Source organism: Capsicum annuum, chromosome 10, assembly GCF_002878395.1.
Source record: "Capsicum annuum cultivar UCD-10X-F1 chromosome 10, UCD10Xv1.1, whole genome shotgun sequence".
NCBI lineage: Eukaryota > Viridiplantae > Streptophyta > Magnoliopsida > Solanales > Solanaceae > Capsicum > Capsicum annuum.
In genome coordinates this window covers 44,360,782-44,432,870 of record NC_061120.1, presented here as the reverse complement: position 1 = coordinate 44,432,870, position 72,089 = coordinate 44,360,782, and positions in this window count along the sequence as shown.

The following is a 72,089-nucleotide window of genomic DNA, read 5'->3' as shown; positions in this document are numbered from 1 at the left end:
TATGAGGCCTAAGCGGTTAGTAATAAGAGGCCACAATACTAGGGCAATTTTAGTTAGTGTTATAGTGGCTCACGATTAAATAGAAGTGGTTCTCATGGTAGGTATCTTCCATGTTAGCAATATTAGAATTGAGGTCATTCTAGTAGACCTATTCATGTCATACTTCAGATCACCAACAGAGTCCAACTTAGTTACATTAATCATCCTAGCTAGAATAGTGGTCAGCCTCTGAGAGGTTTATTTTTTGAATATTCTAGTCATAGTGGTTATTTCAAGTTATCCAAATCATCTGTTTTAAGTATAAAATTAGGGGTGTGTTATGGCTGTGGGACCTTCAACTAGATTTTGAGAGAGTGCCCAGTGATGGAACGATGGTTCCTATAGCTCAAGGCGTTCCATCGATTAAGGAAGTACATCCCCTAGCAGGAAGAGGTATGCATGGTATTGGGGTAGTCCCTAGGGTGATCATGGATGACGTTAGGTAGGTAGAATACGAGATCGATCAAGAGACCAACCAAGTAGTGAGCATGGTTAGTTTTATGTTGTACCTTTTAGGCTTGAGGAAGATTCTACGAATATTGTTATTATAGGTATACTTTCAGTGTTCCATCAACCAACCTTTGCTTTATTTGATACAGGATCGATGTAGTCTTAGGTATCTACTTATTATTCCCTATAGTTAGGGTTATATTAGGATTCCTTTCTATGTTATTATGCAGATCAACTACTATAGGTGATTCTTCAGTAGTGGATCAGGTTTTAGATCGTGTGATGTGATTGAGACTTTGATACTTATGCTGATCTTATTGCGTTAGATATGGTGGATTTTGATGTGATTTTGAGCATGAACTGGTTATCCTCGTGTCATGCAGCCTTGGATTGTTTTTCAAAGATTGTTACCTTAGCCATTCTTGGCAGACCCCAAATTATATGGCAGGGATCGATTAACCATGAGATGACGAGGATTATTTCTTATGTTTGGCCTAGGAGACTTATTTTGAGTGATTACAAGTCTTACTTCACTTATATTTGTGATGATAGTATGGAGATTCCCTAGCTTGACTCTGTTACTATAGTCCATGAGCTTTTTTATTTTTTCCATATCGATCTACCCGGTCTTCCTCCTTAGTAAGGTATTAAGTTTATTATTGATCTTGACCCAGAAACCCGATCTATTTATATGTAATCATATCATATGGCTTTTATCGAGCCTAAGGATGAAAATTCTCAGCTTGAAGATCTTCTGGGTAAGGGTTTTGTTAGACTGAGTGTGTCTTCTTGCTGTGCTCCATCTTGTTTGTGGAGAAGAAGGATAGTTCTTTGCATATGTATATTGACTACAATCAGCTTAATAAGGTTATGGTTAAGAACTAGTATCCTATGCTTGGTATTGAGGATTTAGCCGTCTAGCTTCATAGAGAAATCATGTTCTCTAAGATTGAACTATAGTCTAATTACCATCAATTGAGTATTGGGGTAAAAGACATCCCAAAGATAGCCTTAAGGATTCATTATTGTCACTATGAGTCCTGGTGATGTCTTTTGGGTTGACCAACGCCCCAATACCATTTATGGATTTGATGAACTGTGTGTTCATCCCTTAATTAGATTCCTTCATGATTTTTTTCATCGATGACATCTTTTTGTATTTGATAAGTAGAGAGGAGCATATGTAAAATTCAACAATTGTTCTACAGGCTATAAGGAATCATAGGCTTTTTCCCAAATTCTCAAAGTGTGAGTTCTGGCTTTACTCATTGACATTCCTAGGACAGGTATTGTCTAAGAATGGTATTAGGGTTTACCCAATAAAGATTGAGACTATTCATTCCTAGTCTAGGACTACATCTCCATATGAGGTTTGTAGTTTCATTGGTTTGGTTAGTTACGATAGGAATTTCGTCGAGGGTTTTGCTACTATTATAGCTCAAAGGACCAAGTTGACCAGGACGGAGGTTTCTCCAGTGGTCTAAGGAGTGTTTGTCAAGCTTTTATAAGTTAAAATTATTTCTCACTTTATCTATTATATTGGATCTTTCTGTTTGCAATGAAGGATTCACCATATATTGTGATGATTTCGGTGTTGGCTTGGGTTGTGTATCGATGTAGCATGGTCGTCTTATTACTTATGCATCGAGGCAGCTGAAGTTTCACAAAAGCAATTTCCCCACTCATGATTTGGAGTTGGCGGCGCTATTTTTAAAATTTAGGATTTTGACACACTACCTTTATGGAATTCATTGTGCAATTTTCACTGATCATCATTTCCTTCAACATCTTATAGCCAGAGAGAGCTTAATTCTAGGTAGCATGGATGGATGGGGTTTATTAAGGATTATCATAACTCTATTCTATATCATTCGAGCAAGGAAAACATAGTAGCAAATGCTTTGAGTTGAAAGGTGGTGAGTATGGGTAGCATGGCTTTTATCTCATTATTTAGGGGTCGTTGGCATGGTACATCCAGTCGTTAGACAACTTGATGGTGTGACTTGATATTTTGACCCCAAGAGGATTCTTGCTAGTTTTGAGGAATGGTCTTCCTTATTCATAACCATGAGGCATATCACTTGTATAAGGTATGTCATATCGATGGGTCGTGTATCATACCTATGAGGAAATTCCATCTCTATATGTCAAATATCACATCTAAGAGAAATATCATCTCTACATGCCAAATATCTCATCTAAGTGGAATATCATCTCTTAAGGCCAAATATCCCATCTATGATGATTATCATCTCCACAGGACGAATATCAAGACTACGCCTATGCCTATTATCAAGTATGTCAATGGACAACACCATAAGTCAAGTCTGGAACATCATAGCTTATCTACAAGCCATTAAGTCATAATGTTGGAAAACATATAATAATTTACAAAGACCTGAAGTAAACTTATTCTAGAGGATCAATAGTCTCAACAATACCTAATATCCACAACTAAGTCCACAAGGGCTAACACAAGTTTTATCTTAATCTGGGCCGAAAGAGCCTACTTCTAATCCTTAAATTCCATATTTAAGAAATTTATACCCCAAACTAGGATTAGGTATGTAGTTTAACTCCTAGATGTCAAGTAAGTCATAACCAATCCTAAGATAGGAACTTTGTCTAGAAACATGGCATTTCAGCAAACTCCTCCTAAATTAAGGTGTTAAGAGCACTACAATAGCCCAAATAAGGTTAAATTTATTAACCATGCTTCCCACACTAAAACCACATCCCACAACTAGAATTATATCATATTTATTCTATTAATTAGTTTAATCTAGGAAAGAGGGAACAGAATTCTAAAAGGGATAACTGATTTCAACTTATGGGTCAAAACCCTCATCTAATCCTAAAATTCACTATTCAATACATAGTAGTTCTACCAATAATCAAACTTAACATTTACATTCGCATGCAATATATCACATGTATCATCTTACTGAGAAGAGTAGATAGAAGACTACCTTGAAGTTGAACTGCAAATCCTTAGATCATTCGCCAAACTTTCATCTTCATTTCAAAATCCCATAATACCATCATGCTATTAAAAGATTAATCTACTAATCAATATAATAATAACAATACCCATACTGAAACACTGTGCTTCGAGATTAAAAAAACTTAAAAACCTAAGTGGGTACGACTGACGAAAATCACATTTTTGCGGTCAACCCAACATTCATAAATGATCAAGGAATCATAACCCTTAAGAAATAGCTGAAAACCAAGATAATTTATGGGTAAAATCAATCCCTAAAGCTATTAGGGTTTTGGGTAAAAAACAAAGAATTTCACAAGGAAATAAATGAAAACTAACTTTAATGTGAAGATATTCATGATAATAGATGTTAATCAAGTTCCCACTTCACCCACAAGTCTTAATTTTGAGTTATCATACTAATTGGGACTTTTTATTTCAACAGGGAAGGTGAGAAATTTCCAAAATGCGGCCTGAGGGGCCTAGGTAATCAGAGTTGCAATCGCACTATCTAGTATCACAACTAGATGTTACAATAATAATATATCTTTGTGTAATAACAATACCGCCTCTGCAGACTAAGGTGTGATCGCATACCTATGCGATGCTATTGCCATGGCACCAGACCTCAGCTGATAGTTGAAATTTTAAATTTCCAAGTTTCCACTATGGCCTCTAGACTTAGTCAAAATTTGATATATCTAATGAACTATGTAACCATACTACATTTGATGTTCCATACAAAATGATGAAGTCGTATTTTTCATTCGAGGTTGTTTTGGGTAAATCTGGGTCCCATACCCAAATTTAAATATTTTAACTTTCTGAATCGGGTGATGCGGGACCCAAATGAAAGGTCTATCTATCCTAAAATTTATATTCTATATCTACTGGCATAGTCAAAATTTGCATTTGAGATCATGTTGCTAATGTTTTTTCCCAGTGGCCATTTGGAATCAAGGAAAACTTCTAAATAGGGAATTGGCTCTAGAAACCAAACGAACTACTCGATAACCAAATTGTCATTCCCAGCAAGTAATAAATGACTTAGGACTATTATGATAGAGCCTTAATACCAAAAATATGAAAAATAAACTGAAGGGTCATTACATGATCAGCTGGACAAATCAACATATTTTATTCCCATTCAGATCCCTTTCAGTGATGAGAAATTAGGTTGTATCTATGTTCATCATATAGAACATTTGCATGGAGTGACTACATCTATCATTCCAGACTGGGGTTCTTGTTTAGTTCTATCTTCTAAAGTGCTTTCAAAGAGGAGTTGTATACTGAACATCAAGGTCATTTTCTGAATTTGTGTGAATTTCCAGCAATTTGAGCCTTGCTACAACAACTACAAGTCATTTATGACATGCTAGAAATGTGGATTTGGTGATGGAATAGTTTGTTTAGATTTTATGCTCATTTCCTTATTTTGGAGATTTTGTTGTATGAGATTTGATTTCAGATCAAAACTCCTAATTGAAAACCTTGGATGGGAATTTTGACAGTGCCATCAACTCCTCAACATTGATTTTAAGCAAGGGGTCCCTTGGTTCAAGTCTCGAGGCTCCCGACTTATTTTGGGCTATTGGGCAAAATATGTGAAAAATAGAACTATAGGTATGGACCCCATGTTCATTCAAAATAACCTCGGATGAAATTTTGATAGTTCTATTGGGTTGAGAACATCGAATTTGTTTGGTAGAATGTATTATTTTCATACATGGTGTTTTATAAATCCCGAACACCCGATTGAAGTCCATTCTTAATATAGAAGAAAACTGGGTGCATCAGGTCTTGCATGACCATGATTGCAAAGAGTAAATCGGGATTGCCATATAAGATATATGTAGATCGCGATTGGAATGGGTAAAACACAATCGTCCAATGAGTTTTAGCCCTTTGCCAGATCGCGATCACGAAGGATAAATCATGATCATCAAATAAGTGATACCTTTTGCAGGAATCACAACCCGAATCAGGACTGACCATGATCGGTATCTCAATTCCACCAAGGACAGGAGACCCACCCCTTTTCCTAGTAAAATAGAACATAACACACGTAGCCGCGGATGAATTCGTAACATATAACAACATAGAATAATCAATACTAAAGATGTGCTAAGAATCCAAAATACCAAATCCCAATACACAGTAATCCACAAAGCCTCTAAACAGACTAAAACCAATCTATGTCGGGATATTTCCCCAATGATAGAAGAAAGAAACCATGACAAATAGTCTATGACATGAAATAAAATTCATGTAATGGCCTTCCCAAAGAAGGAGGCGCAAATTATCAAGATGACTCACGAATGGTCAAAGAATCATCTATCACTATGCAGAAAAATATAAGTGTCCCCATTCCCTGCATCGCATAGGGATACAACATCAGAGACAGTTAGCGCGGTGAACACTAGTAAGTTGCTTAGGGTTTAGGGGTAAAATAATGCCAATTCCAATCCAACTCAAAACCATTATACATTATAATATATATATATAAATGACATAGCTGAATATGGAACAAGATTTAGCATGATATTAAAACATTAGCCTAGACTATGTAGCTCAACCGTCTTAAATAGGCACCCACGGGACATATGGGTTCATTTCCCCAGTTATAATGGCCAAAGTGCATGTTAGCCGCATGAATCGGAGGTATCAAGAAAGACTAGGTAATACCCCAACCCTACATCAATCTAAGATATAAAATATATCATTTGTCTGAACCATGCACACGATCATCAAGACCAATCCTCACATTGGCAAATGTGAGTTTCCAATATCAGTCCTCCTAGACTCACACCTTCACGACTTAGATAAATAATCCCTATCAAGCCTAATTATAGCAAGTTTCACATAACCAACTCATTAAAAAAAAGGAATTATAGATCAGGCATACCACAGATATCGCCATTCCATTATGCTTGCACGCTTATCATTATGCCATTTAAATTCCATTACATGGAATAATGCCTCGACTAATTTTTTTCATTAAATCAAGTTTGGGAAATTCCTTGACCACTTTTAGTTTATCAAATAAAGTTTGGGGAATGGCTTAAGACCTTTTACTTTAGCTGATAATGTTTGGGGAATGCCTCGAACCCTTTTAGTATATCAAATTAATTCGGGGGAATGACTCGACCGCCTTTGTTCATTAAAATAGGTTTAAGATAAAAAAAACATGGCCAACAAGGACATTAAAACACTTTTCATAAGTTTAACCATTTATGCAACGCATTAGTATAGGTATATAAGTCAAATCATGTGACAAACCATCTTTAAAATGCCAATTACACATGTGGGCTGAGAATACAATTTACAAACCAATTTCCAATAAAGATACATCAAATGGAGGGAATACCTCGAACCTCTTTCCAATTCCTATACCCATGAACCCGATCAGTTCAAAACCATTTATAAAGAACAAGTAATGAAAAAAAAATCATGGGAGTTCAATTCAAGTAACATTCATAAAAAAACCCTCAAACCCATATTCATAAACAAAAATTAAATCACATAAATAAAAATTTAGATACATGTTTTCAATAAAATAAACTATTAAGAAGAGTAAATTGCTTGAGATATCAAGAACTACGAAGAGAAATCCATTGTTGAAAGCTCTAATTCGATTTGAGAGAGTTTGAGAGCATGTATTTGATTGTTCAAGTGATGGAAATAACCCTATTTATGTGTTTTATGGACATGGGTCCTTAATGGGGAAGAAGGGTAATGATAAGAATAACCTCACTTAAAAGTGAAGAAAAGCTCGCCCAGTCATCACAGGTCATCCTACGAATCGTGATGCTTGGCTATGAGTTCTCCATGACTCGTACTCTGAGAAGTAGCTCAAGGACCCCTCATTGTGGATCCTATTAGTCACATATATGACTTATGAGATGTTATTACGACACATAGGGTCCTAGTTTAGTCAAGTTAAAATCATCAAGCAGCATTACTGGTGTGGCTATGGGAAGCATTATACGACTTATTTAGAGTCTATACGACTTGTTGAGTCTAGTCTTACTCTGAATAGATACCTTGGGCAACTCACTAGTCACCTATGATTTAGGTTCCTAGACCCGTATGGTGACCTCACAACTCGTAAGGTAAGTCATAGGCTGAGAATGAGCTCAAAATTAAGGAATTTTCCAAGGACTGAACTTCAAGGTATTACATTCTCCCCCCCTCCCTTAGATCATTCAGCCCCTAATGATGAAGCAAGGCATCCATTAGCACAATATATCATAGAAGACAACGATAATTTCCATTAACAAAGATAGAAAATAAAGATATTAAGGAATACACATACCTTAAGAACGATTATCCAAAGTGGGAATCAAGAATGGATATTTGGACTTCATGTGCTCTTTAGCTTCCCCAAGTAGCTTATTCCACCTTATGATTCCTCAATAGAACCTTCACCAAAGACACGTCCTTAGTCCTCAAATGATGGATTAGCCTATCCAAAATCTCAATCCCATCTATCTCATATGACAAGGAATTCGAAACACCAACACTCTCCAAAGGAACAACCAAGGAAGGATCACCCACGCACTTCATCAATATTGAAACATGAAAGACCGGATGGATAGAACCCAATCTCGAAGGCAACTCAAACTCATAAGGCATATTTCCCACCATTCTCAAAATCATATACGGGCCAACATAATGGGGACTAAGGTTTGTCTTATTTCAAAACCTCATCACCCTTTTAAGGGGAGACACCTTCAACAACACCTAATCACCAGCATCAAAATCCAATTCCTTATGCCTCACATTAGTGTAGGACTTTTGGAGACTCTGAGTAGTCTTAAGTCTATCCCGAATTGCCTTCACCTTTTCCATGGATTGGTCAACAAAATCTGGGAAAAACAACCTAGTCTCTCAAACCTCAAACCATCCAATAAGAGATCCACACAACCTACCTTACTATGCTTCAAATAGATCCATCTGAATACTTGAGTGCTTTAATTATATGAAAACTCTATAAGAGGCAAATGATCAATCCAACTACCACCAATTTAATAACAGAGGCCCTTAGAATATCTTTAAAAGTGTTAATAGTCCTTTCCACTTATCCATATGTCTAATGATGGAAAATAGTGTTAAGGTTAACCTTAGTCCCCAAACCTCTCTAAAAAGAATACCAAAAGAGAGAAGAGAACTACGTACCTCAATCATATATAATGAAATAGGAATCCCATGCAACTTGACGATCTCCAGAATGAAAAGCTTAGCATAATACTCAATAGAATCATTATTTCTCACTGGCAAAAAGTGAGTCGACTTAGTCCTCCTATCCATAATTACCCAAATCGAGATAGACTGAATATGAGATAACGGTAGACCGGTAACAAAGTCCAAATTAATCACTTCTTATTCCCATATAGGTAACTAAATCTCTTGAGAAAAACCACCAGGCCCCAAATGCCCTACCTTCCCTTGCTGACAAACCATACACTTAGCAAAAAAATTTGCCATATCCCTTGCGTGTTATTCCACTAATAGATATCTGTCACATCATGACACATCATCATCAAACCAGGATGAACATTATACCTTGACCCGTGAGCCTTAGCCAAGATCCTTTATCGTATCCGATAAACATCAGGAACATATAATCTGCCTTGGCACCTCAAGAAACCATCACCACCATTTTCAAAAGCCAAGAATTTTTATTAACCCACATCATCCTTGATCTAAATCAAAATAGGATCCAAAATCTTGTTTTCCTTCACCCTAACTCTAAGAGATAACTTTATTACCTCTTGAACAATCATATCACCATCCTTAGAGACTAAGAGACGATGTCTAAGATTAGCTAAACGGTGAATATCCTTCACCAAACCTTGCTTCTTTTCTTCAACAAAAGACAAGCTTTCTATCGACAACCTTCTAAGATCATTAGCAACCACAGTAGCTTTACAAGGTTGATAATGGAGACTCATATCATAATACTTGAGCAACTTCAGCCATATCTTTTTCTTGAGATTTAACTCTTTCTAGGTGAACACGTACTATAAGCTTTTATTATCCGAGAAGATATCAATATGAACACCACATAAAAAGTGACACCAGATCTTCAACACAAGCACTATGGCTAAAAATTCTAAATACGAGTCAGATATTTGCTTTCATAGGCCTTTAGTGGCCTAGAAGCGTATGCCAATACCCTGTCATATTGTATCAACAAATAACCCAATCCCATATGGGATGCATCACAATACATAATGAAACCATCAACACCCTAACGCAGGGTCAAAATAGGAGTAAAAGTCAAGTTATCCTTCACATTATCAAGGATACTCTCACAAGCATCTGACCATAAAAACATCACCTTTTCGGAGTTAATTTAGTCAATAGAGAAACAATAGATGAGAAGCTCTCCACAAACCTCTTATAATAATCGGCTAACCCAAGAAGCTCTAAATATCGATTGGATTCATAGGTCTAGGCCACTTCTTAAGAACCTCAACCTTCTATCGATCTACTATGATCCCCTCACTAGAGACAACATGACAAAGAAAGGTCACAACCCTCAGTCTAATCTCACAGATAAAAAACATAGCATATAAATATTAATCCTTAAGATACTACAATATTATACAGAGGTGATTGTCATGATCCTTCTCGCTCATAGAATACATCAATATGCCTTCAATAAAAACAATGATGAATAAGTGTAGAAACGAATAGAATACCTAGTTTATAAGATCCTTAAATGCAACCAAGGAATTAGTCAATCCAAAATACATAACCAATAACTCATAATATCCATATCAGGTCATGAAAGCAGTCTTAAGGATATCCGTCTCCCTACTCTTTAACTGATTATAACCTAATAAGAAATCAATCTTAAAGAAGTATTTATCACCCTAAAGATGGTTAAAGAGGTCATAAATCCTAGGAAGAGGTTACCTATTCTATATGGTCACCTTACTCAACAGGAGGTAGTCTATACACATTCAGGGACTCATCCTTCTTACGCATGAATATTACAAGAGCACCTTATGGAGAAACACTAAGGGGAGTAAAACACTTATAAAATAGATCTTTCAACTCAGATGCAGCTATTTTATAAAGAGGGATATCTATAGGACTAGTATTTGGTAGTAGGTCAATCCCATGTCTATCTCCCTATCGCGAAGAATACCAAGAATATCATCGGGAAATAACTTGGGAAACTCATTGACAATAAGGATAGACTGAAAAGAAAGGCCCTAAGAATTTAAATACTTAACCCAAACTAGTTTATATAGACATCCCTTGCAAATTAATTTACGGGCTTTTTGATAGCAAATGAACCTTTCCTTAGGCACTACCCTTCCCACTCCTCACTAGTTCATTTAGGAATTAGAAATTGACCATTTTGGTCCTACAATCAAGAGATACATAGCACGAATATAGCCAATCCATCCCTAAAATAACATCAAAGTCTAACATATCCATCTCTATTAGATTCACCAATATCTTTCTACCATACATAGATAGCACACATCCCCTATAGACTTTTTTAGCCATAATAGACTTAGTCACCTCGTAGAAATAGAAATGGAACCAGGAATACACTCAAGTCTAAAGACAAAATGAATAGCCATATAAGGAATCATATAAAAAATAGTAGATCTAAGATCAAGTAAGAAATACATATCCTAAGAGAATTGTGTCAGCGTACCAGTGACAACATCATTAGAAGCCTTAGATTCCTGATGGGTGGTAAGAGAATGCAGAAGATTCACAACAGTGCTGGAGCCAAAAGTAGCACCAATTGGTGTTGGAGTTGAAGAAGTAAAAACAAGGACTTTGTTAGCCTAAGTATCAACATTACGTAACGGATAGTTCCTCTAAATATGGCTAGGATGGCCATATTTGAAATACTTATTTCTCTCCTCATCAAAAAATTCATGGTGCAACTATCCATAACAACTATAAGGAAGATATGATGGAGCTGGATGGCCCCCACAAGCCTGAGATTGGGCACTTTGTGCCTTGAAACCACTGTTGCTCTAAAAGAGATGGTCACTTGACAACTTAGGATATGGAGCACTCATTATAGAGTAAGGATAAAATGTTTCCCATTTCTTCTTAGATTACTGGCTGTCATCTGTACTATTATTCTACTTGTCTTCACCCTACTCAAAATACCTAGACCTCTTAATTTGTCTGTCCCCCACTTCTGTCAGCTTTTTTTTTTCCTTCTCATCCTATTTCATAAACACTACAAGTTTAGATATTTCTATGCCATTATTTAGCAAGGCAACCTTGCACTCCAATACCTAATCTTGAGATAATCCTGAAGTAAACTTTCTCATTTTAGCCATCATAGATGATACCAACTCTGCAACATAGTGGGACAGCTGATGAAACTTTAAGGCATAATTTTTCACAAATATCATACCCTATATAAGATTTATGAAATCCCTAGCTTTAGAGGAAAGAAATGATCCAGGAAGGCACTAGAAAACTCAATCCATAATGCCAACTCTACATCATCACCGCTTGATGATTCTGTTTCTCATATCACTGATATGCTACATCTGCCAGCCGTTATGCTGTAAATTCTATACCTTTAGAATCAATAGCATGCATCACTCTTAGTTCTCCATCTGATCAACAAAACCTTGAGGATCCTCCTCCATATTCGATCCTATAAAGGTCAGAGGATTCAAACTTATGAACTAGCCAACACTAGTGACCTTAGAAGATAGAGCAACAGAATTACAATGAGCAGGCTAATAAAATTGCTAAGTCACCAACAAAGTTAGCAAATGAATAAATTGATGAAACTAAGCATTAGAAATATCTCTTTAGAGTGGTAGGGGATAATCATCCTCAGCCTAGAAAGCTTGAGTAGGACTGGTCTGGACTAGTAAAACTCAATTATTGGTAGTAAAAGAAGGAGCAGGGCTACTAGGCCAGGTCTGTATCCCACAGGTAGAGCGAGTTCCATCCCCATTATCCTCAGACAAGATAAGAGAGCTTCCACGACCATCAAATCTTCGAGGGGCATGATCTAAAATACAAATAAATGGAATTTCTATTGCCCAAAAATAGCTCACAAGAAAGGGAAACATTCTTAAATTCCTCATTGTTTATTGCTTACAAGTGTTATGGGATACATACCCATAAAAAAAACTCTACTTGACATGGCTTTGTGGATACCCAATAGAATATGAACCTATGCTCTGATACCAACTTTGTCATCACCCAAACCGGGGACTAGCCATGATGGGTATCTAAAGGCCATCGAGGATTAGAGACCACTCCTTTTCCTAATCAAACAGAACACAACACACCTAGAAGAGGATGAATTTTGAATATATAACAAGATAGAATTATCAACAATAAGGATATGAATTTTGAATATATAACAAGATAGAATTATCAACAATAAGGATGTGCTAAGAACCCATAATACCAAATCACAATCCATAATAATCGATAAAGCCTCTAAATTGACTAAAACAAATAGAACTTCGGAAATGACCCCAATGATAGCCAAAAAACCCATGAGAAATAGTCTATGACATAAAATAAACCAAGAACTAATTGCCTTTCAAAACAAAAAGTCTTACCCCTTCAAGTTAACTCATAAATTGTCAAAGAATTACCAATAACTACATAAAAAACATAAAAGTGTCTTTGTTCTCTAAATAGCATGGGGATACAACATTCGAAGATAGTTAGCATGGTGAATGCTAGCATGTACCTCAGGGATAAGGTTAAAATAATGCCAAGTCAAATCCAACTCAAAACCATGTACACATCATCATATAAATAAATAAATAACATGTCGGGATAGGGAACGAGGTTTACCATTATGGTAAAATATTAGCCTAGACTGTGTAGCTCAACTTCTATAAATGGGCTCCCACATGCTATATGGGTTCAGCTCCCACTACTGAAAGAGCCCTAGTGATGTTAGCCACATAAACCAAAGGTATTAAGGAAGACCAGGGAATGCCCTGACTCCACATTAATCCTAGATATAACAATATATCAATAGTGTAAACTATACATACGGTCATCCTGACCAGTTCGCACATTGGTAAATCTGAATTTCTAGTATCACTCCTCCCAGACTCATACCTTCATGGCTTAGCCACATAACCCCATTAAACCTAATTAAAAAAATTTCACATAAACTATTAATTAAAACAAGGAATTATACGTTTGGTACACCACAAGTACCATCATACCATTATGCTTGCAAGCTTATCATTATTCTATATCGATTTCATTAATTAGGGGGATGTCCTTGACCCCCTTTATTCCTTAAAGCAAGTTTTTTTTAGTGAAAATATGTACAACAAGGCCTTTAAAACTCTTTTCATCTATTTAACAATTTATACAATGCACTAGTATAGTTAAGTAAGTCAAATAATATGACAAACCATTTTTCAAAAGCCAATTACATAAGTAGGTTGAGGGAACTCAATTTCCAAACCAATTTTCCAACAACGAAACATTATTTTAAGGGAATGCCTTGACTCTATTTTAAATTCTTATACCCATGCACCCAATCAATTTAAAACCCTTGATAAAGCACAAGCAATGCTTATAAAATCTTGGTAGTTCAATTCAAGTATCTTTCATCGCAAAACCCTCAAACTCATATTCCTAAACCATAATTAAATAACATGGATAACAATTTAAAAAATGTTTTTAATAAAATAAACTTTGGGGAAGAGCAACTGATGAGTGGTGATTTTACCACTCATTCGTGCTCATTAATAATGCACATTAACAAGTTATGAAGGAATAAATAAGACATAATTGTACTTAAATGCACTAATATCCATATTTTGCTGGCACATTATAGGTGAGATAGAAAGATGAGGGTTGGAGCTCAAGAAGATCAAAAGGAAGAAAAAAATTTACCTTAGACCTGAAGAAGATATAGCCTCAGTTACCGCAATCGCGGATTGAGGACCATAATTTCTATTATTCAAGATGGTGAAGATACTTCTATCGATTGTTATTAACCGCATTCATGGTAGGCACAATCATGGGAAATATGGTACAATCGTAGCCTAGAGAAAAATATATCCTAAGGGTAGGAACATAAATATATGCATCGAATGCCAAATATCCTCATATACAATCAAACCCTATCTCTTTAGATAGAGATCTGCAATTCCTAATTATTGAGTATTGTTCTAGTCCTTATCTTCCATACTTGGAGAACAGAATAATGTATTAATTTTTGGTGAAGAATACATTGGAGTAGCTTCTGTGTAAAGGGGTAGCAAACTCCTATTGGGGATTTTTGTGAGTCAAAACTTTGAAATAACTTTTACTTAGCCTTCTATGAATCAAATCAATGGAGATTTTGGGTATATCTTTACTTATTTATCTTCTCAGTAGCTAGTTTTTCCTCTTAGGGTTATGTATGAATAGGGTTAGAGTATGTGTGGGTTGTTATTGTTAACTTCAAGTAGTAGTTCATGTAATGCTTGATGATATCATGGTTTTTATTCATGAAAGTCTCAAATTTGCTAAACCCAACATCATTCTTTACAAATGGAGGTAACCTAGATCATTCAACCATTCCTGAAAGAGGGGTTGAAGGTGACATGAGCATTTGTGAAGAATTTCTTAGATTGTAGTTGTTCCCTTTTGTTATCTTAGAAATAAGGATAAATTATGGAATGGCTATGACTTAGGCATCGTCCTAGAAATAGGGATGCCTACATTGAGGTTTGGTTACAAATTCTTGAACACACCCATTTGGCATTCTAAAGATTAATAGGTTACAGTTTGGTGCTTTCTTGAAAGGGTAGTACCAAAACCCCTTAACCAAACCTACCCACATTTGATTGATTAAAAGTAAAGTTGATTGTTAACACCTTCATGTTAGCTTTCCCTAGTAAGAGATAACCCCAAGATTCATTCCTTATTATTTATAATCTAATTATTTAAAGCCTTAAATTAATACTTGAAAACCCATAAAATAGATACTAGTTGAGATGTCATTGAACCCCTCTACCCCCATTTTTATCTTCTTGTACTCTAGGGTTGAATGTAGTAAGTATCCATTGCTATGTACTAATTTCATAGACACTCACATTGTTTCTCGTGGATTCGACCCAGACTTAAAATTTGGGTAAATATATTGACGGAGACCATCCTTCACTTCAATTGATATGTAAGTTGAGCGTTTTTAAAAATAGCATCATTGTCGTAGAACAATTTAGTGTATTGAATTAGTTTAGAACTTTAGCTTACTTGCTTTGGTTCAAACTTATAAATATTTGTTTGTTATTTTCTTTTGTTTGTTTTGTTAGATAAAATTTTGTTTTTATTTATTGTTCTCTATGGCATCTTAGGACTACTACGATTTTTCTAGTTGGAAGTCCTATCTTGATGATCCATGTCCATGTTATAATGGACCTCACTTTTCAAGAGATTGTAGATATGTTCCTTGGAGAGATATGGAACCACCATCTTGATCCTTTTGGGAGTATGATTGGTCTTTATGTGGTAGTCAAGATGGATATTGGAATGATGGTCCAAATGCCCCTCCCCCCTATTAAGCTAACCTAATTTCTAGTTTTTCATATGAGTTTGACAGATATCATGATCTAATAAGGGAAGAACAACAATTCCACTCCGATAGTTTTGAAGCAATACCTCAAACTATTTTGGACCGGATAACTACAATGGAGAAGAATGTGCAAGACATACATTAATCCATGGGGGCATATATAGACAATATCAACAAGATAGAAGAGATGGGAAAGGAATAAAACACCATTTGCATGCCCACTTCCCAAGAGAAGGTGAATCAAGAAGAGAAACCAAGCTTTGTGTTCAATGACGATCTTAGTTGCGAAGAATCTTCGATGACTTCCCAACCAATCGAAAAACATATTGTAGAAGATGCCAAAACTGATGAAATGGTGCTAGAGTCAACAGAAGAAGCCAAGAAAATCTCTAATGAAAACTCTAGTCCATTTCGGTGTGAAAATGCTAATAAGAGTGCATTTTAAGAATTAAAGGATAAACCTCTTTCAAACCACTTCCTAACATTGTGTTTAGAGGATGTGATAGGAATCCATCTACCTGGGCTAATGATAGATTATGGGGAAAACAAGTACCATCCCTGTATTTTGGACTTGGACAGTCAAAAAGAGCACAAGGAAACCCCTCAATCAAAGGCTAAGGAACTCAATTTCTGATGTACAACTAGTGGCATATTGATTTTCCCATCTTTACCCAAGGAGCCAAATAAATAATTTGATGTAAAATTTGGTACAAAATTTAAGTCTTCAAAGTAGAGATATAGAAACCACATCACCATGCCCGATAGCGCGCAAGCAAACATGCAAGGGTACTGGTCTTATCAAGTAGTAAAGTAGCTTCAATAAAGCCTAATTATTGATCTCTCAGGGACTTGCGTTTGCTGCCTAGCTAATTCTAGTTTAACCAATTGAGGAAAGTAGAAAATAGGGAGGTTTAAGAATTGTAAACTAAAAGTAAACTAATGCAGAAAAATAATGACTTAGGACAATCTATGGATACAAGCCCAGGGTTAAGGCTTATGAACAATCATATTACTTTATTGAACTTTATTCGTTAAATTGCATATATGGGTTGTTGATTCGTATGGATAATTTCATGATTATGGCTTCTCACCATCTAATCCTTTACTTAAGTTGAACCTTACAACTACATCGTTGAGCGGGGATGTAATAGGTCACTTAAGTTCTTTACAAATGTCATCCTGCATATGAATCCAGTAAGGCATCTAAGTACATCCCTGTATTAGATACTAACTCAAGTTTCTTATTTTATAAAGAATCAAGAATCATACTTTGTTTATTCTCGTGTTCTATCGCCCTATTCCCTCTCTCGAGTTCACAAGGATGATAGTTGATGTATTCTAAGGGTAGCTAATCGTTAAAATAGTTAAGCTAAGAATAAATAAGAAAACAACAATGATAAGCGAATCAACAAACTTAATTGAAAAAGAAAGTAATCATGATTGTGGACTTAACCCCGGATAGGAGTTTTAGCCTTTAATGGAAATATTCATCATCCAATCCCTTGAACTGATAATACAAACCATGAAAGAAACTCAATTTAAGATAATAAAACCCTAAAAAGAAGTTGTGGTAGACTTCTTAATCCCTCAAGACGTCCAAAAGTATGTAAAAAAAATGTGACCATGATGTATTTATAGTATAAGAGAAATCCAATTCTATAATGGACAAGGAAACTGTAAGTTGTTGAGCCCGGGACTGGTGAGGGCACTGCACTAGCTATGGCCTCGCTCCTGGCAAGGTTGTGCCTGGTTTTAGGACTGCTCCAGGTAAGGAGTCGCCTCTATATCACCTTGGTTCACTGTTTTGATACCTTCTGAACATATTGTGGTGTCGCACAATTCAAAATACCATTAAATGTGCTCTCACTCTCCCTGGTCATTCCAGGAATCCAAATTGGGGTCAAGTAGCATACTGTGCTTCCATGATCCATTCCAAGCCTTTTTAAGTTGTTTCCGCTTTACTTGAAGTATTTATATCATTAATATATCATCATAATCCATTAATCAAGAATCATATAACAGTAAACACAAAAATTTAGATCTCAAAACAACACAACATCCAACATGACGAAATAGAAACTCGAGCTAAGAATAAGCTTCATTCACTTTGATCTCTAGCTCATTATTTTGACTCTTGTTTTGATCCAATTAAATATTGAACATAATAATAAAGTTTTACATAAAAATAAACAATAATAAAACAATAATAACCTTACAAACTCATTAAACACATTAGAACCCAGAAGGATACACTAGACAAACACCTAGCTTGAGCTGGTCAAACTAGTTTTCTTGGTTGAATATAAATGAAAATTTTGAATCAAAACACTTAAGGAAACAGCATTAAACCTTTTAATTACACACTTGAACACTTAGATGCTAATTTTTACAATTATCACACATAAATCACATGAATCATCCTCAAAATAAGGCTAAAAATACTAGAATAATGACACGAGAATGCATAAATACACCTAACATCACCACCCCATTCTTAAGGCCTTGTACATCCTCAAACAACTCTTAGTATAAGCATCATGAGATGAAGAAACTCCACACTTCTACCACTTGCACAAAACTCAAAATAGTACTCCAATGACTACATAGAATGCAGGTTACAACACTACACATGTTATACACAATTGAAAGCTCCTACTGCTAAACATCCTAGCCTCAAGAATTAACTCCATACCTGCAAAACTAATGAGGCCTTGTACATCCTCAAACAACTCTTAGTATAAGCATCATGAGATGAAGAAACTCCACACTTCTACCACTTGCACAAAACTCAAAATAGTACTCCAATGACTACATAGAATGCAGGTTACAACACTACACATGTTATACACAATTGAAAGCTCCTACTGCTAAACATCCTAGCCTCAAGAATTAACTCCATACCTGCAAAACTAATGTCCATTGTTCAATATAAGACATCATAAAAATCACCCACATTCATCAAACATGTTCCCTCCCAACAAAGAGAGTTACCCATAAACACTCACAATAATGTAATTATCATAATGGGTATAAAATTCAAGTTACACTCACTCTCACAACGAATTCACAAATTACACATAGTGAACCATAGGCTTGCCCTTAGTGTAATACTCCACTAATATTATAATGTGAAAATTAGTATCAAATAGGTCTTTTTCGGGTTGTATTGTAGGCTAAGGGACGGGTAGGAACTATTTTGGCCAAGAATAATGACTATCTTTCCTAAGCATTTTAATACATCACAATTTTTCACATAAAACAACCTTCAACAACCTATTCGCACTTTTTTTTTGTCTTCCTCATTTTATTTTCCCCCATCTCTTTTAAGAATTTTCACAAACACATGGTATGAATATTGATTATTCCTTAAAGATACAATTTTTTTCTTTTTCTACATTAATGGGAATATAACTAACTCCATTTATATCACTCCCAACCACTACACATCAAATATAAACACCAATACCTATTTAATCAAAACACTCAGGAGCTTTTAGAATCAAATTAATGTCTATCAAAGATGGGATTACGCTATTTATAAGGTTGCCAAAGAAAAATCTGAAGGCCCAATGGGGGTTAACTAGGATTAATTCACAAGGACTAGGATAAATAAAAAGTATAAAAAAAAGGCTATCAAAGAAATGCCTACATCATCTCCTAAACCCACATTTTTTATTTCACTTCGCACACACACCGGGCAAGTTCTAGACATCACGTGCAACAAGGAATATACAAAACCTCACATGCATATGGCACATGCTCAATTCAATAGGATCATCATAGACTCTCAATCAAATAATAGCTTGAATTCAAAATTAAGCCAACAAATACTAAAGTCACAAACATGAGCCTAGGAGTCTCAAGAATTGTAATTCACTCAATCAACATACTTTTACCAACAAGCCCACTTGTATCATGTAATCAAAAATAGCACCAACAAGAATAAATTACACAATTTTTTTTAAATTGAGCCAAAATTTGGGAGTTTTTCCAATCCACACATAAAAATATACTTTGTCCCCAAAGTGAATTTAAATGGTAAGAGATAGAAATATTCCGTGAGGCCTCTAGGTCGTGCTAGTAGTATCTTTTTGTATAAAAGAGATCCATGGGACACCACAATCAATTTTTGCCATGCTTCTTAGCTCAAGTTTATGGGACTTAAACTTCCCATTAACCTATGACTCAACAAAAAACAAAAACTACGTGAAGTAAAAAACTAAAAAAGAAACTAAAAATAAATCATGCCTTAACTTAGGTTTCATCCAAAGAAGCGCCAAATTTAGTGTCACGGCATGACCCAATAAACTTTTTTCTCCATGAGGATATAAATATCAGCCCCCAATATCGCATACATCTTCTTGCCTTGATCATAGGAAGGTGATATAAAGATTAACGAACCGAGTAATAGGATGTGCATGGTAAACTACTCGGCCTTACAGTGAGGTGTGTGTTTATGTTACTTATCTGGTGTAAAGTAAAAAATATAGGATTCTTGTTCCTAATCTTCACACTCTTCTACTATTTTAAATGAATCCACAGACAAGACATCACCCAACAATAATGTGGAAAAATGCTTAAAATGGGGCCCAACTAATCCTATTCCAGAATAGACACAATCTACTGCACGCACACTCTTGGTCACCTTCTCAATTTCAATGTCAAAAGAAATAGGACAATCTAGTGGCTGTGATTCATATGGTGGTGGTGGCATCTCCTTGACCTCTTCAACAATTTTAGTTTTTGAGTACTCAGACTTTCTCAAATTGTCAGCAACTTTATCTGGAACAGGTTGGGAACTCAACTCTGTATCTACTTTTAGCTTATTATCCAATTTCTCTACAGCCTCCCCACAGTTCTTTATGTCTTCCATCAACTATACTTGAGATACGAAAATTTGTTTCAGTATCTCTTCCATGTTGCTAGTTTATTGATTTGGATGAGCCTGTTGAAACTGCTGCTACTGGTTATTCCCTGATTATTGTTGATTATGGACTGTTTGATTATAGATGTTTGTATAATTTTTCCTTTCGCATAGCCCACAAACATTATCAAATCAGGATTGATAGCACACATATTTTTAGAATGACTACTATGGACACAAACCAGACCCCGTATATAATCGTTATCACTCTTAAAAATCTATCCCAAGATGCCATAGAAAGAAATGTGATAAAAAGAAATATAAAAGAAATAAAAAGAAACCAAATAAAAATATTTACAACACAATATAGAAATCTAAAAATAAGATAGTTTCCTAATTATAAGTCCCCGAAAACGTTGCAATAAACTTGACAGCGCCCAAACGCACATGCAAGTGTATATGGTCTTATCAAGTAGTAAAGTGGTTTCAATAGAGCCTAAGTATCGATCTCTAAGTGAGTTGTGTTCATCGCCTATCTAATTCTAGTTAAAAATTTGACCGAAGTAGCAAATAGGGAGGTCTAAGAATTGTAAACTAAAATTAAACTAATGCAGAAAAATAATGACTTAAGACAATCTATGGATAGAAGACCAAGGTTATTGCTTACAAACAATCATACTACGTTGATGAACTTTATTTGTTAAATTGCTTATCTTGGTTATTAATTCGTATGGTTAATTGTATGTTTATGGTTTCCCAACATCTAATCCTTTACCTAAGTTGAACCTTACAACTACATCATTGAGCGGGGATGTAATAGGTCTCTTAAGTTCTTTACAAATATAATCCTACATATGAATCATGTAAGGCATCTAAGTACATTCTTGTCCTAGATACTAATTGAAGTTTCTTATTTTATAAAGAATCAAAAACCATACTTTGCATCGCCCTATTACCTCTCCCAAGTTCATAAGGTTTACAATTGATATATTCTAAGGGCATCTAATCCTTAAAATAGTTTAGACAAGAATAAATAAGCAACCAATAATAATAATAATCAAATCAAAAAACTTAATTCAAAACAGAAGTAATCATGATCGTAGCCCTAACCCTGGATAGGAGTTTTAGCCTTTAATGGAAATATTCATCATCCAATCTCTTGGATTGATGAGAAAAACCATGAAAGAAACTCAATTTAAGAAAATAAAATCCTAAAATGAAGTTGTGGTATCCTCCTTAATCCTCCAAGACGTCTAAAAATATGTATAGTATAGGAACAAGTAAATTCTTTGTTAGACGAGGAAACTATCAGTTATTGATCCCGATACTGGAGAGGGCACCGTCCTGGCTACAACCCTGCTCCAGGCATGGTTGCGCCCTGGTTTTAGCGTCGCTCCAGGCAAGGCATCGCCTCTATATAACCTTGGTTCACTATTTTTATGCCTTATGAATATTTTAGAGTTTTGAACGCACCAAAATACCATTATAAGCGCCCTCACTTTCCCTGGACATTCCATGTACCCAAATTGCCATCATGTACCATATTGTGCTTCCCTGATCAATTCCAAGCCTTTTTATGTTTTTCCCACTTGATTTGAAGCTTGTAAATCCTTCACATATCATTATAATCCATTAAACAAGAATAATATAACATTAAACACAAAAATTTAGAGAACAAAACAACACAACATCCAACACGACGAAATAGAAACACGAGCTAAGACTAGGCTTCATTCACTTTGATCTCTAGCTCATTGTTTTGACTCTTGTTTTGATCCAATTGACCCATGAACATTATAATTACATTATTTCATATATAAATACACAATAAAAACATTAGGAACTCATTAAACACATTAGAACCCAATATGATAGACTAGACAAATAACTAGCTAAAGCTAGTCACACTAGTTTTCTCTGTTGAATTCTAAATGATCAATTTGAATCAAAATACATTTGAAAACACCATTAAACATTGTAATTACACACTTGAACACTTATATGAAAATTTATATAATTATCACACATAAATCACATGAATCATCCTCAAAATAAAGCTAAAAATACTAGAACACTGACACGAGAATGCATAAATACACCCAACATCACCACCCCACACAAAAATCCTTGTTCGTCCTCGAAAAACTCTTAACTATAAGAATCATGAGTTTAAGAGACTCCATACTTCTACTACATGCACAAAAATAAAGCTAGCACTAGAATGACTTCATGGAATGCAAGTTTACAACACTACGCATGTTATGCACAATTAAAATCTCAGGAATCTTACTCCAAAGCATCTTATCCTCAAGAATTGAATCCATACATGGAAAACTCATGCTTATTGTTCAATATAAAAATTCATAAAAATCACCCACATTCATCAAACATGTGCCCTCAAAACCAAGAGAGTTACCCATACGTACTAACAATAATGCAATTATCATAATGGGTATAAAGATCAAGTTACGCTCACTCTCACAACAAATTCAAAAATTAAACATAATGAACCATAGGCTTGCCCTTAGTGTCATACTCCACTAATATTATAATGTGTAATTTAGGGTCAAATAGCTCTTTTCCGAGGTGTAATGTAGGATAAGAAGGTAGGAATTATTTTGGCCAAGACTACTGACTATCTTTCCTAAGCGTTTTAATACATCATAATTTTCACATAAAACCACCTTCAACAAAATATTCACATGTTTTTTTTGTATTCCTCCTTTTATTTTGCCTCATCTCTTTTAAGCATTTTCACAAACACATGGTGGGCATATTGTTTATTTCTTCAATAATCATTTTTATTCTTTTTCTACAATCATGGGAGTTTATCTAGCTCTATTTACATCACTTCCACCCACCACACATCAAGTATAAACAACACTAACTATTACCTTGGGGCATCAAATTCACCTTTTTCTTCTTCAATTTCTCAAACTCCTTACTAATTCAATTTATTTTTATTTTTCAATTAAAGCACTTAGAAGCTTTTTGTATCAAATTAAGGTCAATGAAAGAAGGGATTATGCTATTTATGAGGTTAGAAAATAAAAATCTAAAGGATTAAGGGGGTTAACTAGGATTAATTCACAAGGGGTAGGATAAATAGAAGGTATAAAACAAGGCTATTAAAGAAATGCTTAGATCATCTCCTAAACCCACATTCTTTATTTTGCTTTGCACACACATCAGGCAAGTTCTAGACATTACATGCAACAAGGAATATACAAAACCTCATACACACATGACACATGCTCAATTCAATAGGATCATAACAGACACTCCACCAAATAATAGCATGAATTCACAATTAAGCCAACAAATACTAGATTCAGAAACATGAGCCCAGGATTCCTAATAATAATAATTAACTCCATAAATATTCTTTTACCGACAAAGCCAATTGCATCATGTAATAAAAAATAGTACATGAGGCCCCTAAAGTAAATTTAAAATGTAAGAGATAGAAATACTTTTTAAGGCCTCTAGGCCTTGCTAGTAGAATTTTTTCGTATAAAAGAGGTCCATCGGACCCCACACTAAGTCTTTTCCATGCTTCTTAGCTAATGTTTATGGTATTCAGACTTTCCATTATGTTGTTACTCAACAAAAAACAAAAATTGCGTGAAGTAAAAAAACTAAAAAAGAAACTAATATGAAAACATACATTAACTTGGGTTGCCTCCTAAGAAACACCTAATTTAGTATCGCAGTACGACCCAATAAACTTTTTCCTCCACCTTGAGGTTATAAATTTCAATCCCAATATCGTATCCATCTTCTTGCCTTGATCATAGGGAGGTTGTATTAATATTAAGGAACCGAGTAATAAGATATGCATAGTAAACCACTCAGCATTACAGTGAGGTGTACTTTTATTTTGCTTATCTGGTGTAAAATAAAAAATATAGGATTCTTTTTCCTCATCTTCACACTCTTCTACTATTTTAAATAATTCCACAAACAAGACATCACTTAGCCATAATGTGTAAAAGTGCGTTCAATGGGGCCCAACTGATTCTACTTCAAAATCTACACATTCTACTACACTTTTACTTTTTTTCACCTTAAAATTTTCATTCTCAAAAGAAAGTTGACAATCTAGTGGCTGCAATGTATATGGTGTTGATGGCATCTCCTGATGTTTTCAATAATTTCTGTTTTCGAGTACTCAGGCTTCCTCAAATTGTCAGCAACATTATCTATAATAGGTTGGGAAGTTAACTCTGTATGTTCTTTAAGCTTACTATCCGATTGCTTTATAGCCTCCGGATAGTTCTTCATGTCTGCTATCAAATGTATTTGAGATACTAAAATTTATTTTAGCACCTCTTCCATATTGCTAGTTAACTGACTTGGTTGGGACTGTTGAAACTGCTGCTGGTGGTTAATCCATGATTGTGGCTGATTCTGCACCGTTTGATTGTAGTTGTTTATATAATTTTGTCTGTTAGCATAGCCCACAAACATTACTAAATCCGAATTGACAGCACACATATCTTCAGAATGACAACTATGGCCACAAACTATTAACCATATATATTCATCATTACTCAAAAACCATCTACCTTAGGTTTTCGAATAAAGAAGTGTGATAAAAAAAATATAAAAGAAATAAAAAGAAACTAAATAAAAATATTTACAACTCAATATAGAAAATAAAAAATAATATAGTTGACCAATTACAAGTTCCCGACAATGGTGCCAAAATCTTGGCAGCACCGAAACGCACACGCAAGTGTACGTGGTATTATCAAGTATTAAAGTGGCTTCAAGAAGGCTCAAGTATTGATCTCTAAGGGACTTGCATTTTCCACCTATCTAATTCTATTTTAACCAATTGTGGAAAGTAGAAAATAAGGAGGTTTAAGAATTATAAACTAAAAGTAAACTAACGCAGAAAATTAATGACTTACGACAATCTATGAATAAAAGCCCAGGGTTAAGGCTTATGAACAGTCATACTATATTATTGAACTTCATTTATTAAATTGCTTATCTTTTTTTTTGATTCATAGTGTTAATTTTATGATTATGGTTTCTCAACCTCTAATCCTTTACCTAAGTTGAACCTTACAACTACAGCGTTCAGCGAGAATGTAATAGGTCACTTATGTTCTTTACAAACATCATCCTGCATATGAATCAAGTAAGGTATCTAAGTACATCCCTGTCCAACATAATAATTCAAGTTTCCTACTTAATAAAGAATCAAGAACCATACTTTGATTATTTCCATGTTCTATCGCCCTATTCACTCTCCGGAGTTCACAAGGTTTACAAATGATGTATTCTAAGGGTAGATAATCCTTAAAATAGTTAAGACAAGAATAAACAAGTAACCAATAATGATAATAAAATCAACAAACTTAATTCAAAATAAAAGTAATCATGATCGTGGCTTTAACCCTGGATAGGAGTTTTAGCCTTTAATGGAAATATTCATCATCTAATCCCTTGGGTTGATGATATAAACCATGAAAGAAGCTCAATTTAAAATAAGAAAACCCTAAAAAAAGTTATGGTAGCCTCCGTAATCCTCCAAGACGTCCAAAAGTAGGTTAAAAAACGTGACCATGATGTATTTATAGTATAAGTGCGAGCCAATTCTATGTTGGACAATTAAACTATCAGTTATTGTGCCTGGGACTGAAGAAGGTGCCGCCCTGGCTATAGCCCCGCTCCAGGAAAGGCTGCGCCCTAGTTTTAGCGTTGCTCTAGGCAAATAGTCTCCTCCATATCACTTTGGTTCACTGTTTTGATTCCTTATGAACATTTTGGAGTGTCTCACCCACCAAAATACTATCACACACATGGTCACTCTCCATGGATATTCTAGGTATCCAAATTGGTTTCAAGTAGCATATTGTGCATCTGTGATCCATTCCAAGCCTTTTAAAGATATTTCCGCTTGATTTAAAGCTTTTATATACTTCATATATCATCATAATCCATTAAAAAACAATCCTATAACATTAAACACAACAATTTAGTGCTCAAAACAACACAAAATCCAACACGACAAAATAGAAACATGATCCAAGACTAGGTTTCATTCACTTTGATCTCTTGCTCATTGTTTTGACTCTTGTTTTGATGCAATTGAGCCTTGAACATTTTAATAAAGTTTTTTCACATATAAATACACAATAAAAACAATAGGAACTCATAAAACATATTAGAACCCAACACATTGGACTAGATAAACACCTAGCTCAATCTGGTCAGATTAGTTTTCTCAGTTGAACGCTAAATGATAAATTTGAATCAAAACACATGTGAAAAATCCATGAAACCTTGTAATTACACACTTGAACACTTAGATGCTAATTTATATAATTATCACACATAAATCACACGAATCATCCTCAAAATAAGGCTAAAAAGACTAGAATAATGACATGAGAATGCATAAATACACCCAACATCAATGCCATTTTTCTATCACATTTCACCTTGGAAGATCTAAATTTTCTATCAATCTGTAGCTCAAATCATAAAGAGGTAAAGTTGGAACGGAGATTCAAATCTTCTAAGTGTAAACACAAATGATAGACTAAGCAGAGTCTTTCCATAAAAGATGTGAAACAACCCATCATGCCACAAAAGTTGCACAAATCAATTGAATTTATGCATGATAGAGTAGATTTTTTTTTCTTTTGCATAATACATGAAACTGTGGTTCTATGAGGACTGTTGATTGAAATTGAAAAAGGGAAAGTATGAAATTATCATGTTTTGAACTAAATAGGAGAGTGTAGGTGACCTAAAATTTGTTCTTATTTATCGCGATTATGGCCTATGTCACCACGATAGTGGTCGCCAAGTGTCCATAATTGCAAAACTAGAACCGCAATCACAGTCGAATCAGATTCAAATACCATTGGACTGCCATTTTCCTCACACACACCCCTTTTCAAATATCTTTCAATTTCTATCCAATTTTTCAATATGTATGATAATCTAAGTGTACATTCCAATCTTTGTGCATCATCTAATATGGCATTTTATCTCAACTCCTTCATTTTAATGTTGTTTACATCTTGGAACTCGTGTTTTAGGATTAGGACTAAAATAGTGTTTTCAATGTTCAATCCATACATGAATATAATTATGATTATGGTTGGCTATTGTAGTTAGTGTACACATCTTCGGGGAATTCTGGAGTACTTGGATTTAGGCCTAAGACTGTTGAAATAAACCTGTACACCATGTTTTTTATTTAATGCCTCAATAAATTCCATGTTAATTTCTTTGAGTTTGAGAGTATAATCACACATTTTTAGTTTAAGTTCCTCAAGTATAAAGTTTGCATGACTAGTTGAAACTTATTTTGTGGGTTAAAATATGGTGTTTTAGTGACTTGTAAAAAATATCAAAAATGGCCCCATTTACCTTAATTGTGATCATTGAGACCGCGATCACAGAACTAAAATTGCGATTAAGGGTCTACGGTGATAGAACCACAATCGCAATAGCTGGTCTTCGATTGCCAGAGCTAAGACTAGTTTTTAGCGTAGTTTAAAATTCGTTCACAACTATCTTTCATCCCAAAACGTCCTATAACATTGTCACATGTGTGCGTCATGTTAAACTAGCACGGGTTTGGTATGATAATGCTAATGATGGTCCAAATTATGTTTCTTACATGTACTCAACATAGGAGACTACGACCACATCCATTTCATGGCTCTTCAATGTCACAAATAGTATTATAGTGACCTCCCATGGACCAAACTACTTGTAGAAAGAGGTATCTACATAGACAAGGTGCCAAAGTAGTACCTACCATTATTTGACTATATTTCTACTTTCGGGTGGATATGATTTACCATGGACCCTTATGAGGCTAATGAACAATTGGTGTAGGATTTTTATGCAATTTTCAGCATATTCTCCATCTTAAACCCTGTAATGATGATTAGGGGGAAGAAAGTGAATTTGGTATAGAATAATTAAATGAAGTTTATGTACTTTTGGATGTAGATATGGATGACTTCCTAGAAAAGGCTGTGAGCTAGGAACATGGATGGCTGGCATATTGTGCCCTAATAGAGAGGTCTCTTTGGCTACCACCAAAGAGGGATCTCCATGAATGACTTCACAATAAAATCCAGAATCTGGTTGAACATTATCTGAAGCAGAGTGTCACGTTGCGCTCAACAGACACCAGAGTGAAACCAATCGCACATATCACTCTGCTCAAAATCAGGGGTTAGGGTGCACCTGGGAATACCAAAAAAAGAAAGATTGACTTGGAAAAGTCAATAGTTGAGGAGCAAGAATCATGTAGAGCATCCACTACCAGGCCTCTAGAAGACATTGGTATATATATCAAGGCCATTAGGGAGCTTTTATTAGGTTTGTATTAGTGGTTAGGATAGCCCTCAACTAGGTTCCACTTGTATGTATCACTTGAAGATTATGAGAGGTATAAGAATGAGCATGAGATACAGGGAGCCATAGTGGCTAGGGTCGAGATAGCATACTCAACATTGGAAAAATCCCACAGGGAACTTCTAGAGTCTTACAAAAATACAGTGAAGAGAGAGAAGAAGAGAGATAAATTCCATACCAAATTATGGAAATAGGTGTAAGGTATCTTTATGATGCTTGAACCAAAGGACTAACTACCTTCGCCTGGAGTTGGGAGTGATGATAAGGCCCATTCTAAGTGGTCTACTAATGATGATGGTGGAGATGATGCAGGGTCTAGTGGAGACAGAAACTCCTAAGGATGATTCAGGGAGAACCTTTTTTCTCTGATTTTGTTAATTGTGCAATGTAGACATCGCTAGATCTTCAGTCGGGGGGTATTGCCGGTCTGGATTTGTATTACTTTGATATATTTTTGAATATTTTTGTCATTGTTTTAATGACATTTTTTATGATATTTTATTTTTAGGGGGATGCTACATTTGGGAACTGTAAGACCCCGTAGAATCCTAAGCTTAATTTAGTCTATTTATGCTTGTAAGAGGGTCCCATACTTAGAAATTTCTAGATAAGTTTTCAGACTTAGTTTATTTTATCCTTTGAAAGTTTGCAATTTCATTTTATGACCTTAATATTCTTAAATATTTAATATTTCCTGAATTCATGATCAGGAAGGTCAATAAGCATTCCCGGACAAGTTTTAGATTTTTTGAAACTCTTTTAAATTGTGTTTGGTGTCCCAAAATAGTGGACCAATGCAATCTTGGCATGATGTGTCTCCTATGTGTTGGTAAACACTGTCGCAGGGAGAGATCATGGCGTGAAGTGTTGGGTATCGCGTCGATGCACAGTTTTTAGTCATTAAATTACACGTTTTTAACAAAAAAAGGGTCAATTTACCACCCCTATATAAATCTAAAAACACGAGATTCAACCCTTATATAACAAAAATATTGTTGCTTCTCTCAAATACTTTCAAGAACAAGTCTAGGAGTTTCATAAGAGCTTCAAATTCAACAAATTATACTGTTAATTTTTAAGAATATTTCATCCAAGGTATGCATAGTGTTCAGTCATGGATTTCTTCAATTAATGAATTTCAAGAATCAAGTTTTAAATCATGTATTGTGAATATTTTGTTGTGGGTTGATTATGTTTGCGAGATTATGATGATGTGATTCCCAACATGGAATCTTTATGTGTTGTTCAAGAAACTATGTTAATGTGTGGCTTTAAATCTATAAGTTAGTCGATTCATGGAGTTTTGAAGTGATAATTTGATGATTATGCTGATGCCTTAAGTTGTGCATGCAAGGTGTTAGATAAAATGCCTAAGGGACTAGAAATTATGCATCATAGCTCTATTGTGACCCAAATGATAAATGCATTCTTTACCCTTATGGTCACAATGACTTCTATGATATTGTTGTGCATTATAAATGTTTTATAAAATGCTCATGAGACTAGTTGATGAAATTATGACATATTTATATGCTTTCCCATTCATGTACAAGATTATGATAACCATGTACTTCATGAAATCCCCAACTTATTGTATTGTGGATTGTTGATGTTGGTCATGTATTCAACAAAGTCATGCCTTGTTAGTTTCCTCTTATCGAGTCCTGGGGTACATGTACCCAACAATTTAGCTGTATGCCTGGAGCTAGTGTTAGTTTTAAAGATACTCACAGTCAAGCCATGCTAAGTAGAATTTAGTCAGACTCATTACTTAGGAGAACTTAAAAATCCTAGTAATCTTAGAAATATCAGTAACTCAGTAGTCACAGTAGTATTCTATTAGTCAACAGAACTTACTGAACACAGTCCAGCTCAGTTCTATTAAGTATGTTTTAGTATCTATTTAGATGGGAGTAGGAATTATAACTGAGTGAACCCAAGGATAAGGGTACACACTATCAATTGAGGGTGTGATCCTTAGAAGCAATCCTTGCATTCTAGAACAATGTAGCCAACATAGGTTGAGACATCAACACTAACTGATGAGGGTTGATGAGGCGGATAAACACTGTTAGATGAGGGTCCCACTGTTCTATTTTGGGGACACTGTCAGATGAGGGTCACTCACAGCTTGTCTTTACCAGTGGTGTGGTATTAACACCCTTCCAACTGGGGTTATAGATTTGAACCCAACTTAGCTATATTGCTTTAATTGGGGCATGTCGGTTTGATAACTATTTCCCATAATTATAGTTTTAGACCCAGTCTCAGTAATAGAACTCAGATAGTTCTACAAAACCCAGGACAGTCAGATTTAGTTACTCAATACAGTATAGAACTCAGCTAGTTTTATCAAAATCTATACTATCAGATACAGTCACTTAGTTATCAGTAGCTAATGTTATCAGTATTCAGACTTAATAGTCAGTATTACCACGTATTAAGTTTTAGTTACTTATCCTGCATGTATTCTTACGTTCATATTATACAACTAGTTAGTATTGTTCATACATATGAACCCTTGTATTCATCCTAACTCACTTGTATAGAAGTACATTCATTTGTTCTAACAAATTTGTGCTAGGGAGTTTTATACCATAGGTTTAGAAGCACGAGCTCTAGAGCATCAGTAGCATTCTAGTTTCAGCAGTCAGAGTCAATAGTGAGTCCTCTTCATTCGAGGATGCTATTATTTGATTATCTTATTCCTTTAGTACTTAGTTTATTTTTATAGTTCAAACTTAGTTGGGGACATAACCCATCAACTTCATAGTTTTCAAATAGTGTAGAGGCTTTCAGACTACAGTATATTCAGATAACTTATTTAGTTTTGAGTATTTCTATAGACTGTTCACATAATGTTTTATCAGACATATTACAGTTTTGAACCATATGGCCTTACAACTTATATTCCATATATATACAGTATATCATGCAGTTCTTAGTTGCAGATGTTAGTATGGGTTAGCTTGTGGTCCTTCAGGGTCATGAGCACCGTGTAGCGTTAAAAGTACCAGACTTGGGGTGTTAGAAACTTAGTATTAGAGCCGAAGGTTCAACATTGTCCTAGAAGTTTGAAATGCTGTATCTAGTAGAGTATTGTGCATGGGTGTATTGTGCACCACATTTTTGGACAGGATGCTATAAGATGTTTTAGGAACAGTTTCCCCTCTTTTATTATTCTTGTCATGCCATTGAGCAAGAGTTCATATTTAACTCATAGTCTAATTTTTTCTCCCTTTCATTAGAGAATATCTATCCCAAAAGGACTAATAAAAGAAGAACTAGGAATCAGCCGGTACCTCTGCCCGTTTAAGCAGATTCCTTGGACGAGCATGTATTTCATGAAGAATTCAGAATCGACTCTCTTACTTTATCTTACTTAGTATTAACTCAAAGCAATCAGAAGACTGTTGTCCCACCCAAGCATATGATTTATGCCCATCAGATTAAGGTGGGAAAGCGTAGAAAGAAAGAAAAAAAGAGAGAAAATAAGAGAGTCAGAAAAGGTAATCTCAATTTTGCTTAGCCTAAGTTAGATGGTGGTAGCCGTTATCAATTCCAACCAAACTTTTCAATTCTATTTCCTCCCAATGCCAGTGCTCTGGTCGCTAAATTTATAGATAGAGTGCCAGGTCCTAAACCTTAGGGTGATGTTAGCAGTTCCCGAACCCATCACTTTTGTCAGACTTATGGCAAATAGCATAAGGGTATATGTTTTACCGGCGTGATGTATGTTACGAGTGGAGAGTTAGGTCACAGAGTCCGTTATTACCCTAAGGCTAGTCCACAAAGCTAGCATAAGCATTTCTCAGCCCAGTTCAATCTCTTGAATCAGCAAAGTGCCACCGCCTGTGCCACTAGTGGGCAATGCCCAAATAGACTATGTACTCTTCAATCCCGATAGGATCAGTAAAACTCTCCTAATATGGTAAATGGTAAGTTACCGATCTTTCACTTGTATGTTAACACTTTGCTAGATATGGGAGACTCTTTGTCTTTTGTTACTCCTTATATAGCAGTTGATTTCATAGTCAGTCCCAAAATTCTAGTAGAACCCTTCGAAGTCTCTACCCCAATGGGTAAATCTATTATAGCCCGATGAATATATCGGAACTATTCGGTTATGGTATCTCAAAAAGTCACTTCAGCAAACTTAGTCAAATTAGAGATAACTAAATTTTATGTCATTCTCGACATAGATTGGCTTCATTCCTGCTATGCCGTAGTCGACTGCAGAAAAAGAATTGTCCAATTTTAGTTTCTGAATGAACCCATCCTAGAGTGGAAGGGTAGTACTTCAGCATTTAGGGCTCAACTTGTTTCCTAACTATGGACTAGGAATATGATATCTAAGGGATATGCCTATCGTCTTGTTTGAGTTAGGGACACTAGTTTTGAAACACCCGATATTGAATCAATCCCAGTAGTGAATGAATATTCAGATGTCTTTCCCAAAGTTCTTCAAGGAATTCCTCCCAAAAGGGAAATAGACTTTGGCATATACCTTTTTCTAGATACTCAGCCTATATCTATTCCACCAAATAGAATGGCATAAACAGAACTCTGAGAATTTAATAAACAGTTGAAAGATCTTATGGTTAAGGGATTCATCATACCCAGTGTGTCCTTATGTGGTGCAATAGTCTTATTCGTGCACAAGAAAGAGAGTTCTCTCAAAATATGTATAGACTACCATCAACTCATACAGGTCAAAGTCAATAATAAGTATCCACTTCCCGGAGTTGATGACTTGTTTAATTAACTTTAGGGTGCCATCTATTTCTCTAAGATAGACCTCAGATCAGACTATCAGACTTAGAGAATGTGACATTTCGAAGTCGGCTTTCAAAACTCGGTATGACCACTTCAAATTTTTAGTCATGTCCTTTGGTCTTACCCACACTCCCGTAGCCTTCTTGAATTGATGAACCGAGTGTTAAAAAAATACTTGGATATGTTTATCATAGTATTCATAGATGATAATCTTGTCTATTCCCGCACCGAGCATGATCTTACAGACCATCTCAGAATATTAAAACTCATCATTTATTATGATATTGATTCAAGTCTGACATATCAGCTCTATGACCATTGCTCATATTCATTCACGTTAGTTAAAACTCATGTACACTCCCAATTCCTAGGATAAGGAGTTCTAGTTCACTTAGTGTTATGAATCATTTCCCATGAGTACAGATGTAGACACCTAATTTTTTCCTTCCCCGATATCACTTCTACTCATTTTTACCTTATCCTACCATGTGCCCTAACCTATGTAATTATCCCTCCACAAAATGAAAAAAATAACAAACCCCTAGGTAATTTTATCTTATCCTAACAACCTACCCAATCAATATAAACCACATCATACTCTACCCCTACTCCCACCTCATTACCCCACCTACTCTACCCCTCTACCACATGCCATACATACTTACACAATATAGTATACATCTTCCAGGAAATTTCCATACGACACTCACTGATGGACCCCACTTTTCCTTTTTGTTTTTTTAATACATATATACACTGTTCATCTTGACAAAAGGGAGAACAGAGGCACATAGTAAAAGGGGGGGATGCCATTTTTTTCTCTTTTTCTTTCCTTCTTCTTCGCACCAAACATCCATCATCTTCTCTATAATTCTCCTCACTAGAAATCATGCACACACAGAGATCTAAAAAAGATTGAACAAGAAAGAGAGTTGAACAACAAGAGAGAGAATGAAGCAGAGGGGGGCATGAGAGATGAGAGAATGCAAGTTCGTGAGTTGGTTACTGTTCCGGCAACAAACTCACCAAAAATGTATCAAATCCATCATGAATCTAGTCAAACCCATCGAAATACATCATAATCGGTATTTCTTTGTTATTTTCTGTCATCGCTGAGGTTACCAGAGTTGCGCTGACTTAAAACAGTCAAGTGAATCTCAATTTGTTTTTTATTCTGTTCCAGCTCATTAAAACCTGATTCAAATTTCTTAGTCTCACGATTTTTTTAGCTCTGGTTATATTGGTTTTCAAGTTCTATTATGTATTGGAGTTTTGGGTTCTTCTATTTTGCATTTTATTATCAAAATCGGGCTTCGGGATTCATTGGGTGTTTTTCCTATTTCGGGGTTTGGTTTTTCTGTTCGTATCGATTAGTCCATCAAGATCAGTTTTGAAGTGTTTTTTTGAGTTTTCTCGATATCAAGGTCAGAGTCATTGCTGTAGAGGTTCTATTCGAAGTTCCAAGGTCGGGCTTCTTTAATTCTTATTATCAACGAAAGTTGATTATCGGAAGGTCCTTCTCTACAACTTTTGCTTCTTATCTTATTTTAACTTGGTATATTGATGTTGTGATTATGAATGCTCGATGTTGTTAAGGTTATGACCATGCGCTTGATGATGTGAATTTTGTTATTTGAGGAATGAATTTGATTAGTTTTAATGGCGTGAACGATAAAAAGGAAGTTGGGGGAGGAAATTGAAAATTTAACAAAAAAAGTAGATTAGGATTAATTTTGTTCGATTTTTGATGTGGAACGTGATGGAATTATGATATGTTTTAATGGATATGCCAATGTAGGTTCGGGTAAGCAAATTTAGGATTAAGTGTCTTATGGAATGTTAGAATGTGAAATGTGTGTTGAACGTCTTATAATTCATTGTGTTTGGATTAAAATGTACTATTTGGCCGGGGAATGCCCTGAGGATTTGTGTATATTTTCTGAGGAATGCCACAACGTATTATGTTGGTGGAAGACATTCGTGAAGAAGGCCCGATGCATCAGTTAAAGCGCGGGAGCATAGTTAGGTTAGAGTAGGATAGAATAGGATTTCTTTTCTCGCATTTTTCTATTTTTGGACTGTATAATTGGATTGAACATTATTATTTTGGTTTTGGATTTTTGTTTAATGTTTATTTGTGTGTTTTGTGTGGCCTATACATTCGTAGTGTTAAATTAGACGATACACTCTATCCAGCGACCATGGTCAAACCACGGGACTGAGGGGTGCCTAACACCTTCCCCTCGATTAATAGAATTCCTTAGTCGAAATCTCTGTTCGCGAATCATTTTATAGAGTCAAACTATTTTTGAAAAGGATTTTCAAAAGTGACTTGGCACACCCGAGTTATGTCAAGTGGCGACTCTGAATTAAAATGTAAAAAGTCCTTTTCAAAGTAAATTTTTAATCTTTTGTAACTTTAATAATAAAAACCCTTTCAAACATAAAAATATATATATTTGGAGATATAAAAAAAGGGGTGTGACAACAGAAATATCAAACTCAGGTCATGAGCTCATTACTCAAACACTCATGTCATGCTTTATAGTATGCCCAGCTCACATGACATATGCTCCACTCTTTGTGATCAATTGAACTCAGATTTATGTTATGAATACCCTTAATTAAGATCCCTCAATGATTTTATGGTGTTGATGTTCTATCCCTAAGCCTTAATTACCATGTTAGTTCAGTAATCTATATTTACTAAAGGACTCAGGTAGTCCTACAGGACCATGGCTTTCTGTTATCAGTTACTTAGTCATTGGAATTTAGTACTTTAGTACCAGTCTAAACCTGAGTTATTAAAAACAAGCATTCAGTCCCAGTTATAGTCTTAGTTGTGGTTAAAGTCTCAATTACCATCATAGCTAAAATATCAACCCTAGTTATAGTCCAGCTAGATTAGAAACTCAATTCACTTTTAGGATTACTCAACTATAGCATATGTCAAAAGTTACTTAGTTGTATTTCAGTACCTTAGATCACAGAGAGTTTTTGAATTATGTTATACGTTTGGCCTTGCATCCTTAATATAATACGACTTTCATCTATTTATTCTCAGTTACCTTATGTTACCCAATCAGTCCTTATCTTCTACGCATGATAGCCTATATTTTAAGTCTAGCTATCCAAACTAAGTATCGTTCAGCCTTAAATGCCCAGTACTCAGCTATCAATCACTCAGTAGATAAGATGAGCCAGTCAGTAGGAATTAGTCTAAATAACGATCACCTCGATCCAACAGTTAGATAGGCAAGTTCATATATCTTCCCATTCTGTCCATTTAGTCACACTATTCAAAGTATAATGAATGTGACCATTCTAGGATGGACCAATAATGTAGTTGTGTGCGCAGGTCAGTCCATGTTTCATGTCTCAGCCTTAGATCCTTGATATACATTTACGATTTAGTTCGTAGGTTCCTTGTGCATCACCTCAATTTTCCTTAACATCTCAATCAAGTCAGCATTCTTTGAGGGACATAGTGTCCCAAGGGGGAGATATACTGTAACTCCCAAACTTCCATTACCTAGATACTCTATTTTTCTCTTTCTGTAACGAATTCGGTTTGGAGTAGTGGGTATCCATATGTTTACCCTCTAGCTTCTATCTCGGTCGTAAGCCATGTAATCAATGGCTTAATTCAGCTCATGATTCTTAGTCATTGACCCATGTGATAGACTTAGTTATGTTCTCATGTTTCCGTGCATGGATGTTCAGAAAGGATCTCAGGTTCAAGATTGGTGATTATTTTTATTTAAAGATCTCTCCCATGAAGGGAGTGAAGAGATTTAGCAGGAAGGGAAAGATCAGTCCCCGATGTGTTGGTCCCTTTAAAATTCTCAATCACTCCAGCAAAGTATCTTATGATCTCGAATTGCCTTTAGATCTTTCCTCGATTCATCTAGGGTTCCATGTCTCCTTGCTTAAGAAAGTGCATAGGTTACCCAATAGTTGTAGTCCCTATAGAGGGCATAGATATTAAGAATAATCTATCTTTCGAAGAGATTCTAGTTGAAATCCTTGACTATTAGAATCGTAGACTCATGAACAAGAGGTCCGTCTAGTCAAAGTTCTTAGGCAGAATCAGTCCGCTGAGGGAGCTACTTGGAAAGCACAATCTGATATGTGAACAAGTATCCTCACGTCTTCTTTCCAATTTCATGCTTAGCCCAAGGTAATATCTTTCTTTAAGATTATTCAGTCTCATATTCAAATTTCATTTACAAACTTGGTATTCAGTTCTATGCTCAGTCTTTGTTTGAAATATGGTATCTTTACCATTACATGTTCAGTCACATGTTTATGAGTCAATTCAGTCATGTATTCACACATATGATATGCGTGATCATCTTATTAGTACTCCTAGCCATGCATTCATGTGTTAGTTTAGCCATACATTCATACATCATATATACATGTTAAGTATACTCAGCTCATCAGTGATCCCAGTTATGCATTCATGAATCAGTTACTCTTGCATTAGATATTCCTTCTCAAAATAAATCTCAGTAAAGCAGTAATGTCAGTCATGTACTCATGTTTTAGTTTTTTATGTTCCATATATACTTCATTTTATCATTTCTTCCTTCTCATTCAGTCTTATTCCAGGATGAATGTTCTTAAGGGGGAGATATTGTAAGACCCAGCAAAATCCTAAGCTTAATTTAGTCCATTAATTCTTATGAAGGGGGTCCCATATATGAAAAATTCTAGCCAAATTTTCATACTTAGTTAATTTTAGCCTTTGAATGTTTGCAATCTCATTTCAAAGCCTTAATAATCTTAAATATTCTATATTTTACTGAATTCATGTTCAGGAAGGTCAATAAGTATTCCCAGACAAGTCTCGGATTTTTAGATAATCATTTAAACTACATTTGGAATCCCAAAACTGTGGACCAATGTGATCTTGGTGGGCCGCGTTGCCTATCGCGTTGGTTAACATTGTTGCAAGGACTGTCAGTAAAAATACTGAGGCTTGGTGGAATCATGGCGCGACATGTTAGGTATTGCATTGATGCCCAATTATTTATCATTAAATATCCATGTTTTTAATGGAAAAAGGGTAAATTTCCCACACCTATATAAATCCAAAAACACTAGATTCAACCCTTATTTCACCAAAATAATATTATTTCTCTCAAATACTCTAAATAATAAGTCTAGGGTTTTCATAGTAGCTTCAAATTCAAGAGATTCTATCTTTAATTTTCAAGAATCTTCCATCCATGGTATGCATAGATTTCGTTCATTGGTTCCTTCTATCCATGAGATTCAAGAATCAAGCTTTAGATCATGTATTGTGAATATTTTGTTATGGGTTATTATGTTCATGAGATTATGATGATGTGATCCCCAAGTGGGAATCTTTATGTGTTTTTCATGAAACTATGTTAATATGTGGCTTGAAATCTATAAGTTCGTCAATTCATGGAGTTTTGAAGTAATAATTTGATTATTATGCGAATGCCTTAAGTTGTGCAAGCAACGTGTTTGATAAAATTCCTAAGGGGATGTAAATTATGCATCATAGCTCAATTGTGACCCAAATGATAAGTGCATACTTTACCCTTATGATCACAATGACTTCTATGATATTGTTGTGCGTTATAAATGTTTTATAAAATTCTTATAAGACTAGATGATGAAATTATGACATGTTTATATAATTTCCCATTTATGTACAAGATTATGATAATCATGAAATCCCCAACTTTTTGTATTGTGGATTGTTGATGTTAGTCATGTATTCAAGAATGTCATGCCTTGTAAGTTTCCTTCTATCGAGTCCTGGGGGTACTTGTACCTGTCAATTTAGTTGTGTGCCTAGAGCCAGTGTCAATTTTCAAGATACTCTTTGTCAAGCCATGCTCAGTAAAACTTAGTTAGACTCATGACTCAAGAAAACTCAAAAATCCTAGTAATCTCAGAAATCTCAGTAATTTTAGTAGTATTCCATCAGTCAACGGAACTCACTAAACCTAGTCCAGTTTAGTTCAGTTAATTATGTTTTACTGTCTATTCAGATTGGAGTAGGAATTAGAACCGAGTAAATCCAAGGATGAGGGCACACACTATCAGTTGAGGGTGTGATCTTAGAAGAAATCCTTGTATTCAAGAATTATGTAGCCCGCATAGGTTGAGACATCAACACTGATAATGAGGGTTGATAAGGTAGATTAACACTGTTAGATAAGGGTCCCACCATTCTCTTTTTGGGGCACTATCAGATGAGGGTCCCTTACAGATTGTCTTTACCAGTGGCGTGGTATTGACACTCTTCCAATTGGGGTTACAGATTGGACCCCAACTCAACGACATTACTTTAATTGGTGTATATCGGTTAGATAACTACTTCCCACAATAACACTTTTAGATCCAGTCTCAGTAACAGAACTCAGAGAGTTCTATAAAACCCAGGACAGTTAGATACAGTTACTCAGTACAGTATAGAACTCATAAGTTTCATCAGAATCTAGACTATCAGATATAGTCACTCAGTTATCAATATCTCATGTTATCAGTATTGAGTCTCAATAGTCAATATTACCATGTATTCATTTTCAGTTACTTATCCATGCATGTATTCTCACATTCATGTTATACAGTTAGTAAGTATCGTTTATGCATATGAAACCTTTGAATCCAGTCTGCCTCACTTGCATACCAATAAATTTAGTCGTACTGACTCATTTGCGCTATGGTATTTTTATACCATAGGTTCAAAAGTACGAGCTCCAAAGCGTCAGTAGCATTCTAGTTTGAGCAGTTAGAGTCAGCAGTGAGTCCTCATTATTCAAGGATATTATTATTTAATTATTTTATTCCTTCAGTACTTAATTTATTTCAGTATTTCGGAGTTATTTGGGTACATTTACCATCAACTCCACAGTTTTCAAATAGTTTAAAGGCATTCAAACTACACTATGTTCAGACAGCTTATTTAAGATTTAGGTATTTTTATACCCTATTCAGATATTGTTTTATCGGACTTGTTACCGTTTTAAACCTTACGTCCTTACAACTTATATTCCTCATTTATAAAGTATATCCTGTAGTGCTCAATTACAGATATAAGTCATGGGTTAGCTTCTGGTCCTTCGGGGTCAGAGGGACCTTGTAGCATTCTGGATACCAGGCTCGGGGCGTTACAGGCACTCTTCTAGTGCCCATACTTCGTGGATTAGCCATAATGTTTTGATTTTAAGATTTCTATTTTACTTTAGTTTATGTTGACTATGGAAATGCTTGAAAATATTTTCACTATGATAGATTGAGTGACGATATTCTTAAGGAAAAAGTGCTATGATTTTGGTTTTAAGTTTAGATGTTGGGGAATTCTACCAACCCATGGAATCAAAGTCACAAATACAAGAAAAATCTAAGTACCAATGGCAATGTGAATTTGGGATTGTACACATGCTATTGGAAAATTTTGAGCAGCCATATAGTTGGTTTTCCCATAGTAAGCCAAAATATTGGACTAAGGCTTCAGTTGTTTCCATAAGCTAGTAGAATGTGCATGGTGTAAATGTTAAAAAAATAACCCCTTTCATTAAAAAAAATTTCTCATAAATCAAGGGCATGGACGTGAGTAAACATCTAATAACACTTTGTCTCTTTTTGTGACTATGATTTTTGACTTGTACATATAGGTAGATACTACATTTTTTCTCTAGCGAGAGGAACAAATGAATAGGTTAAATAAGGGACCCAATAAAGGAAATAAAAGAATGAAATTTACAAGGCAAAGAGGTGAAAAGAAGATGATTTCCAAAATATAGGTGAATCAAGATAGTAAAAGTAGACACATGTTTAAAGAGTGAAAAAAAAAAGTGGCCCATAGTGAAAAGTAGGATGAAAAACTGTAATGTAGATATTCAAAGATGGTATAACCACTTTTTTACCAAATAATATCCTACCCTACCTCGAACCAACATTACAAGGTCAAAAAGACCCTTGAGATCTCCAACCGATTGCATTTGTTATAGTGGCGATTAAAAATAAGGGCAATCATATGGTATGGTACTTGTTAAAATTAAGAGTTCTTGAGAGAGAGAGAGAGTTTTGTAATTAAATTCCTTATTGGATATTTGAATACTTCATGTGTTGAATTTTTTTTCTTGTGAGGAGGCATGTAAATAAGTTGTAGTGAATGATTTTCTTTCTTGTGAGGAGGCATGTAAATAAGGTGCAATGGATGATTTTTTCATCTTTCGAGAAATAAGGAAAAAATGAGTATGGTTTGTTTGAGGCCAAAAAGAGGAGTCATTCCTTAAGTATTAGTCATTGTTACATGATTGTTCTTTCAAGTCTTTTGCTCCTTGAAAATTGTGTGTTATGTTAGGGGATTGTCATGAAAAGAGATTGGCCTATGTGTAAAGAGCTACTACTGGTAATGACTAAGCTTAAGGTTAATGTAATCATTGGGTCATCTAAGTTGGGCATAAATTCGCATTGTCTCATGCAAAGAAGTAGTGTTTCTTACAGACAAGCAAAGTTTTAAGTTGGGGGTGTTGATGAGTGGTGATTTTACCACTCATTCGTGCTCATAATTCATGCGGATTGCCATGTTATGAAGGATTAAATGAGACATAATTGTGACTAAATGCAAAAATATCCTCATTTCACAGGTACATTATTGGTGAGATGGAAAAATAGGGGTTGGAGTTAAAAAGGATAAAAAGGAAGCAAAGAAGTGCAGCAGAAGACCTGGAGCAGACATAAACCCAGTTACCACAATCACCATTTGAGGACTGCAATTGCGGTCAGTCAAGATGGTCAAGATATCACTATAACTTGGTATTAACTGCGATCGAGCTAGGAGCAATAAAGGCAGAGCCGGTGTGATCGCGGCCTAGCAAAAAATGCAGCCTAAGGGAAGGAACATAAATGCACAGCTAATCCCACATGTCCTCATATAGACTTAAAACCTATCTCTTTGGATAGAGATCTACAATTCCCGAATATTGAATATTATTCTAATCCTTGGCCTCCATACTTGGAGTAGAGAATATTGTATTAACTTTGGGTGAAGAATACATTGGATTAGCTTCTAAGTGGGGAGCTAGTAAACTCCCATTAAAGATTTGCTTGAGTACAAAGTTTGAAATAACTTTAACTTAGCCTCCTATGAATCAAATCAGTGGAGACTTTTGGTGTATCTTTACTTATTTATCGTATATGTATCTAGTTTTTATTGTTAAGGTTATTTATGAATAGGGTTAGAGTGTGTTGAGGTTGTTATTATTAACTTCATATAATAGCTCATGTTGATGGGTTTTGTAAATTCTTGAGGATAACATGTTATTTAATAGTGAAAGCCCCAAATCTCCTACCCCCTGCATCATCCTTGACAAAGGGATATAGGTAACCTAGATCCTTCAACCATCCCTAAAAGAGGGGTTGAATGAAAAATGAGCATTTGTGAAAAATTACTTAGATTTTAGTTGTTTCATTTTTGTTATCTTAGAAATAAGGATAAATTATGGAATGGCTATGACATTGGAATCATCCAAGAAATAGGGATGCCTAAATTGAGATTTGGTTAACAATTATTGAACGCACCCTTTTGGTTTTCGAAAGAATCAATGGGTGATAGTTTGGTTCTTTGTTGAAAGGATAGGACAAAAACCTCTTAAACAAACCTCCTCACATTTTATCTACTAAAAGTGAAGTTGATTTTTAACACCCTCATGTTAGTTTCCCTTAGTAAGACATAACCCCAAGATCTATGCCTAATTTTTTAGACTCTAATAACTCATAGCCTAGAATTATTACTTGAAAACACCAAAAAGAGATATTAGTTGAGATGCTATTCAACCTCCCCCCCCCCCCCCAATTTTTATCTTCTTATACTTTAGATTTGAATTTACTATGTATCCATTGATTTGAACTAAATTGATAGCCACTCACATTATTCCTCATGGATTTAACCCCGGCTCAAAAGTTGGGTAAATATATTAACGACGATTGCCTTGCACTTAAGTTGATGTAAGTTGAGCATTATCAGTAACATGCCTGAGATATCCAGAATTAGGGAGAGAAATAAACCCTTGGAAGCTCTAATTGCAAATTTATTTAAAACCCTAGTGTTCTTGACTTAGGGATTTTAAAGAGTTTTAGAGCATAAATTTGATTGTTAAAGTGAAGGAAATAAACTTCCGTGGGTGTTTTATGGACGTAGGTCCTAATTAGGGAAGAAGGGAAATGACAAAAATGCCCCTACATAAAGTGTAGAAAAGGTTACCCAGTCATCACAGATCACCTTATGACTCATGATATCTGGCTACAATTTCTCCATGACTCGTAGTTTGAGCAATAGATTAAGGAACCCTTACTGTTTATCCTACAAGTCAGACACTATGACTCATGATGTATTATTACAACACGTAAGGTCCTAGTAATGGTCAAGGCAGAATCATTAATCACCTTTACTAATTTTTCTATGAGAAGCCCTATACCTCTCATTTAGAGTCATGATGACATGTTGATTCTAGTCGTACTTAGAACAGACACCTTGGGAAACTTCACTACTCACCCAAGGATTTGGGGTCCTGCAACCCGTATGGTGACCGCACGACCTGTAATGTAAGACATAGGTTGGAAAGTCAGTTTAAAATGAAGGAATTTTCCAAGGACCCAAATTTGAGTTGCTACAGCATGTTGCGATCTTTATTTTAAACTCACGATCGAGATGTCATACCATCTATTTAATCCCCTTCTTTAGATTATTTTTTCAACACTCTTTAAACAATTTTCATACTCTTTGGAGGGCTCAAAGAAGGTAAAAGAGTAGGATATCATCAAAATAAGCTAAGTTAAGCTATCTTAATCCTTTTTGGTTATTTCCCATTGATTTTCTCTTTGAATTGCACCTAAATCCATGGTAAATTCTTTAAAATTGGGGCTTTAAATTCCTAAACATTAAAGGATGATTTGAGATCCAAATTGTACTCCCTTTTTGTTCAACTTTTGAGCATAAATTTCTTGTCCTTCAAGGGACCTCACGATAGGTTCAATGTTGGATTCTATTTACAAGCCTCATAAGTGCGTTGTTGACCCATAATTTAACCTTACCCATTATATAGAAATATGTGTATTTTTTGGCTCCTAATGATGCGTCAATTCTGATTTTGATAGAATGGTGGAAATCTGGGATCGTGGAGTGAATATGGACATTTGTGGACGATGCAAGGATTTGTGGTTCGGCTTTGAGGTAGGCTTCTATCTACTCTTCATCACAATATGATGTGTTTTATATACTGCATGTAAATGAGAATGCTATGATTGATTGCTGGTAGGACACCATAACTTAGCCTAGTATATTAACATTGAGGATTAAACGGATGAAATGACTCGTCAGGTGAAATATTTATTATATATCTATAATCCTATTACCTTCCTTACAGATATAGCTAGTTCATAGCATATTATTCTAGATATGAAATGATATTTAGGTATTGGAATAGATAGTACAGTTAACCTTATTTAGACTAATTAGGCTTCTTTGAAATCATAAATTAGGACTAATTGGCTTAGTTACTCGTGTCTTAGGTCAATTTGGTATCGTGGCTCGTGTTTGGAAAATAATTGCCTTATTTGTTACTATTTAGGAAAAATTACTTTAGCTTCTTATATTAAGAGATATTTTCTATTGTAGGTATTATCATGGATTACTTACCATCTAGGAGTGCATGTGGATGCCTTAGCCTAATCTTAGGTGGAAATTGCCTAAATATGGATTTTTAGGATTAGAAGTAGGCTCCTCTAGCCTACCTTGGGCCAATACTTATGGTAGATATTATTGACTTATTTATACATATTAGACATACTTGAGACTATTGAGCCTTCAATATTAGATTACACTGTGACTCATTGAATGATGATGGTTCTTCCCTAATTATATTATATGTCCCACAGAGATGGCATGCCTCATAGATATGATTTAGCGTATGGATATGAGATGACTTATTAGTATGGATAGTGATAGAGATTCCATATATTCCTAATGTTATAGCTTATAGATTTGAGTCTTGATATAGATTTTGGGCGTAGCTAAGAATATAATTTATGACTATGTCGAATATACATTTGGGCGTTAGGCTATGATTATGATACTGTAGTTATTCTAGACATATTATTTGGCCCAATGCAGTTTTCATGATATTGAATGGTTTGGTTCTGGAAAGTTTTTCATCCTTTAAAAGAAAATGTTCGTAGTATATCAACATATTAATGCTTATGATTTACCTGTGAGAATACTAGCGATGGTCTGCATTAGATTCGGTACATTTATGATAACTAAATATGGTAAATGGTACGATTCCAACTAAAGTGTGATTTTATTATTGTTTTTCCTAAAAAGAGTTTAAAGACAACTTTTTACCTTAAAATGGTTTACTTCATTACAGGAATCGTACCATCATAATAGATAACTTATATGTATTGAGATTGAGAATAGTGATTTAAAGATTTGGCCAAGTAAATTTTGGTCCACAACTTTACAGCTAGTACTTACTCTGGTTGAGAGATATTTCAATGATTTCTATATTTCTATGATGATTTAGTCCCAAAGAATCCTGCGAAATAGATTTACGAATTTAGCTTTTTTAGCCACAATTTTAGCCATGCAATTATAGACATATATAAATCTAGTACTAAATGCATAGTTGATAGATTATTGTATCGATACTTATACACTGTAAAACCCTTGAAATTTTTGGTATTTTATTTTTGGCCTTCCCATTCTTGAAAATCAATTTTTGAGTCAAATTGTGTCTAGGGATGTTAAAAGGGTAACCCAAAAGAGTTTTGGAATTTTCAGATGAGGTTCAGGGTAGTTTTGTGTCAAGGAGGAACTAAGCCTCAAACATAGCCTCATGTCGTAGAAGCTAGTTTCTGCGATACCCTCGATTTCACTAAGGCTAGCTATCGATAATAGGGTCCGTGACATAAAGGATAGCCTCTGTAATAAGGTTCATGTGACAAACCTATGCAAATTTTGGCTGTTTTGTTTTAATTTTATTAGGATGAAGGGTAATGGGGTCCTTTAAATTATAGACAACCTTTAAACATTACATAAGCATATTCCCATCAGTTTTCATGACACAACATCTATTATTTAACTATCAAACTCCAAACCCCAATAATGCCTAAAGGTTACAACTTATATTCATCATTAGGGTTCCAAATTCTTAATTGCTCACAAATATTTGTTTGTATAAGTAATGTATATTTGTACTTATACTTTTCTTAATATCATGAATTGATTGTAAATGTATGGTTTTAAGGTGGGTTTTGACAGAGTTTTTGGCTTTTGACATGATAGGTCATTAAATTGATATTTTCATGGTTTATTATACAATGTTCATGTTTTAATATTGATTTTGAATATAGTGAGGCATATGGGAATGGTGAATAAACTAAGGGGTCATGTGTAAACCTTAATTTAATCATTTTTCCTTGATATTTGGTTTGAAAACAATGTGCCCTAAACGTGTTTGTAAAATTTACAATTAATATGATGTTGTTATATAGTTTGTCTTGTTCACTTGAATTAATGCATTGTTATAAAAGGTCAATGGATCATGGTTTTATCTTATTGAACTTGGGGTATGTGGATTCCCCATGTGAATGTCAGTATATTTAATGGGTTAGAGTCCGACATGGCTAAGAGTTGATATGGAATAATAATAAACTTACAAGAGATGTTAGTATGACGATACCAATGAGATACCCTAATGCATAATTGGTTCAATTAATGGAAATGTATTTGAAATGCATAATTGAGTTAAAAAGTATTTGGTAACGAATGTGGAAGGTAGAGGTCCTAGGGGAACTAATATTAGAAACTGCACTAGTCAGTGCAAGGGTCGATATGGCTTAAGGTTTCGATTCCCTTTGCTAAAACCAGGTGGTTTAAGTCCACCATATTATTATAATAACATCATTGGGAGGTTCGAATCCCTCATATCACATAACATGATCAGGTACTTAAGTCATATTAATATATGTTAGGAAGTTTGAGTCCTCCATGCGTATATATATGATCTTTTTCCAATTCATACGGCTACATGCAGTAGGTCCTGATCAGAGGGTGAGAGTTGGGTTCCATAGCCCGTGGTTATTATTATATAACAGTTAAGCTACACAGTGCAAGTTAAGATTTTAAATCTTTATGCTATGCCGTGTTCCTTTTTGTGATATATGATTTATATATTTATTTGTATTTGATGATATGCATGGGATTTGACTAGTTTTGAATTATCATCCATGGAATTATTTGTTCCCTTATCTATATTTGGATTTTATATCCGCACGTGATCCAGGAACTGGTATTATTTCTAGTCCTCCAACATAATTATTTGGGGTTCGTGTTTAGTTCGTGAGTTAACTTAAAGTGGTGAGCTTTCATCTTATGAGAGAGTTTATTTCATGTTTGGTTTCTTATGTCATAAAGTTTATTTAATAGTTGTTTTGGATATGGTTGGGCCATGTCATTACACGTTATTGGTACTCAGTTTTTGTTCAGTCTTTCTGGATACTATGGACTTGAATATTGTTGATAGTTTTTTTATGTTTATTCTATATCAACCCTTCTCGGATTTCTTATTATATTTTATCTTAAATTAGTATACAACTACCTCTATATGTTCTTAGATTCATTGTAATAGGCTCAAGGGGCGATCTCCAGTCCTCGGTCGACTTGGGATGCCCATCACAGCCAGTCCCTAGTTTGGATCTTGACAAAGTTTCTATCAGAGCCTAGGTTTCTATGTCATGGTGTGTCCACAAAGCTGTGTCAAGTAGAGTCTCTTTTTGGGGTGTATAGAATGCCACACTCATAAGGGAGAGACTATGAGGCATATAGGAGTGTTTCCCTTTTCTTGTTGTCTTACTTTTTGGCTATAGAGTCTATTTTCTTGGATTCCTTAAACTCCTATTTATTTTCCGTTCAAATCATGCCTCCCATATAATTTGAAAATCATGGAAACTCATATGTACCACTAGAGGACAATGTTGGCGGATCTCATCAAACATATAGGGTAAAGACCCGGTCTAGGGTCCTGGCTTCTTATTGTCCCCGTGGAGTTCCACCTATCTCTACTAATCCTTCTATAGTCAGTGACACTCATACTCAACCACTTCATGGAGATTTTACTAATGTTGAGTTTTGAAAATCCATTCCTTTATTGAATCAGTTTATGACATCTCTGTCACGTCAGAAGGGTTCTACTAGTATTGCTTGTAGTTAATCTGAGTCTACTAGAGTCGGCCAATTTATGAGACTAAGTCTTTTGAATTTCATTAGTACAAAGTTTGAGGAGGACCCTCAAAGTTTTATGAATGAGATGGAAAATATCTTACAAATTATGCATGATAATGAAGTAGAGGGTGTGGAATTTATTGTTCATCAACTGAGGTATGTAGAGTACCATTGGTACAAGGAGTGGAAGCAGCTTAGGGGTGATGATGCTGAGTCAACTTTATGTGATGATTTCACTAGTTTCTTTTTAGATTGCTTCTTTCCTAAGGAGTTGAGGGATATAAAAGCTAAGATATTTATAAATTAAAAGTAAGGCAGGGTGACGGTAAATGAGTATGCCTTGAAATTGCATTAGCTCTCATGGTATGCTCCAGAGCTAGTGTCTAGCATGAGGACTATAATAAGGAAATTTGTTTCTATTTTATCTCAGGAGTTAATTTTTGAGAGTAAGGATTCCCTATTAAATAAGGATATGGACATCTCTTATCTTGTAATGTATATATTGTAGGTTGAGGTGGAAAAAAAGAGGAAAGTAGATATAGGAAAGAGGTAGAGTAAGAAATTTAGATATTCAGATCAGGGTGTAGATCAGCAAAATAATGGTAGAGATGGTGGGAAATGGTCTAAGAAGATGTAGGGTAACGGAGGTTCATATTCGATGGTTGGTGCTCCTTTTCTAAAGCCATTTGAGGATCAATATTTTTGAAGTGGTGACGGCTATAGGTCATAAGGTTCCCAATCTCCGGCTAGTAGAGCCTAGTTAGCTCCATCATATCCTCCTTGCACATTCTGTGGTTAGTTGCATCATGGCAGTTATGATTAAGGGAAGAATAGTGTTTTGGTTGTGGACAAATTGGCCACTTGCATTGGTATTATCCTTCCAAAGTTACTTCTGGGGCCAATGAGGTTTCTATTGTTACTTCGTAAGCTCCTGCACCAAAGGGTGATACTTTTTCCTCCGACACATGTTAAAACCACCTTTATGCTTTTATTACTCATCAGGAGTTTCAGGCATCCCTTGATGATGTTATATGTTAAAACTATTCACTTATGATGTATACTATTTACTTGAATCGTGGTATACTCTTTCTTATGTCACCATATTTATTGATTTGCAATTTCATTTTGATCTTGAGTGTATTTTAGACCTCTTTTCTGATTTTACCCTAATGGGTGACTCAGTGGTAGCGAGAACGGTCTATAAGGGTTGTATGGTAACTATTGGTTGTAGGCAAACATAGTAGATCTACCTGAATTAGACATGTAAGATTTTTATGTTATCTTGGGGATGGACTGGTTGTTCTCGTGCTATGCCTTTTTAGACTGTCAAACCAATAAGGTCATATTTAAATTTCAAAATAAGACGGTTATTGAGTGGGAAAGGAGTTCCCTAATGTCTAAGGAAAGGGTCATATCTTATCTTAAATCCTGGAAACTGATTTCGAAGAGATGTCCTTATTATTTTTTCCCGGTTAATGATTCTAACTCGAACAGTCCTTTTTTATAATCTCTTCCCATTGTTAGTGTAATTCCCCAAGACTTTAACCAATAGTGCAACCATGAAATCAAGCTTATGAGAAATAAATTATAATGTTTTGGGTTGTTTTTTGATCAAGGATGGTGTGTATTAAGGCCTTAAAGATGTCCTAACGATTGGGTGAATTAAAACATTCTTTATCGGTTGAATTCTTAGGAAGGATATTGGTATAGTCAAATTGAAATAAGGATATATCTCATTATACTTTGAATTTTTTATCTCAAGACCTATCAACAGATAGATAATTGAATTATCTTTCCAACGGTATCAATTTCGCCAAAATCCGATACTAGAGCAAAGAGTTATACCTATTTTACTCCAGCATGTCAATCTGGAAAAGGGTGAAGACGTTTCTGATGGCCTATCACGTTTCTGACGACGTCGTCACATTTCTGACGACATTTCTGATGATGTCGTCAGGCTTAGGCAGAAAATCATAAAATTTGACCCTTTTGTGATGACATTTCGTGACGGCCTATCACGGGTTTGACGGCCTGTCACGGATGTCGTCAGCTATTTTTTTTAGTAATTTAGAGACATTTTTGCAAGGGTATTTTGGTCTATTCCCATATTTTGGAGGCCTCTATAAATATGAGAATCCCATCCAAACCCTATTCCATCATTTTCTCTTCCAATTCTCTTGAGATAATATATCTAGGGTTATATCAAGAACATAAATCTTCCAAGAATCATCCATAAATCTTCAAAATTTCTTCAAGAACCAAGTTCCTCATAGTGTGGGCTTCAAGCATTATTTATTTCAAGTGTGGATAAAGTCTTAAGCACTAAAGTTCATCCAATATAAAAGATTAAGGTATGTGGAGTTTTGAACAAGAACACTTCTTTCGTTCTTGTGCCCAAAGATTTAATTTCTATTGAATTTCATGAATTTTCCAAAGTGGGTTTACACCCAAATTACTTTATCAAGGATTTATGAGATTTGAGCTATAAAAAATTGACACATATGACTACTTCATTGTCTTATATCTTAAATTAAGAATTTATGTCTTGAGTTGTATATTGTTATCATGAAATGATAATTTCTAAGTGATTTATGATAAGTGTCATGATTTATGTTTTTCTATGAGAATTTTGTCTATTGAATATATATTGATATTGAGCTTGAGAGTCAAGAATAAGTTCTATGATGTTTTTTGGAAGATTTGATACTTGATAAGATTTGATAAGCAAGTGTACTTGATGACGAGAAAGATTATTTTGAGGTTTTGTCGTGTTTCGAATCCACAAGTTGATTATGATTTACAAGTGAAATATATATTTAGATTTTGGTATTCATGATAGACCTTTGAGTTAGTTAAGGTGGATTTCCTAACGTGTTCTGAGTTTTAAGTCTAGGAGTAGTATTTAGCACTGAGCAAGAAGTATGGGTTCAGCGCATCCTACTTTCCTAGAACTACGTGCCACTACAGGATTAAGATTAGGGGCCAAAGGCCAAGACAGTTATCAGTAAAGTTAAGGATCTACTCCGATGGCAAGGATAGAACAACTCTCTCCAACGTGGGAAACACACTGGACTCCATGTAAACTCACATGGTTTATGTCGCTTATAAGAAATTCCCAAGTCCATAATAGTCGAAGTTTAATGATTTACCGAGTCACTCTAATTCATGAATGAAAGAGTTTGAGTTGAGTCCAATGGTTTGTGAGATATATGAAGCATCTGTTATTATTGATGATTTATGGAAAACATGTGTCACGTAACTCAAGCAAAGAGAGTCATTATTATTAGTATGTTTAATTTTCTTATACAATTATGATATTATTTAAATATTTCCTGGACCTCCGCAAACTCAGTACATTTCCAAGTACTGATTCCCATACTTTTTTGTGTCCTATATTTTCTCGTGATGTAGGTTCAGGTTCTCAGTCTCTCCAGTGACAGTGATTTTCGAGTATCTCCATCTACATTTGTACAATTGGTGATTCCTCATGGTTTGCGAACCTATGTCCCTAATTTTTATCTTGATAGTAGATGGTTGTTTATTTCCAGTTCAGTATGGGCCAGTTGGAGATCTGTCCCAATGGATCCTCTATCTTATGTAGCAGAGTCTTTGTTAGACTAGAGTTCTAGTATGTACAGAACTTTAGCATTTTGATTGTATAGGATAGTATTTCTTTGTATTGCACTATGTTCATGACATGATTATTCTTCTTTATTACAGCTTGATTATTGTCATAGTGAGTTAAAAAGGTGATGACAGGCTCAGAGGGTTAGCTTGAGGTCACATGTGGCCTTAATCACTATGTGATATCTTGGGATGGGATCCTGGGGCGTTATAAGCTTGGTATAAGAGCCTAAGGTTTACTGGAGTTCTAGGGAGTCTGATAAGCTACGTTGTGTAGAGTTTTGATCATCGATATGTAGTGCGCTACATCTATGAGCAAGAGGCTACGGGAAATTTTAGGAAAAGTCATTTCTTTATTTCACAAGTCCTTCGTTCCTATGACTGTTTCTCTCTGCTATTAATATATGCTCTCTTATGATATAAATGCCTCCTCATAGAGCTCTCAGAAACAATGAATGACCTAAACCCATTGATTTTTTAAATGAGACGGTGACTCATGCTGAATTTTAGGTAGCTTTTTAGGTGCTAGCCCAGGCAGTTATCACCAATACTGAGGTCGTTGTTCCACCTCTGCAAGAAGGTAATTCTATAGTAGCTTGACTTTGGGATTTTATGCGGATAAATTCGCCAGAGTTTTATGGGTTAAGGGTAGGTGAAGACTCACAGATGTATCTTGATAAGGTGAAAAAGATCACCAAAATTATGCATGTAAATGAGGAAGAAAGTGTTGATCTAGCTTTGTATCACTTGAAAGATGTTGCTTACGGTTAGGTGGAGTTGTGAAGGAAGAGTAGAGGGGAGGATGCCGCTCCTATGACTTGGCAGTTGTTCCAGGATGCGTTCTTAGATCGATTCTTTCCCCCGGAGCTGAAGGAAGTAAAAATAGAAGAATTTATGAACTTAAGACAAGGCTCCATGATAGTTAAGGAATATTATCTTAAATTTAACTAGTTTTCTAAGTATGCTACCGGTATGATGGATGATTCTAGGACCAGTATAAGTATGTTTTTGACTGGCGTATCGAGTTATAATGTGAAAGAGTGTAGGTCCGCTATGCTCAATAGGGACATGGATATGTCTAGATTGATGATACATGCCCAGTAGATTAAAGTAGACAAGGTGAAAGAGAAATAGAGTATGAGAGAGAATAAGAGAGTTATATCAGAGCAGTAGGGGTATAGTCATAGTAGATTTTCTTAAGGGATCCTCCTTCAGTTTCAGAGCCGTTCTTTTATGCCAACAACTTCATCATCTAGTACTCCCGTATCTAGAGTTAGGTAGAAGCAGGGTAATAGACCTATTGTGTGTAGGTCTTAGGATAGTGTGAGTAATAGACCTAACTATCCCCCGTGTGCTAAGCGTGGTAGAACGAATCCTAGAGAGTGTATAGCTGAGCAGAGAGTTTGTTTTTGTTGTGGTAAGTTGGACTACAAATTCAGGGATTGCTCATATGCTAGATAGGGGAGCCATGATCTAAGTCCCCAGAGTCAGGCTAGTAGTACTCCAGCCCCTTGGGTTCGTCCTACTACTTGTCAAGGTGCCTCATCTAGTACCACCGGTGGTCAGCGCCAGAATCGCTTTTATGCTATACCACCCCAGCAGGAGCAGGAGGATTCACCAGATGTTGTTACTAGTATGCTCCACGTATTTTATTTTGATGTGTATATGTTGATGGAACCTGGGTAAATTCTTTCTTATGTGACTTTGTTAGTGGCTGTGAATTTTGAGATCAATGCTGAAAAGATTCCTAAGCCTTTTCGAGTTTCTACTCCAGTAGGTGAACCTATTGTTGCTAAGCAAGTATATAAGAATTATCCTATCACTGTCCTTTACAGAGTTATGTTTGTAGATTTGATTGAGCTAGACATGGTTGATTTTGACATTATTCTAGGTATGGATTGGATTCACCTTGTTATGCGTCAATAAACTATCGTAACCATGTAGTCAAGTTTCAGTTTCCCAATGAGCCAGCCTTTGAAATGTCCGGAAATTCTGTATCTCCCAGGAGTTATTTCATATCCTATCTTAAAGCTAGGAAATTTATATCTAAGGGTTGCATCTATCATTCGATTCGAGTTAAAGATACTAAGTTCGAGACTCCGACCATTTAGTCAATCAACATTGTTAATGAGTTTTATGATACTTTTCCAGAATATCTCCCAGGGATACCTCCCGATAGAGAGATAGAATTTGGGATTGATCTTTTCCCTGACACGCAGCCTATTTTTATTCCTCCATATCGTATGGCCCCCATAGAACTTATGGAGTTGAAAGAGAAACTCAAAGATCTTCTAGATAAGGGTTTCATAAGTCCTAGTGTATCTTCTTGGGGTGTACCCATTTTATTCTTGTGAAAGAAAGATGGTTCATTGTGGATGTGCATTGATTATCATTAGCTTAACAAGGTCACATTCAAGAACAAGTACCCTCTTCCTAGAATTGATGACCTATTTGATCAGCTGCAAGGTGCTAACTATTTCCTAAAAATAGACGAGATTTGGTTATCACCAGCTTAAAGTTAAGGAGTGTGATACTCCAAGGATAACTTTTCGCACTCGATATTGTCATTTTGATTTCTTGGTCATGTCCTTCGGGCTAACAAATGCCCCAGTAGCCTTTACAGACCTCATGAATCGGATATTCAAATAGTACCTGGAAATGTTTGTTATTGTGTTCATAGATGATATTCTTGTATACTTCCGAAGTGAGAACGACTATGCAGATCATCTTCGAATAGTCTTGCAAACCCTTAGAGATCATCAACTATTTGCTAAATTTAGCAAGTGCGAATTTTGGCTAAGGTCAGTTGCTTTTCTGGGGTCATATTGGTTGTTCTGAAGGTGTTAGAGTTAACCCTAAAAAGATAAAAGCTGTGAAAAATTGGGCTGCACCTATTTCCCCACCTGATATTAGGAGTTTCTTTGGTCTAGCTGGCTACTACCATCATTTTGTTGAGGGTTTCTCTTCCATTGCATCTACTTTGACTCGGTTGACCCAAAAGAAAATTAAATTCCTGTGGTCTGACTTTTGCAAGACAATTTTTCAGGATTTGAAGACTTGACTCACTTTAGCCCCTTTGTTAACCCTTCCAAATGGTGTAGATGATTTTGTGGTGTAATGTGAGACTTCTAGAGTTGGGTTATGTTGCGTGTTGATGCAGAAAGGTAAGGTTATAGACTATTACTCCGGATAGTTGAAACTGCATGAGAAGAACTACCCAACCCATGACCTCGAGTAACCTACAGTGGTGTTTTCCTTGAAAATCTGGAGACACTATTTGTACGGTGTTCATGTTATTGTCTTTATGATCAAAAGAGTTTGCAGTATGCATTTACTTCAAGAGAGTTGAATTTTTGTCAGAGACGATGGTTAGAATTATTGAAGGACTATGATATGAATGTGTTGTATCAACTGAGAAAGGCTAATGTAGTGACAGATGCCCTTAGTAGATCGTCCATGGGTCGTGTAGAACAAGTCGAGGAAGACAGGAAGAACTTAGCTCATGAGGTGCATCGTCTGGATAGGTTGGGAGTGAGATTACTTGATTCAGATAAGGGTTATGTTTAGGTCCAGACTAGTTTCGAGTCTTCTCTAGTTTCGGAAGTAAAGGCGAAGTAAGATATGGATCCTGGTTTGGTCAGACTAAAGGAGTCAATTAAAGACAAAAAGGTGGAGGGTTTCTCCCAAGGAGGAGATGGTGTATTGAGATTTCAGAATAGATTATGTGTGATGTTGAAAATTTAAGGTAGAGAATTATGGATGATGCGCATGGCGCACGATATTATATTCATCCCAGTGCTACCAAGATGTACCACAATTTGTGAGAAATTTATTGGTTGAATGGTATAAAAAAGGATATAGCGAAATTCGTACAGAAGTGTACAACCCCAAAGACCCAGTGGAATGATGCCAGAATTCAGTATTCCTACTTGGAAGAGGGAGTAAGTAAATATGGATTTTGTGACTGGTTTACCTCCTTCTCGACGTCATCATAATTCGATTTGGGTCATTGTAGATAGGTTGACTAATTCCACGCATTTCTTTCCAGTGCATACATTTTTCACAGCTGAGGACTATGCTAAGTTGTACATTCGAGAGTTAGTCAGGTTGCATGGAGTTCCTTTGTCTATTATCTTCGACCGGGGTACTCAATTTACTTCTCATTTTTGGAGGGCTTTTCAGAAGGTTCTTTGTACCCAAGTTCATCTGAGCTCCGCTTTTCATCCGCAGACTGATGGTCAGGCTGAGAGGGCCATCCGTACCTTGGAGGATATGTTGAGGGCATGTGTTCTTGATTTCAAAGGAAGTTGGGATGAATATTTGCCATTGATTGAATTTTCTTACAACAATAGTTTTCATGCTAGAATTGGAATAGCTCCAATTGAGGCTTTAAACAGAAGGCGATGTAGATCACCCATAGGTTGGTTTGAAGTGGGTGAAGCCACTGTGAGTGGACATGATGCTATGTTTGAGCCTATGGAGAAAGTTAAGATGACTCGAGAATGGTTGGAGACAGTCCAGAGTCGTCAGAAGTCATATGCAAATGTGATAAGAAGAGCTTTTGAGTTTGAGGTTAACGATCTGGTAAACTTGAAGATTTCACCCATGAAGGGGGTGAAAATATTTGTTTAAAAATGGAAGCTTAGTTCCCGATATACTGTCCGTTATAGAGTTTTGAATCATGTTGGGAAAGTAGCTTACGAGATTGAATTGCCTGTCGAGTTGTCAGCTATCCATCCTATCTTTCACGTTTCTATGCTCAATAAGCACATTGGTGATTCTATTGTTGTTGATCCATCAGAAAGTTTCAATGTTTAGGATAGCCTTTCGTACGATGAAGCTCCGGTTGAAATCCTAGATTATTAAGTTCGTAGACTAAGAAATAAGGAAGTTCCCTTGGTCAAAGTTCTGTGGAAAAATCAATCAGTCGAGGGTGCTACTTGGGAAGAAAAAGTAGATATGCAAACCAGATACCCTCATTTCTTCTCTGCGAGTTCAAATTAAGCCGAAGGTACTATTCTTCCCTAATATAGTTTCATTCTAATCTATTGTATTCAGCTATACGATTATTTTCTCTATGATTCATGCATTTTATGAAGTACTCAAAAGTTTAGAATGAAGTAAGATATTTTAGTGAGTCATTCCAGCTATATGTCCTCATTTTCTTTTGTTCTTGGCCTATCTAGCCACATTTGAGGACGAATGTTTCCAAGGGGGAGTTATTGTAATACCCCGAGACTCTAACCAATAGTGCAACCATGAATCAAGCTCATGAGAAATAAATTATAATGTTTTGGGTTGTTTTCTTATCAAGGATGCTATGTATTAAGACCTTAAATATGTCCTAACGATTGGGTGAATCAAAATATTCTTTTCTGATTGAATTCTTGGGAAGGATATTGGTATAGTCAACTTTAAATGACCATATCTCTCATTATAAATGTAATTTTTGAGTTCATGATATATCAATAGATCGATAATTGAATTACCTTTCCAACGATACCAATTTTGCCAAAATTCGATACAAGAGCAAAGAGTTATACCCATTTTACTCCAGTATGTTAATTTGGAAAGGGTGACGACGTTTCTGACAGCCAATCACATTTCTGACGACATTTCTCACGACGTCGTCATGTTTCTAATGATATTTCTGACAACCTCATCAGGCTTAGGCAGAAAATCATAAAATTCGACCCTTTTCTGGTGATATTTCGTGACAAACTATCACGGGTCTGACGGTTTGTCACGGATGTCGTCAGCTATTTTTTTACAGCAATTTAGACATTTTTTCAAGGGTATTTTAGTCTTTTTCCATCTTTTGGAGGCCTCTATTAATATGAGAATCCCATCCGAACCCTAATTCCATCATTTTCTCTTTCAATTCTCTTGAGATAATATATCTAGGGTTATATCAAGAACATAAATCTTCCAAGAATCAGCCATAAGTTTTTAAAATTTCTTCAAGAACCAAGTTCTTTATAGTGTGGGCTTCAAGAATTACTTATTTCAAGTGTGCATAAAGTCTCAAGCACTAAATTTCATCCAATTTCAAAGATTAAGGTATGTAGGGTTTTGAACAAGAACATTTGTTTCGTTCTTGTGCACAAAGATTTAATTTCTATTGAATTTCATGAATTTTGCAAAGTGGGCTATACAAGATTGACACATATGACTACCTCATTGTATAATTTCTTAAATAAAGAATTTATGTCATGAGTTGTATATTGGTATCATAAAATGATAATTTCTAAGTGATTTATGATAAGTGTCATGATTTATGTTTTTCCATGACAAGTTTGTCTATTGAATATATATTGATATTGAGGTTGAGAGTCAAGAACGAGTTCTATGATGTTGTCTGGAAGATTTGATACTTGATAGGATTTGATATGCAAGTGTACTTGATGATGAGAAACATTATTTTGAGATTTAGTTAAGTTAGGAATCCACAAGTTAATTATGATATACAAGTGAGATATAAATTTATATTTTGGTCTTCATGATAGACCCTTGTGTTGATTAAGGTGGATTTTCTAATGCGTTCTGAGCTTAAGTCTGGGAGCAGTATTTAGTATCAAGCGGAAAGTATAGGTTCAGCGCATCCTACTTTCCTAGAACTACGTGCAACCGTAGGATTAAGATTAAGGGCCAAGGCCAAGACAGTTATCACTAAAGTTAAGATTCTACTCCGATGGGAAGGATACAATAGCTTTCCCCAACGTGGGTAATACATTGGACTACATGTAAGCTCACATGGTTTATGACGGTTATAAAAACCTCCCAAGCCCATAATAGTCCAAGTTTCATAAGTTACCTAGTCACTCTAAGTCATGAATAAAAGAGTTTTAGTTGAGTCCAATGATTTGTGAGATTTATGAAGCATGTGTTATAATTGATTATTTATGGAAAATGTGTTTCAGGTAACTCAAGCAAAGAAAGTCATTATTATCAGCATGCATGATTTTCTTATACATTTGTGATAATATTTAAATGTTGCCTGCACCCCTACTTATCAGTACATTCCCAATTACTGATTCCCATACTATTCTGTGTTCTATATATTCTTATGATGTAGATTAAGGTGCTCATTCTCATCAGCAACAGTGATCTTCAAGTACCTCCATCTATACTCGTACAGTTGGTGAGTCCTCATAGTTCAAGGAGCTATGTCCCCGATTTTTTTATTGATAGTAGATGGTTGTTTATTTCGAGTTCAGTATAGGTTAGTTGGGGATCTACCCCAATGGCTCCTTAGTCTTATGTAGTAGAGGCTTTGTCAAACTAGAGTACCAGTATATATAATCAGTATTTTAATTATACAGGATAGTATTTCTTTGTATTCCAGTATGTTCATGATATGATTATTCTTCTTTATTATAGCTTGATTATTATCATAGTGAGTTATAGAGGTAATGAAAGGCTCAGAGGGTTAGCTTAAGGTCGTGTACGGCATTAAGCACCGTGTGACGTCTTGGGATGAGATCCTGGGGCATTACAGTCAGTGAATTTCCTATGGTTTTTCCTGATGATCTTTCTGCTGTTCCTCCCAATAAGGAAATTAATTTTGGGATTGATCTTATTTTGAACACATATCTTATCTCCATCCTTCCTTATAGAATGACTCCGGCTGAGTTGAAGAAGCTTAAGGAGCAGTTGAAAGATCTTCTTGACAATGAATTTATCCACCCTAGTATGTCTTGTGGGGTGATCCTATTCTTTTCATGTGTAAGAAGAATGGTTCTCTTTGAATGTATATTGATTACTGTCAATTGAACAAGGTAATTGTGAAGAATAAGTACCCTCTTCGTTGGATATAATCACTTTGACAAACTTTAGGGTGCTAAGTATTTCTCTAAGATTAACCTCTATTCAGGCTATCATCAGCTAAAAATCAGGGAGGAGGATATCCCTAAGATAGCCTTATATACTTGGTATGGACATTTTAAGTTCTTGGTCAATGCTTTTGGGTTGACCAATGCCTCAATGACATTTATAGATCTCAAGAACAGGGTATTTTTTGGTTTTTGGATTTGTTTATGATTGTTTTTATAGATGATATTTTGGAATATTGAAAGAGTGAGGTGGATCATGCCAATCACCTCCGTGTTGTGTTGCAGACCTTAAAGGATCAACAATTATATGCTAAGTTGTCTAAGTGTGAGTTTTAGTTAATTGTTGCTACTTTTTTGGGTTATGTTGTTTCTAGTGAATGGATCATGGTAGATGTACAAAAGGTCGTGGTGGTTAAGAAGTGGCATAGACTCACGACACCAACTAATATTTGGAGCTTCTTAGATTAACAGGTTATTATAGGAAGTTTATGGATAGATTTTTGTGGATTGTTGCATATTCGACGAAGTTGACTCAGAAAAAAAGTGATCTTTCTATGGTCTGATGCTTGTGAGGGGAGTTTTGAGAAGCTAAAAGAAAAATTAACTTCGGCTCTTGTTTTAACCCTAATGGAGAGTAATGATGGTTTCATGGTTAATTGTGATGCGTGTCATGTAGGACTTGGTTCTATTTTGATACAGCTTGGCAAGGTGGAAGCGTATGCTTCTAGGTAGTTGAAATATCAAGAAGAATTATCCAACTAATGATTTTGGATTGTTTTTTGTGGTGTTAGCATTGAGGATTTGGCGACATTATCTATATGGGGTCCATGTTGAAATCTTTTCAGATCACAAGAGCCTGCAATATGTTTTCACCTAGAATGAGTTGAATCTAAGGCAGAGGAGATAGTTTGAGTTACTCAAAGACTACGACATGAGTCTCCACTATCACCCAGGTAAAGGTAACATAGTTGTTGAAGCTTTTAGCAGTTTATCTATGGGGAACTTGTCTCATATGGAAGAGGTGAAGCAAGATCTGTTAAAAGATACACTGTCTGGCTAATCTTGGAGTTTGTCTCTTAGATTCTGAGGATAGTGGTGTGTTTTGGCAAGGGATGGCAAAGTCATCTCTTTGCACTGAGGTGAAGGAGAAATAAGTGTTGGACCCTATATTAATTAAAATCAAGGATGAGGTGGGTAGGCAAAAGGTGATAGCTTTAGAGATTGGTGATGAAGGTATTTTAAGGTACCAACAACAGTTGTGTGTTCCCGATGTGGATGAGCTGCGAGGTTGAATTTTGGTCAAAGCTCATGTGTCGCGCTATTCAGTTTTTTTCTGGTCGACTAAATGTTTCATGACCTTATGAAATTTATTAGTGGAATAATATGGAGAGAGACATGGTCAATTTTGTGGCTAAGTGCATGATGTGTCAATATGTGAAAGTGGAACACTTAATGCTTGGTGGGTTATCTCAAGAAATTGCTTTCCCTGTATGTAAATGGGAAGTGACAAATTTTGTTCTTGTTACGGATTTTATGTGGTCTCGGAACAAGTTTAATTCTTTTAGGGTCATCGTGGATAGGATGACTAAGTCTTCTCACATTTTATAAGTGAGGACTAATTAATCTGTTAAGGATTATGCAAGGTTGTATATTCAGGAGGTCGTGAAGTTGCATGGTTCTCCTATTTCCATTATTTTAGGTCTTTGTACTCATTTTTGGCGGTTGTTTTAGCAAGGTTTGGTGACTAAAGTGACCCTTAGTACCGCTTTCCACCCACAAATGGATGGACAAGTGGAAAGGACAATTCAAACATTAGAGGATATGCTTCTGGCTTATGAAATTAACTTTGGTGGTAATTGGGTTTACCGCAAACCTTATGTTGAGTTTGCATATAATAATAGTTATCACTTTAGCATTGGCATGGCACCATTTGAGGCTTTGTATGGTAGGAGGTCTAGATCCCTTATTGGGTTCTTTGGAGTTTGTGAGGTGAGGTTATTCGGTCCTAATTTAGTCCATCAAGCTTAGGAGCAAGTTAAGTTAATTTGGGATAGGGTTAAGACTGCCCAAAGTTTCCAAAATTCCTATGCGGATGTGAGGCGAAGAGAGTTGGATTTCAATGTGAATGATTGGGTGTTCTTGAAGGTGTCTGGCATTATGTGAGTGATGTATTTTTGAAAGAAGGGGAAGCTCATTCCCCATTACGTCGGTCCTTATTTGATTTTAAAGAGAATGGGAAGTGTTACTTATGTGTTATAATTGCCTTTGAGTTTGGGTAAAATTCACCCTGTGTTTCACGTGTCTATGTTGAGTAAATACATGTGTGAACCTTCCTTAGTGGTGCCCATGGAGAACGTTGGTGACTCGCCCTATCCTAACAAAAGGTATTAGTGGAGATCTTTGATAGACAAGTTCATAGATTGCGTACTAAAGATATATCTTTGGTAAAGGTCCTTTAGAGGAACCATAAAGTGGAATAAGCCACTTGGGAGGCGGAAGAGGATATAAAGGCTAAGTATCTATTTCTATTCCATATGACGGATGAAAAAGCTTAAGGTATGAATTCCGTTCCCCTTTGTTGTTGTCCAGGTTTTTGTCTTTTGATTCTGGTGTGTTGTTATTAGTCTAGTACGAAATGTGTCCTAACTCATCATTCGAGGATGAATGATCCTACCCAAACACATACTTTGTTTCCCATTAAGATGCTATTTAAAATAAGACTAGGAGAATGCTTTGGACACTTATCTTATTTTGTGATAAAAGCATGATTTATAAAAACAAGGGTTCAATATTTTTAATCAAAGAATGTAAGCACATGAATGGGCTCCTCTTAATTTTTTTTCGGATCTATCTGAGGTAACTACCTCAATAGGAGTTTGACCTTTACTACTTCTACCACCTCGATGATGAGGCATACTTGGAGAAACTTGGAGCAACGCATAAATTTGCATAAGTTTTAGGGGACTACTTTATTGCATGATCTAGAGTAACAAAGAACTAGAATATTTTCTAAATGTATGTGTCCCTCATATATAGATGTCGGGCCATCAAAACCATAAATAAAGTCCTATTGATGTCGCTACATAGACTCTCTAACATACTTGAACTCTATGCTCTGATACCAAGTGTTATGACCCAAAAACTCATGGTCATGATGACACTTGTCACGACAATCCTTGACAAGTAAGCCGATCACCCAAATTGATATGGAATGAGAAAATCACTGAGAAATCCTAAGGTAAAACTTCTAGAACAAAGTCAAACCACACATATACAATAACAGTAGAAAAAATTGTAACAATAATACCATAAATCACCCCAAAATCTAGTGTCACAATGTAAGAACCAACTAAGTATATCTTGAAGTCAAAATATACAATAGATAGTAATGAAAGACAACATAAGCTCATCTCTGAGACATAATGAGACATAAACTAGATAATATAGGGTAGGAGATCATCTCTGGAACCATAGAGCGACAACTACCTCAAAAATACTCCAAGCACCGCTTGAAAGTTAGCCACTGCATGAGCACTTTTGCCTGGATCTACACCAATAGGGAATAGTAGGGATGAGTATAGTCCACTTGTACTTAATAGGTATCATAGTATGAATGATCAAAGTACATAATAAATTATAAAAATGCATACTATGGGAACGTCACCTACAATCAAAAAATGTCCCAAATAGTATCCCATACTATCTCCACTAACATTTCTAAAATATAACATATACACCAAGTACAAGTACTGGAAAGAAGCACAAAATAGGTAGACATCAAATCAAGTATGAAAATACAACACTAAATATGCATAATGTATAACATGCAATAAGGATAAAAATAATGATGATGATTATGTGTTATGTCTGAGGCTGTCATACAGCCTCTTCTCCTGAGGTAGGAACCATGGGGGGCTCGCAATCCATGTTAAATCCAATATTCAACACCAATACAAATATAATATCCATAACTCCTCTCTAGCACATAATGCTTAATAGAGGGTTTTTAAAGATGTCACATTTTTGTCAGAAAAAATAGAATTTCATTAGTGGTACCAATGTTCCATGAATGTATATATGATATGGGGATGGAATGGTCATAGCCACACTAGAATGCGAATTTCAAAAATCCAACGAATCACAAGTACGTGATCTAAAAATCCACTAAATAAATCAACTATTCATGACCCAACAGAGTCCATGTACCATTAGAGTACGATATGCAATAGTATGTCCTTTATACCACATAATTCCCAAATTAGGCAATTTCCACTCAGAAGAATACAACCAAATATATAAATACTAAGCCAACCAAATAATATTAGAACCCACATGATCACACGTACCAAATAATGTTTCAAACCACCAATAACAACAACATAGTCACCCACACAGGCACATAACATAAGTGACACCATTTTATGTTTATAACCATAACCATAGCATGGTTTTATATAATCATTACCCAACCCAGTCTGAAAAAAGGTAAGCTATAACCTATCTCGAATGAAGAAAAAGAGGTCCAAAAGCCTCCAATAACAAAGCCTTCCCCTCACGAATAACCTTGATATCAAATAAAACATACAAATTATGAATCTACACATCAAAACGAAGCCTACGATACAAATATTTCCCCCTTTTGAGTCAGGATAAAAATGGACCCCCAAAAATTGTATTAAAAAAAGTGTAGAACAAATAATTTAGTTCATAAATACATTACCAAATATTCAAGGAAGCCATAGAAGAAAACCCAACTGAAAATAGGTTGAATTAGAGTTTAAATTGAAGATATACTGATCTAGGCCTTTAAGGCAAAAATCCCTAAAGTCCACTTTTAAAATCATGTTTTAATAATCTTTAGATGACAAGAATCAAAGAAGAATAACTGAAATACGGGTTTTGAGTTTATTCAAGCTTGAAAATGCAAGAAATTGACCAAAAACATTAAAACCTAAAGCTCAAATTAACAAAAATAATGAAAAAATCAAGAAAAATAAATGTATATGTTGTACCAGAACTGACTACTAAATTAGATAAATAAAAACTTTAGTGGTACTTGGTGTGTAGTATAGTTAACTAAAGTGGACAAGGGACTGAAGTGCCCCTTCCCGTCTAGGGTTGGGTCACTGAAGCGGACAAGGGACGCTTTAGTGCCCGCTACTAAAGTAGCCAAAATGGTGCTTTAGTGGCTGCAGTAACTAACTTGGTAAATTTTCAATTCTTTGCAGACCCCTCGAGATTCATCTGAAATCCCTTGAATGTAAATAAACTAAGCTACCCTGCCAAACATAATGATCTAGACACAATGGCGATATCAGATTTATTGAAAAAAGTTGTTTTTATAAAATTGACCCTTGAGACCTAATTTCACAACATTTTTAACCAGGGGTCAAAATAAGATATCAAATTCGTAAAATCATTTCAGTCGTGTTACTAGCCTAAAATTGACATTCTAAATCCGTTGATGCAGTTTTTTTTTCCACTTGACGCACAAAACAATAATTATTGACCGAATTCCCAAAAATTATAAACTCACACAAATCACACCATAATGCATTAACAATTATACCAATCAACCCAAGACAACAAAAATATTACAAATCATGCACGAAGAGGGGTAAAATTGTCAAATAATATAGAAATAAATCATTCACAAAAAATAAAGTTATTAAATCATCCACCACTAAAAATTTAGTTCGTCCTAAAACTATAGGTAAGGAAATACCCGAATCAATGAAAATCTAGGGATAACTACCATATATATCGAACTCGACCTCCTAAGATACCTCATTTATATGTCGATGCCTCCACTAGACCTTAACTACCAGAATATCTCTAAAATGCAACTGTTTAACATCCCTGGCTAGAATAGAGATGGGCTCCTCAATAAAAGACAACCTCTCATCTAACTGCACTGAATCACAACGAATGACATAAGTTCTCATTCGAAATTTAATGCTCAAGCATGGAGACATGATAAAATGGATGAACAACAGATAAATCAGGGAGCAATGCTAACTCATAAGCTACATCCCTATTAGTTAGAAGAGTTTTGAATGATCCAATATACATAGATCAAAGCTTATGCCTCTTTCTAAAGATCATCATTCCCTTCATTGGTGAAACACGAAGGAAGACTTGGTGACCAACCCAAAATCTCAAGGAACAAAGTCTTCACTCTGCATAGCACTTCTGCCTACGTTGAGCCACTCAAAATCCATCATAAATGACCCAAACTCTATCTACGTATTGCCAAAGAAAGTCCATAAATCGAGGTAAAATTTAAGAAACCTCAAACCAACAACTAGAGAGCGACAACATCTGTCACACAAAGCCTTGAAGGGAGCCATCTCAATACTAGAATTGTAGTTATTACTATATACAAACTCTATCAATGCTAAGTGTTGCTACCATTGAACTCCAATGTACATAATAGAAGCGTGGAGCATATCCTTCAAAATCTAAATAATCCACTTCGACTAAGCATTGGCTTGAGGGTAAAAGGTTGTGCTAAGGTTAATCTGAATACCCAACCCCTACTAAAAATCCTTCCAAAAGTAAGATATGAACACTGAATCCCTATCTGAGATGATAGACATTGGCATATCATGAAGTCAAACTATCTCATGGATATGGATATAGGCCAACCTCTCAACACTGAAAGTAACCTAAATTTAAATGAAATAAGAAGATTTGGTCAATCTATCCATGATGACCAAAAGACAGTCAAAACCACGAGAAGTACGAGGCAAGCCAATCATAAAGTCTTTAGTTATCCATTCCCATTCCTACTTCCGAATGGGAAGCAAACCACTTAGCCTCAAATGTTCGACATTCACCTATTGGCAACATCGGCAACAAGCTACTAAATGTACTATTTCCTTTATCATACCACCCCACCAGTAGTGTTTGCTCCAATCATGGTATATCTTAGTCACTCTCGAGTATATGGAATACCTAGAACAATTAGCCTCCTCCAATATCAATCTCACCAAATCACCCACTTTCAATAGAAAGACTCAACCTCTAATCCTCAAAACAACATCTATATTAAGTGAAACTTCCTTATCCATACCACTCAACACGTTATACCGAATCACTCTCAAACCAACATTATTAATCTGATGAGATTTTCCCCATCAAGGAAGACCTAGCCTCTATAAATGCCAAATACGGTTAGGTATTGAATTATTAATCCTAACCATCTGGTTAGCGAAAGATCGGACCACTAAGAAAAAAGGCCTCACCTGCTCAAAAGATGCGCCAAGCTACCCATTGTAGTTGACTTTTGGATCAAGGCATCGGTAACCATATTAGCCTTATGCAAATTATAGAGAATAGTAAGGTTATAGTCCTTAAGCCACAAAACCCAATGGAGCTGCCTCATATTAATATCTCATTGGGTGAACAAATACTGAAGATTACCTGATCCAAGAAAATCTCACAATGGAATATATATAAATAGTTCCTCCATAACTTCAAGGCAAAAACAATTGTGTACAACTCTAAATTGTAGATAGGATAATTCTTCTCATGGGGCTTCAATTGATTAGAATCATATCCAATCACCTTACCCTCGTTCATGAATAAGACACCTAACCCAACACATGTAGCATCATAGAATATTATAAAACCCATGCCCTTCTTGTGCAAAGTCAAATTAGGAGCCAAGGTTAACAAATCCTTTATCTTTTTGAAAGTTTCCCTCATAATTCATAAATGCTCCTCATGATTAGCCTGAATCTTGGAATAAACCAACATATCATCGATAAATACCATGACAAAATCTAAGGACACGATTGAAATACCCAGTTAATTAACTCCATCAATGCGGCTGGGGTATTTGTGAAGCTAAAGATAATGTCCAAGAACTTCTAATGACCGTACCGAGTTCCAAAAATTATCTTTAGAATATTCGATGCTCTTATCCTCAACTAGTGATACCCAAACCTCAAATCAATCTTAAAAAATACCGAACCACCCTGAAGTTGATTAAATAATTCATCAATATGATAAAAGGAAACTTATTCTTTACTGTCGCCTTGTTTAACTAGCAATAATCAATACTCGTATGCATAGATGCATTCTTTTTTCTTAAAAATATGAGTCTTTCTCCAAGGTGATACACTAGGTCAAATAAATCCCTGATCCAACAACTTCTATAACTATAGCAATGTATATAAAATTTTTGAGGCATACCAAGAAAATTCGTAGAGAAACATTTATGAAATAAGTGACAATACCCAAAACCCGAGCCATGTCATATGGGCACCCCAAGCTCATATGAATCGAAGGTCGTCTTAATAACCTAAACTAAACATCTCATCATACAATAGGAGTCGAGGAAACTCCAACTCACAAGTCAATATTGCATAAATAATATCATAAGTCAACATTAGATTCATAATATCAAACGTACACCCAAGTTCAAAACTGATCACAACACCTCTATAGAAAATGAAGTTAATAAATATATATGTTGGAACAAGCCCCAAATGATAGCGAAGTCATGTCTAAAAGAGAATAAGTCAAAATATAAGAGACCAAGAGTTGGAGATCTTTTGGAGTAAGGAAGCTCACCACTTCAAGTCAATGTACAAACCACTTCAATTGCCTAATCACTATGCAGGAAGGGAAGAAGATGCTCCAGCACCTATGTCATATAGGGATATAGCATCCTGATCCTATTAGCTATTGGAATGCTGTTATGTAACTCAAGGATAAATGATAAAATATCATCATAAATCAACATCAAGTTAATATATCAAATTTAATCTCATTCACACACTTATCCATACACATAGAAATATCACTTATTAATCAAGATATCAAGGCTCATTATCATTCTCATGCATTCATTGATTAGACATGAAATTTGAAACTCTAAACCTCCAAACTTATAGGTTTAACAAATCACATTAAGCATTGGACTTTAACCATATTCACATGCACTTATACAAGGGACTTAAACAATACTTACTCGTTCATTAGATAAGGACTTTAACCATATAAATAATCATCAAACAAGGGGCTCAGCCTTACACACATCTAATTGGACATAACATTACAACCACATCTCCACATATTCAAATCGGCATGGGAATTTGACCTTATGCTTACACATTAGACAAAGCACTAAAACCTGATACTACACTTCAACTCTATACACAAGTCGTTCCATTTGCTGAGGTTCTCTAACTTTAAGAGATCTCTTTAAGCAAGGTCTTTAATCTCACGAAATATCATTGGGTAAGTGAATTCAACCTCAAGCCATTCATAAGGCAAGGGACTTTAACCTCAAGACACTATATAAGGCAAGGGACTTTGACCTCAAATCATCATAACTATCATTAGTTGGCATTTAGGACTTAAACCCTTTTTCCATGTACCAACATACATACTATACAACATGTTAGGACTTTAACCATTTTAGCCAATTCAACACTACACATGACCATATGGTCCTCATGGGAGACTTCATTGCTCAACCATTTAAAAAGGCTAATGCATTCACTTAATTCAACATACAACTAAATTAATGGTCATCCCCTCACAACAATTCATATTTCAATAACAATGTTACACCACATTCCCACCAAACTAGGATTCAACACACAATTTAAGTTTGTCTTTATATCTAGGGACTTTACCCTCTCAATAGCCATCAACTAACAAGGTTATAAATTTCACAACACATGTCTCATAATTCCTATAATATATTATTTACCAATCATTAATGCACATGGGGCCATTGACCTAGGCCAATATATCACCAACGTATGAGTGCATACCTTAGACAAGGCTATTTACATGGTAGATATTATCAAGATTAGGGTTACTAAAGACCGTCATGTTAAACCACATACAAAAAGAAATCAGACATGGAAACCATCATCAATATCACAAATAAACATAAGTCTAAGAAAGATTTAACATTACACATCATTAGACAACAAAACCTTTTTTATTGGATTTCTAAATCACCATGTACACTTACTAATCCAACTGTGAAATACATGGGTTTAGGTATATTTAAAGAGGGGAAAATATACATGCCTCAAACAACATGATACATCAACAATATTGACTCCATCTTGCCACTAGAGGAGCACCCTCAAAACCCTAGTCTCCAATCTTGCTTCAAGAAGCTTTTAAAGTGTTTTGGAGTGGTTGATTCTTATAAATGATGGTTTACGAGGCCACAATACCTTATATCGTAAAGTGACTTAATTATTTAGGCAATGGAAATAACCGCAAAGACCTTAGTTAAGAGATGAAAATTTAACTCGTCATAGGGTACAACTCTCCCATATGATTTCCTTAGTAATTGCATCCTAGGGTATGAGTGGTACCCTAACTCGTACCCTAGGCTTCTCTAAGGTAAACCATAGTATTGTGGGTATGAGTGGGCACCCTTAAGTCTTAATCAAAGGGTAAGACTCACCCTCTAGTCATATATACAAACTATATAAACATCAGTCTACTCTAAATGGAGACTACCCTCTATATGATTATGTTGCATACAACTCCTATGCATAAGGTTCAATCAAGGTAAGGTCATGTTGCATAGAAAATAGTATGCTACCCTTAATTGTTGTCCAAGGTATGAGAGGGGTAAGGGAGAGTGGATACAACCCATTTTCATAGATAAGACTCAAGCTCCAAGTCATACCCAACTCAGAGACACCAAAAGTTGTTTTTTATTCAAAGTTAAAGACCTAGCTCTTTCAATTCTCCCCCACTTGGATTATTCGCCCGCAAATGAAGGGTAAGATAAGTGCATACACAAGCTAACATATCATCACAGATGATTTCAATCAATCATAAAACAAGCACTCAATAAGTATATTGTACACACCATGCTCATTATTAATCAATCATTCATCTCATCGACTTTGGGACCCTATCCTATTTCTTATTAACAATTACTCATTTCACAACATAGGGACTTCAACCCATCAACTTTCAAAGACATCAAGAAACTCAAAGCATTGGGGTCTTTAACCCATCATCTATCAAAAAATTAATCAATTTAATGCATTAGGGACTTAAACTCATGATCTAATCATGGAACAAATCATTGCAAACATTGGGAACTTTAATCCACTGACTAATAAAGACATACATCAAAGTAAGAATATTAAGACATACCTCTAATACAAGCTTACAGAATGGGAAATAAATGTGTGCACTTGGACTTTATTTTCTTTTTCGCCTCCCAAGTAGCTTCCTTGGACTTTTGGTTCTTCAATAGAACCTTCAAAAAAGCCATCACTTTCATTCGTAACCAGCAA